Source organism: Eumetopias jubatus, unplaced genomic scaffold (assembly GCF_037043125.1).
Source record: "Eumetopias jubatus isolate StellerSeaLion01/CBP00866 unplaced genomic scaffold, mEumJub1_p1.0 scaffold_13, whole genome shotgun sequence".
NCBI classification, from domain to species: Eukaryota; Metazoa; Chordata; class Mammalia; order Carnivora; family Otariidae; genus Eumetopias; species Eumetopias jubatus.
The window spans coordinates 14,383,496-14,455,584 of NW_028274819.1; the positions used below are offsets into that span (position 1 = coordinate 14,383,496).

At 36.8% G+C, this 72,089-nt stretch overlaps 4 protein-coding genes and 2 pseudogenes across 4 annotated transcripts in view; 1 reads left to right on the top strand and 5 right to left on the bottom strand.

Moving 5' to 3' along the window:
• The window catches only part of LOC114215199 (olfactory receptor 5D14-like), a 3,681-nt gene extending 3,505 nt beyond the window's left edge, over nt 1-176 (bottom strand). Inside the window, 1 exon segment of the mRNA XM_028111094.2 lies at nt 43-176. Coding sequence (XP_027966895.2) covers nt 43-176 — 134 coding nt within the window.
• A 3,294-nt stretch (nt 177-3,470) lies between these two features.
• Nucleotides 3,471-4,399, bottom strand: LOC114215197 (olfactory receptor 5D3-like; annotated as a pseudogene).
• Nucleotides 4,400-14,430: 10,031 nt separating this feature from the next.
• LOC114215433 (olfactory receptor 5D13-like) lies at nt 14,431-15,381 on the bottom strand. Its single transcript, XM_028111429.2, is given in 1 exon segment — nt 14,431-15,381. A coding segment is annotated over 1 exon segment (951 nt).
• A 9,867-nt stretch (nt 15,382-25,248) lies between these two features.
• Nucleotides 25,249-26,199, bottom strand: LOC114215432 (olfactory receptor 1165-like). Its single transcript, XM_028111428.2, has one exon. The coding sequence runs from the start codon at nt 26,197-26,199 to the stop codon at nt 25,249-25,251; it is 951 nt and encodes a 316-aa protein (XP_027967229.2).
• A 15,080-nt stretch (nt 26,200-41,279) lies between these two features.
• On the bottom strand, nt 41,280-41,956 carry LOC114215196 (olfactory receptor 5D3-like; annotated as a pseudogene).
• An 18,162-nt stretch (nt 41,957-60,118) lies between these two features.
• Nucleotides 60,119-61,090, top strand: LOC114215435 (olfactory receptor 4P4-like). Its single transcript, XM_028111431.2, has one exon. The coding sequence runs from the start codon at nt 60,158-60,160 to the stop codon at nt 61,088-61,090; it is 933 nt and encodes a 310-aa protein (XP_027967232.2). The 5' UTR covers nt 60,119-60,157.
• Nucleotides 61,091-72,089: the final 10,999 nt, after the last annotated feature.

A 72,089-nucleotide genomic window follows, 5' to 3' on the forward strand; every position in this document is an offset into this window, starting at 1 on the left:
GAGAGAAACTGGGGCACTCCAGCCACGTCAGCACCAAGTCACCTAACACGAGTGACTTCATTTGAAGTTTTAAGCCCCAGCAGAGCTCCTAAATGATTGCAGCCACATGATGAACCAAAGTCAGACTGGCAGAAGAATCCTGCAGTCAGGGGCACCTTGATTTCGGCTCGGGTCATGATGCCCAGGGTCGTGAGATCAAGCCCCACATCAGGCTTCATGCTGGGGCATGGAGCCTGCTTAAGATTTTCTCTCTCCTTCTACCCCTCCCCCACCCCCTACACACACTCTCTCTTTAAAATAAATAAATCTTTTAAAAAAATTAAAATATAAATATTATATATAAAGAATATGTATTATGTATATAAAATATATATATATATGCATACACACATATATATATAGAGAGAGAGAGAGACAGAGAGAATGGCATGTGGTTTAGGAGGCAAGAGAGAACAGCAGAATCCTTCATCTTTTGTGCACTATACAGACCCCTACACAATTTCTACCTTTTCTACCCTTTCTCTCATCTCACAGCTTGTTCTCAACATCAGCCAGGCTTTTTCTTTTAAAATTTTAGTTGGACCAAATCACTCTTGTAAACCCCTGTGGTGTTTCTCCATTTCACTCAAAATAAAAGCCAAAGTTCTTAAAATGTACTACAAAGCCCTGCTCGATCATATTTCCTGCCTTTCTGACTTCCTGCCCTACTGTTCCTCACCTGGTTCACTCTTTCAGAAACTGTCTGCAAAGATTTGAATGATTCAAAGGATTTTAGGGGAGTATATTAGGACCACAAGGATGATGAAAACTTTAGTTCTCTAATTTAAAAGTGTCATATATTTACAGACTTGTGCTTGTTATAAATTTTGTGCAATTATTAAAATTTCATAATTAAAATCATTTTTATTTTAAACATAATCAAAATCATTTTAATAATTATTTAAATCGTTGCCAATGGAAGAAAGGAGAAATGAGGAGTTCATTCTATAGGCTCTCTAGGGACTCCATACACAGACATGAGTCTACACCAGCTGAACTTTATTTAAAATAAAAGCTGTTGGGTTAAATTCTTGCTACCCAGAGTCTGGGTCCAATGGCTGGGATCACCAGCATCACTTGGATGTCTATTAGAAATGCAGAATCTTGGGCCCCCTACACACCCACTGCACAAAAATCTGCACTTTACAGCACCCCAGATAATTTGTATGAATAATAAACTTTGAAAATCACTGGTTTTGATACCTTTGGTTTAATGGAAATTCTGGTGATTTGGCAAGATATTCCACTAAACTAAAAATAAGTAAATGAATATACTCACATATTTTTTTCTGCCTTTCTCTTCATGGTTGCTGATCACCTATTTTCCTCTTTTATCCACAAACTACCTAAGTCCAAAGAGAATTCATCCTTTCTCCATTTCCAAGCAAATGTAACACAACATATGTAATAAATCAATACATTCTTAAGGGTAGTGATTGATAATGGTTACTTTGTCATAAAGGTCTTGGAAGAGGGAGTGTATATATTTTGTATCCTTTAAAAACACAACACTGCACACACATGGAGAAAGAGAATCATACAGTCCTCCCTGGTGGAATTAAAACAGAAAGTTGTTTCATTTCCCGGAGTGAACAAACCTTGAGTTTCATTATCTGGAAAGTGTGCAATATCGTATATTAGTAATTGGTCAGAATAATATGGTAAAGTTATGTGGAATCCCTACTTTATAACTGAGGAAAATTAAAAGTAGGATACCTATTTATTTTATAATTGTTTATTTTCACATATAAGACAAAAGTTGGTGTCACTTTTAAAGCATAAGATGAAGTTAAAAAGTCATATTTAAGATAAACACACTTGCTCTTGGAGGTGCGATTATCATTTAATTTCTAAGGTGATGTAGGGCAACAATGTTGCACATCTGCGCAGTGTATATCCTGGGAATCTTGTGTGATACAAACCATGATTAGCAAGAAATAAACACAGAGAATATTTTGATTTTTTTAAGTCAATCACTGGGTTAAGGCTAACAAATAAATAATCAATTTTATTTTGTTTTTTTAAACGATTTTATTTATTTACTTGAGAGAGAGAGTGAGGAAGAGAAAGAGAGAGAGAGCAGGAGCCAAGCCAGGGAGGGGCAGAGGGAGAGGGAGAAGGAGACCCCCTGCTGAGCAGGGAGCCTGACAGGGGGCTGGATCCCAGGACCCTGAGATCATGACCTGAGCTGAAGGCAGATGCTTGCTTAACCAACTGAACCACTCATGCGCCCCTGAATAATCAATTTTAGAGAACATTTCAATCAAAACAGTTGCAACCTTGCCGTATTTGTCTGGCAGATGAAGCTATGCCAGGAGGTAAAATGTGTAATTAACTAAAGATTAACCTTTAAAAGCAAAACAGGAATTAACAAACTATGCTTGAAATGTATTACAATACACACTGTGTTAGTAACTAGCATTTACAAAATCAGTTTTGACACATCAGGCTGTGAGACATGTGAGATAAATAACTGAATTTTGTTTTGTTTTGTTTTTGGTCCCCTTGATAATCCTTTTGTAAATTTGTGTAAAATAATTTTTATTTGGTATTCAAAGTCATCATGTTTCACATCACTTCCTGTACTAAATAAAAGTACAAGAGGCTCATGGAAGAAAGAGCAAAGAAATTGGCCAGGTCTTAGAAAGAGCACCTCCAGGGTCATTGCTAATTCTTCCATATTTTCATTCCTAGTTATTTACCAATTTTCCGAATTCCTCCATAACCCTAAAATTCTCATTGCTTTCATAGAACTGATGAATGTTTTTAAAATGATTTGCCATGCCAATATGCAAGTCAAGAGACTTGGATTTTATGATCTGATACTTACTGTTAAATAAGTTTCTTAAAATTGCTGCAGTAAGTTACCACAAATGTGGTAGCTTAAACCAGTGGAAATGCATTCCCTCCTAGGTCTTGAGACCAGAAGCCTGAAATCAAGGTGTTGGCAGAGTCATGCTCCCTCTGACGTTCTAGGGGAGAATCCTTCTGTGCCCCCTGCTTGGTAGCAACGAAACACCAGTCTTCACATAGCCTTCTCTGTGTGTCCTTTTTTCTGTCTCTTATACGGACACACATGTTGGATTTAGGATCCCACCTAATCCAGTGTGATCTGATCTCAATCCTTATCTTAATGACATCTGCAAGGATCCTATTTTCAAATAAGGTCACATTCTGAGCTTCTGGGTGGACATGGATATTTCGGGGGACACGATTCAACTTGCAATACTATGTTACTTCACATATGATTCATAGCTCTTTTACTAAACTTTGGAGTGAATAGAAATCAAAGGATCAAAGAACTGGTTTATTACAACAATAGATTTTAAAATCCAGTGAGTTGATGAAATGATTTGAATCCATCATCTCTACTAGAAGCATCAAACAATTCTCAATATAATAAATCAAATCATTTTTGTAACTACAAATCTTCAACAAAATTGTATTAAGTGATTTATTAACTTCCTGACACTCTCCTTCACATCTTTGTTTCGGAGACTATAGATCAGAGGGTTCAGCATGGGAATTACCACTGTATAAAATAAAGAACCTACTTTGACTATGAGCCACGAGTTTTGGGAGTTGGGTACACAATAAAGGAACAGGATAGTCCCATGGAAGATGGTGATGGCAGTCAGGTGGGAGGCACAAGTGGAGAAGGCTGCAGAAGACATTTTTAAGACCGTGACAAAAATGAAAATATAAGTAGTGAGGATGATGACCAGGCTCCTCACCTCATTGAATATGGTGATGACAAAACAAAACACTTGGCGGATTTAGGGGTCAGAGCAGGAGACAGAGACAATGGCAGAGTGCTCACAGACAAAGTTATTTATGATGTTAGAGCCACAGAACGATAATGTCAGAAGAAAATAGGTGAGTGCAGGGAGGAGACTATACCCCATATGTAGGGCCCTGCCACCAACGATGCACACAGCTTTTGGGACATGACAACCGTGTAGAGCAGAGGGTTACAAACGGCCACAAATCAGCCGTAGGCCATCACTGCCAACATGAATGTTTCTGTCACTGCACATATACAAGCCAAGAAGAACTGCATGATGCAGCCTATGAAAGAGATGATTCTGTCTTCCACCACCAAGTTCTCCAACAGTTTGTGTGTAACTGTGGTGGAATAACAGAAATCGACAAAGGACAGGTGGCTGAGGGAAAAGTACATGGGCGTGTGGAGTTGGGGACTGACGCTGATGATCATGATCATGCCCAGGTTGCCCACCACAGTGACTGTGTAGATGGTCAGGAATACCAGGAACAGGGGAATCTGGAGGTATGCGTATTCTGAGAAGCCCAACAGGGTGAATGTGGCTCCAATACTCTGATTTCCTTCTGCTAACAACATGATCACAGTTGGAGAAAAATCTGAAATAAAATAAAAATAATAATGATGATAATAATGATAGCACATTTCTATGACATTTACCATGTGGCAGGCATTGTGCTAAAACTTTAAAATATATCGATTCAGATCTTCAAATAACACTGTGAATTATAAAATAAGTAGCCTTATATTTTACTTAAGGATGGGGAGGCATGTATAAGTTAAGGAACTTGTTTGAGTTTACACAGCTTATTAGTGATGAGCTGGGTATGGAAATTGATCCTGAGTGACAGAACACAAATTAAGTTTAGGGACAGATAGAAAACAACTGTAACGGTGTTGTAGAAAACATGTGTCAGTTTCCTCATTCTGAAGATCTGTGCTTTTGCAGAGCACTAATATAACAATGAAGATAAATTTAGCACTCAGATTTATAATGGAAGGATCAGAAGTAAAACATTAGAGGCAATGATACCTCTCAAGTTAGGATGTTCAAACTGAAACTCATAGGAAAACAGCCTTTAGAAGTCACCCCGGGAATTTTGAAATTTTCACACACACACACACACACACACACACACACACACACAATATGTGAATGTTGACAGAACACAGCCCTGGCTGCATATCCTCAAGCTTTCCACTGATTCCATCCAAATGCTACAATTAATCCCCTCAGTGTTCCAAAAACAATGTAACAACTTGGTAAAATAAATAAAGTTGCCTTTGTGTCATGCTGTTCCCTCACTCCTGTGTTTCCTTTCCTACTTAAGTATTTCTCACTTACTGTCACGGATGCTTTCAGCATACTCACCTAGATTCTGTAATTATATCTTTTAACTTTCTATTAGCTTTTTATCTGGTAACTTTACTAAGCATACATAATATTAAATACTCATAGAATATCTGAATTGGAGAATGACTTAAAATGTGTTTTGCTCAAGCCTCTCGAACTAGAGACTATGGCAATAAACACCTATGGTTACATAATCACCCTGAAAATTTCTAGTGGGGACATGGGTTTCCATTAAAGCTACATATGTGATTATCTTGTTGTGAGTCATACAATCTTTATTTGTACCTGTTATTTTGAGAAAGCAAAGCATCTTGTATTCACAAGGAGTTTATAACCACATAAATATCTTAATCATTTAACAATAATTAAAAAAATAAATTAACCAGTAACAGGCACATATTTGAAATGTTTAGATAAAAAAAGGCTATTAGCATGCATCTCATAAACAAAGACACCATTTTAGGTTTTTCTGACCAGATCAAGGTAAAAAGAAACTATTATTTCCTTCGTAGCTAACTTCTATTTGTTGGTACTCATGAAAAAGAATTTTCTACCTACAGAAAAGGAATGGGTGGGAAAGTGACAAAGAGCTAATGAAAGAAGCATGTGCTTGAAACCTAGATTTAAATTCAATTTCAGGCTTTGTCATTTACTATGTGACCTTTGGTGAATGACTCAAATTTTCTGAGCCTCAGTTTTGTTGGTAATAATGACAGGTTGATACATATTGCACTGGCGTCCAAGTATTAAATTAGGAAATGATGTTCATGTACTTAGCACAGAGTCTAAAAATTGTAGACTCCAGGAGATGTGGGTTTATGCACTCTCACCCTTTTAAAAAAATTCTTAGTGCTATGACTAATTAATGTTATTTTAAACCCTTATATTATTAAAAAAATATAAGCAATAGCCATGTGGGTACCATTTGGGGCACTACAGGGTAGCCCACTTTTCTTTCTCAAATCTCCTCTTGACTCTGTTCATCTTATTTTGCCAATTACCGTCCTTCAATAAATTCTCTCTGTTTCCCCCTTTGCCTTCTCATTATTATCTGATTCTTTCCGTCTTCCCTATCGAATCTCAGGTTGGCATGTGTGCAGTCTTAGCAAACTGCAATCATTACTCAGGTGGACTACAGTAGCCGAGGTACAGCCAGCTTCCCTGTAGCACTGTTAGCTTGCACTGGGAGAACAACAAATTCTTCTTGCCTTGATTACTGTGGCTATTAGGACAGTCGTTAGCTCTGAAAACTTGGAGTTCTTTCCATTCGCTAATTTATCAAATCTAAATGTCTCTGCTCAGTTTTACCTGAAGCCTGAGCCTAGCCATTCCCCAACATCCAACCTTCTATAACGCCAATATTCCTGGCTGATAATCAACAACACATGCTTATTTATTGTGGCTTATTTGATTTTTCTTTTCTTTGACCCGAAATAACTTCTTTTTCTCTGGTGTGCTGATGCCACACTTGCAATATATGAAGCATTAAATGAAAACTACTATCACAAAGAAATTTTCCCTTTTCACTCCAGCAATATTTTCTACATTCTTGGTATACCTGCAGACATGACTCTCAGAAAATCAAAATTTCATGATCTATTGTGTTCACCATTACTTTATACGTGCTATTCTGATCTCCTATAAGATTTTGGGATGTTGAGGACAATCTCAGATTTTATAATATTCCTCTTAAATTTTCAGTGTGACTGTATTATGCTAGGCACATGGTGGATATCCTCAAGGTAAAAATCAGGCTGATACCCTAGGGAAGGGGGAAGAAGTCAAAGTTCAACATGTGAGCTTGCAGAAAGATGGTCTCCAGAGATATCATGGCATTTAGACTAACGAAGAGTGTTCCCTGTCTCAAAGGTTGTAGGACTTCCATGACCCCCTTATTAATGAAAGATTACACAAAAGAGATCAGCCAACCTGAGACCAACTCACCTGAACATCCTGTTCCTATTATTAACAGTATCCAAGGAAATTTCCACTCAGAATTCAAACATTAAAAATATTAAGAAGTTGGTAAATATTGCAGGAGTAGACAATAATTTTAATTAATGTGACAGGAATATATTTCTTTCTTAGAACCTAGAAAAACTCAGACAAAGGTGAGAAGGAGGGAGGGAAGATGGGAGAGAGGGAGAAAGAGAATCTGACTCATAGGAACAAAGTGTAGGGTTTATGTAAGCCTCCATGACCTCAGGGACTTAGACCCTAGAGAATTTGTATTGAACAATTTCTTTTTTACATCAAAAAACTCAGCAATTAGATTGAATGCTAGCTTGTGTGGCATTGTACAAGAATGTAATTTCTTCTTCTTTTTTTTTTTTTTTTTTGCTTGTACTCATTCTATTGGGTATTTGTATTTACTTTACAATTCTTCCACCAACACTCATGGGCTGATTCCTATAACAGGAGTATTTAACTTTCTTTTTTTTTATTTTATTATGTTATGTTAATCACCATACATTACATCATTAATTTTTGATGTAGTGTTCCATGATTCATTGTTTGTGCATAACACCCAGTGCTCCATGCAGAACGTGCCCTCTTTAATACCCATCACCAGGTTAACCCATCCCTCCACCCCCCTCCCTTCTAGAACCCTCAGTTTGTTTCTCAGAGTCCATCGGCTCTCATGTTTCGTCTCCCCCTCTGATTCTCCCCCTTCATTCTTCCCTTCCTGCTGTCTTCTTCTTCTTTTTTTTTTAACGTATAATGTATTATTTGATTCAGAGGTACAGGTCTGTGATTCAACAGTCTTACACAATTCACAGCGCTCACCATAGCACATACCCTCCCCAGTGTCTATCACCCAGCCACCCCATCCCTCCCACCCCCCACCACTGCAGCAACCCTCAGTTTGTTTCCTGAGATTAAGAATTCCTCATATCAGTGAGATCATATGATACATGTCTTTCTCTGATTGACTTATTTCTCTCAGCATAATACCCTCCAGTTCCATCCATGTTGTTGCAAATGGCAAGATTTCATTCCTTTTGATGGCTGCATAATATTCCATTGTGTATATATAGCACTCCTTCTTTATCCATTCATCTGTCAATGGACATCTTGGCTCTTTCCACAGTTTGGCTATTGTGGACATTGCTGCTATAAACATCGGGGTGCACGTACCCCTTCAGATCACTCAATTGGTATCTTTGGGATAAATACCCAGTAGTGCAATTGCTGGGTCATAGGGTAGCTCTATTTTCACCTTTTTGAGGAACCTCCGTACTGTTTCCCAGAGTGGTTGCACCAGCTTGCCTTCCCACCAACAGTGTAGGAGGGTTCCCCTTTCTCCGCATCTCTGCCAACATCTGTTGTTTCCTGACTTGTTAATTTTGGCCATTATGACTGGTGTGGGGTAGTATCTCATTGAGGTTTTGATTTGGATTTCCCTGATGCCGAGCGATGTTGAGCACTTTTTCATGTGTCTGTTGGCCATTTGGATGACTTCTTTGGAAAAATGTCTATTCATGTCTTCTGCCCATTTCTTGATTGGATTATTTGTTCTTTGGGTGTTGAGTTTGGTAAGTTCTTTATAGATTTATCCCTGGGCTGCAAGGTTGTTTCAACATCCGGAATTCAATCAATGTGATACAATACATTAATGAAAGAAAGAACAAGAGCCATATGATCCTCTCAATAGATGCAGAAAAAGCATTTGACAAAGTACAGCATCCTTTCTTGATCAAAACTCTTCAGAGTATAGGGATAGAGGGTACATACCTCAATATCATAAAAGCCATCTATGAAAAACCTACAGCGAATATCATTCTCAATGGGGAAAAGCTGAGAGCTTTTCAAGGTGAGGAATGCAGCAGGGATGTCCACTCTCACCACTGCTATTCAACATAGTATTAGAAGTCCTAGCCACAGCAATCAGACAACAAAAAGAAATCAAAGGCATCCAAATCGGCAAAGAGGAAGTCAAACTCTCACTCTTTGCAGATGATATGATACTTTATGTGGAAAACCCAAAAGACTCCACCCCAAAACTGCTAGAACTCATACAGGAATTCAGTAAAGTGGCTTTTATATAAAGATATAAAATCAATGCACAGAAATCAGTGGCATTCCTATACACCAATAACAAGACAGAAGAAAGAGAAATTAAGGAGTCGATCCCATTTATAATTACACCCCAAACCATAAGATACTTAGGAATAAATCTAACTAAAGAGACAATCTGTACTCAGAAAACTATAAAATACTCATGAAAAAATTTGAGGAAGACACAAAGAAATGGAAAAACGTTCCATGCTCATGGATTGGAAGAACAAATATTGTGAAGATGTCAATGCTACCTAGACCAGTCTACACATTTAATGCAATACCTATCAAAATACCAACAACTTTTTTCAAAGAAATGGAACAAATCATCCTAAAATTCGTATGGAAGCAGAAAAGACCCTGAATAGCCAGAGGAAGGTTGAAAAAGAAAAACAAAGCTGGCGGCATCACAATTCTGGACTTCAAGCTATTACAAAGCTGTCATCATCAAGACTGTATGGTACTGGCACAAAAACAGACACCTAGATCAATGGAACAGAATAGACAGCCCAGAAATGGACCCTCAACTCTGTGGTCAACTAATCTTTGGCAAAGCAGGAAAGAATGTCCAATGGAAAAGACAGTCTCTTCAACAAATGGTATAGGGAAAAGTGGACAGCCACATGCAGAAGAATGAAACTGGACCATTTCCTTACACCACACACAAAAATAGACTCCAAATGGTTGAAAGACCTCAATGTGAGAAGGAGTCCATCAAAATCCTCAAGGAGAACACAGGCAGCAACCTCTTCGACCTCAGCCGCAGCAACTTCTTCCTAGAAACATCACCAAAGGCAAGGGAAGCAAGGGCAAAAATGAATTATTGGCACTTCATCAAGATAAAAAGTTTTTGCACAGCAGAAGAAACAGTCAACAAAACCAAAAGACAGCCGACAGAATGGGAGAAGATATTTGTAAATGACATATCAGATAAAGGGCTAGTATCCAAAATCTATAAAGAATATAATTTCTTCTAAATCACTGGAAACAATGTTTCATCAAACCTACCTCATGAATTTCCTCTAAAATGTAATTATAGAAAATATACAAATTGACTTAGAAAATATGGTTATTATAGTAAAAACGAGAAGGAAAAATCATCTAATATACAACCACTCAGAGATAACTGCTGTTGACATTTGCTGTGTGATTTTTCTCTTTTTCTCTGCAAAATGTGTTGTCTTGAGATATATAAACAACATAATTTGGATTCTAGCTCTCTCATTTAATATGAAATAATCATTTCTTTGTGGAAACATTGATTTACTTAACTGAAACTAATTTGTTTTTTTTTTCAAATATGGGCAATCTATTCTTCCAAGGTTATATTAATACAATTGAATATTATAATCCTTTTGTGTCCATACATTCTTAAAGATGACAAATGTATTTTGGAAGTATGTTTCTCTCTAAAAGCAGTGTCAACCAACCCATTGGTTCTACTTTACCCAAATACCACCCTATTAGATCCATTCAACACTTTCCTTGGGCCCCTGACAACCTGACCAACCCTTGCCAGGCACTACCAGGAACCCATAACATAACAGAGGCTATTTTATCACAAGGAGTAGAATTATTTATTGTAGATGACATGGCCTTGCTCCAGAATCCCTGGGGCCCGCACTGTTTTTCTCCCACTGGGATTGTCCTCGGTTCCATACTGCCTCTGCTCCCCACCACTGACACCTCTGCACCCAGGGAATGTGAATTATTTCTGATTTCCTTTTAAAATTAGAAAGGGGGACACCTGGGTGGCTCAGTCAGTTAATCATCCAACTCTTGGTTTCAGTTCAGGTCATGATCTCAGGGTCATGAGATCAAGCCCCACATTGGGCTGTGTGCTCAGCGGGGACTCTGCTTGAGATTCTCTCTTTCTCTCTCTCTCCCTCTGCCCCTCCCCCTGCTCACACACACACACACTCTCTCTCTCTTTCTCTCTCTCTCAAAAGTAAATAAATCTTAAAACATGAAAAATAAAATTAGAAAGGAAAAGAATACATTTGCCAAATCAATGATTGCTTGCTATGTGCTTTAAGCCATGTTCATCTGCACAAGGGCAACAATTTGATTGCGTTTCCCATGGTCTGTAGTTATTCCCCAAGATCCATCTGGTTTCCCTCTGCTTGAGGAACTCTTCTTATGACTTATTTTCTTGGCAGTTACCAGCTTTTTCCTTCATATTCACATTTGCTGCTTCTGGGAACAGACTGAGCAGGTTTGGCCCTTGCAGAGGGACAATACTGAGAAAACAATCTACCAGTGCTTTGTGGACACACGAGAAATTTATTTCATCAATTTATTTAAGAAATTAGCGATAAATTGAAAACTAAAGAAACCCTAAACTCATGGCCAATTTTCCCTGTAGGGCATTTATTGTGTTCTGGGGTGCTGTGGAGCCTGGGTATCTGAATCAGAAGGCAGACAGATATGCCCTATAGAAATTTCATGGTGCTTAAGAAGAAGAAAATTAAAAATCTCACTAGAGAATTGAGACCTTCCACAAAGGCTAGACCATCCCCCATCTCCCCCCTCACAATGTCTGTCTGGCTATTAAGCTGCATTGGGCAGCAGAAGAAAGAACTAAAGTCCAACAGCAGAGTTGTGGAGCACAAAAATCACACAGTTTGAGATCTGAGGGAGGTACATACCAGTTAGGTCTCAGTCAAAAGCCCAACCACACTCGAGGAACAGGGATGAATCACAGGATGGCTAATTTTAAATGTTTCTTTGCTAATCTCTGGAAGACCTCTCTTCCCCCTTTTTATCAGTAGGCCTTCTAGAACTTTTATGACAAATCATTCTTCTAATTTTCCTCTGTTTAAAGCCAAGAATACTGGTTTTCTTGCTTGACCAGGCAATTTATTCATATATGCCGCGTCTGTCTTTCCTCAGAATTAATAACAATTTGAAAACCATTCTTTTATAAACAAACCACACCCTTACCTCGACTCTCAAAAGGACAATTACATGATGACAATTATGCCTCATTGGTACAGTTTTCAAAGTTTCGGTATCAGAAGGTCATCAAAGATACAATGAGGGGTGCCTGGGTGGCTCAGTCGTTAAGCACCTGCCTTTGGCTCGGGTCATGGTCCCAGGGTCCTGGGATCGAGCCCCACATCGGGCTCCCTGCTCAGCGGGAAGCCTGCTTCTCCCTCTCCCACTCCCCCTGCTTGTGTTCCCTCTCTTGCTGTGTCTCTCTCTGTCAAATAAATAAATAAAATCTTAAAAAAAAAAAGATACAATGAGAACGTCATCAAAAGCACAATGCAGGACAAGATTTACGTACATTAACAACTAGATCTATGTAATACATATATAACTACAAATTTCTCTATGTTAAACTAACAAAAACTTTCCATATCCTTCCCACTATCTCCTGTTTACCTTTCAGTGGCCTGTAGAAACAGCTCTTCATGAAAGCGAAGCTACTCCTTCTAGAAAAATCACTTTTTATTTTATTTATTTATTTATTTTAAAGATTGTATTTATTTATTTGACAGAGAGAGAGAGAAAGAGAGCACAGCAGGGGGAGTGGCAGGCAGGGGGAGAGGGAGAAGCAGATTTCCCACTGAGCAGGGAGGTCAATGTGGGGCTTGATCCCAGGACCCTGGGATCATGACCTGAGCCGAAGGCAGACGCTTAACTGATTAAGCCACCCAGGTGCCCTGAAACATCACTTTTTAAAGGAACAAAATAAAAAAAAAGTTCATAAAAGGGCAAAAATATCCCCCACACCCTGCTTTTCTTACTCTTCCATTCCCTGTATTATTGTATATACCAGAAAGGACAATTTTCTCTTCAGTTAAAATAAGTTGGATTTCATTTCTCAAGGATGAATACCTAAAAAGGGAATTGTCAAGGTGTGTGGGAAGTGTTCGTATAACTTCAGAAGACGCGGCTAAACTGTTTTCAAAGTCATTTCACCTTTCACCCCCATCTGAAATGTGTGAGCATTCTGTTTGCTGCACATTTTCACCAATACATGGCATTTCAGTCTTATTTATTTTAACCATTCATGTTGGTGTGCAGTGGTAGCTCACTGTGGTTTTAATAAGAATTTCACTGATGACTAATGATGATTATTATATTTTCATATATTTATAGATGATTTGTATGTCTGGCTTTGTCAAGTGCCTGCTTAAAGATTTCACCTTTAACTAGGTTGTCTATCTGTTTTGAGTGTAAAGAGCTTTTTATATGTTCTACAAACAAATCCTTTATCAAACATGTATATATACACTCACACACATATATGTGTGTGTGTGTATGTGGCAAACGTATATATGTGAAATATTTACTCCCAGCTTGTGGCTTACATTTTTATTTTCTTACCAAGGTCCTTTACCACTAAAAAAAAAAACCTTTTACAACAGATTTTTATGTTGATGAAGTTCTTTTTATCAGTTTTTAGAGGATCCATCCTTTTTGTGTTTTAGCTAAAAAAAAATTTGCACCCCAAATTTCAAACGATATTTTTTGTATTTTATTCTAAAATTTTCTAGTTTTAATTTTTATGCTTAGAACTGGGATCCATTTCATTGAATTCAAGTTAATGTCTGTGTGTGGTGTGAGGTAAGAGTTAAGCCTCCTTTATCCATATGGATACCTAGTCTCTTTCTGCAATGCTTTTTAAAAATCATCCTTTTTCCATTGAATTATAATGACCGTTTGGTGAAATTTAAAGGACCAGATATGCTTGGGTCCGTTTAAATTTTCTCAAATAAAAGTCAACTTCTGCCATTCAATATAACAAATAGCAAAAGGTCGGCTGCTGTATAAGGTGCAGTGAACTGAAACACCTGCTAAAACCATCTCTGGAAGAGGAGCAGCCTGATTGCAATTCTAGGGGAACCATTCTAGACCTGCACATATTTGATGAATGGGCAATTAGTTTTATTTTGGAAACATACATATAAAATTACACTAAGTGATAAAATATTTTAAAATAACTTTACAAATATTACATAATACGATCAAATAATTTTATTTTTTTTAAATTTTGGTTTACATGTCTGGAGATATTTCACTAAAATTAATGTACAGAAAAATCAATAATCATAAAATGTACTGCCATAGATATATTAACTAATAGCCTGTTGAAAGTGATTTGAATCATCAACTGCACTACAAGAGTTGAACAATCTCTAGCATAGTAGATCAGTTTTTTTTTCAGAAATTAAATAATCTAACAATATTATATTGAGTGACAAAGCAATTTTGCGACGACTAATCTTCTGAATGTGTCTTTCACGTCTTTGTTCCTAAGGCTGTAGCTCAAGGGGTTCAGCATGGGAATCACCACTGTGTAAAACACAGATGACACTTTAACTATGAGCCAAGACATTTTAGATTTAGGGATACAGTAAAAGAAAAAGACGGTCCCGTGGAAGATGGTGATGGCTCTCAGGTGGAAGGCACAGGTGGAGAATGTTTTCCGGAGCCCACTCGCAGAAGGCATCCTCCTAACAGTGATAAAATTGAGTATATAGGACATCAGAATAATCATCAGGCTGCTCACCTCATTGAATATGGCAATAATAAAACACAGCAACTAGCTGATATAGGGGTCCGAACAGAAGACAGAAACAATTACATAGTGGTCACAGATAAAATTATTTATGATGCTAGACTCACAATAGGATAAAGCAAGAAGAAAATATGTGAGTGTCAGAGAACACACTATGCTCCATGAGTAAGACCCAGCCACCAGGAAAGCTCAAAGCTTCTGAGACATAGCTGTGGTATAGAGCAAGGGGTTACAAACTGCCACAAAACGGTCATAGGCCTTCGCTGCTAACATAAAAGTTTCTGTTACTCCAAATATGCAAGCAAAGCCAAACTGCATAAGGCAACCGGAGAGGGAGATCGTTCTGTCTTCCACAATCAAGTTCTCCAACAATTTAGGTGTAACTACAGTGGAAAAACAGAAATCTATAAAGGACAAGTGACTAAGGAAAAAGTACATGATCATGTAGAGTTTTGGATTGATCTTGATGATTATTACCATGGCCAAATTTCCTACAGTAGTGACCATATAGATAGACAAGAAAACCAGGAAGAGTAGAATCTGGAGTGCTGGATATTCTGAAAAACCCAAGAGAATAAAAGTGGGTATGATACTTTGATTTCCTTCAGATAACGTCATGATTCCTGTTGAATAAAGAACCAAAGTTAGTTCTGAAAAGTAGAACTGAATGGAAGAGAGAAACAGAGAAGAAAGAGGCTTCATAGGCTGCTGTGAAGTTAACATAGAATAGTGACTCTCAAAGTATGGTCCCCAAACCAGCAACAGCATGAGTGCCTGAGAAGTTGTTAGGGATGCAAATTCTCTAACCCCATCACCAACTTTCTAAATCAGAAACTCTAGAATAGGGCTCACAATTCTTGACTTAACCAGTTCTCCAGGTGTTTTTGATGTCTGCTAAATTATGGGAACCACTGGTATAGAAAATATATATATTAATCATTTTATTGTTTAAAATTCAGCCCTTGCTAGTATTATTGCTATTGAATTGAAATATAAATTTAGAGCACAAAAGGAATTGTACAAAACAGGGGCAAGAGAGCCAGAAAAGAGGCACAGAGTGTTTTGTTATGGTTCTAAGAATTTTACTAAAGATGAAGATCACTTGGCATTGCAAATGGTGCCATGTAAATCTTAGTATTAATTGTTTTTTACATATTCAATGTTTTCTAGGCATTATACAGAATTAAATACCCCTGGAATTTATGACTTGAAATAAACCTTAAAATGTATCTAGTCTGTGCCATCCACCTAATGCTTGAGAATCCATTACAGACTCTTATTCATGAAATAATCATCTGGCTTCTATCAAAACTTCCACTAAGGGTGTACTACCTCCAGGGGTAGTTTTGTAGGTCTTTTATTGACATTTTGCTCAACATATATTATTTTATTAATTAAATTTAATTAATATTTCATTCGCTATTTATTAATGTGTCTTAGGTCATTCATTTTGTTATATATTATAAATTTATAAATATATAAGTAAATAGTATATACATAGAACAGAAGTATCTCACATTCACTAACAATAACTCCATACAAAATCTGTTCTTTGATACAATGAAAATTACACATTTTCTGGACCAATAGAAGTAAGCCCTCTCCTATGATGAAACAAACTTGAGGAAGATTAGGAAGTAAGAGGAGTAGGCACATAAAATGAATAGTCTCAAGATTTAGACGTGAGGCTGCAACAGAATTAGATGAGTTATCTGTTCCATCTTCTGAGCTTTGCCTGGAACCAGTCTCAGACTCAACATGATTGCCTACATTTACACGTACCACAAGCAACCCTACACCTAGAGCAGCCATCATCAGCATATTCTTTCCAACAGCAAGTGGGACCAGATAGATACATTGTAAACATACGTTATTGTTCGGCATATTTTAATAAATGAGTTACCTTCAACATTTGAACCTATTAGCAAAACCCTGGCTTATTAGGGAGATTACTACTACTTTTCTGGCTTAGTGGCACATTTATGAGGTCAATAACAAAAAGATACTCAGAAAAAGACTTGATATCCCGACGCTACCAATTTCAAAAGATTTTGGTGAAAATCAATGGATTGGATTAAGACTGTATTCAAACTGAGACTAGGCCTACAGGATTATAAAATTAACAAATACCCCCATCATTTTCTGTGACTTCCCCATTGCTCACTGTTACCAGTTTCTGTAATACAGAATTTAGTTCTCAGAAACACTTCATGCCTTGTGAGTGAAAATTAAAATATCTCTGACCTCAAAAAGGTAAAAAAAATTTTTTTGGAATAATCTATATGAGCTGGAGCTCCATGTTTCCCACCTAAATTGAAAGCTACCAAATGAACTGAGCTGAAACCAGAATTTCTTATTTACTTTACTGAGAATTTCTTCTTATGATTAATGAATCACGGACATTTTTCTTCTTAGTAATAAAACATTCTTTAAAAATAGAAACAGGCTTGAGGTTTGAAATAAAGTAGCAGTAAATTTCAATAGGTATGCCAGTAATGCTGGCATTTTATTTCCAGGACATAAGAAATCTTAAGAAATACAAAGAAAAAACTTGAAAGTTGAATCCACAATCTAAACTCTGCCAAACTCTGGGTCTTATATCTGCCTCCATGATTATGAAGTTATAGACTACAGAGGATTATAATTGGAGTGTTCCTCAGTGCACCACAAATCATACAATCGGTTGAAACACTGTCTCTTGTGTCATTGTGGCATATGCATTTCCTTTGAAAGACCTAAGGATAATTACATCACTACATCTATTCCGCTAATTGCTTTTAGATATTGAATTATTGAAATAATATGTATTTTTTATTTTTAAAATGTTTTATTTATTTATTTGAGAGAGAGAGAGCATGAGAGAGAGAATGAGATGAGAGGCAGAGGGAGAGGCAGGGGCAGACTCCCTGATGAGCAGGGAGCCCAATGAGGGGCTATATCCCAAGACCCTGCGACCACGACCTGAGCCAAAGGCAGAGTCTTAACTAACTGAGCCACACAGGAGCACCTGAAATAATATGTATTAATTGAAGAACACATGAACTGTTGAGTTCGAAATAAGAAAAGAGAACAATACAGAGATAGCTGTGTTTTTTAATTTTTTTATTATGTTATGTTAATCACCATACATTACATCATTAGTTTTTGATGTAGTGTTCCAAGATTCATTGTTTGTGTATAACACCCAGTGCTCCAGAAATATAGCTGTTATTAACTCAACTGTGTTTCAAATTCCACATTAGTGTGGAATACTTGGTCAACATTACCTTAAGCAAAAGGATGAAGGTGACCATCATTTGTGATATAATGAGGATATCATTTACTCCCGGATATGATGTGATGAGAAAGGTTTCACTTCTATTGTATTCTTCCCCCAAACCCATAATCCCAGCTTAAAATGAGAAAATCATTACACAAACTCATATTTGGAAGCATTTTACAGGATACCTAGTCACTATTCCTTAGGATTGTCAGAGTCAAGAAGAACAAGAAAAGAATGAAAAACTGTCACAGACCAAAGTAGACTGAAGACACACAATAATTACATGCAATGCGGTAGCCTGGATTGGACCTCAGACAAGAAAGAGAGCACTGTTGGAAAAAAAAAAAAAAAAGATTCTATATAAAATTTAGATTTTAGCGATCATAATGTACTAATGCTTCTTTTTAAAAAGATTTTATTGATTGATTGAGAGAGAGAGAGAACGAGTGTGCACCTGCAGGTGGAGAAGCAAAGGGAGAGGGAGAGAGAATCTCAAGCAGACTCAACACTGAGTGTGGAGCCTGACTCGGGCTCAGTCTCACTACCTCGTGATCATGACCTGAGCTAAAATCAAGAGTTGGAAGCTCAACCAACTGAGACACCCAGGCCGTCCTGTAATGTACTAAAGTTTCTTTTCAAATTTTTCATTTTATCATGGTAATAATACTTAATGTGACATCTACCTTGTTAAGAGATTTTTAAGTGTAGAATACAATATTGTTGACTACAAATACGATTTTGTACAGCTGATCTCTAGCACTTCCTCATCTGTAACTTTATAGCCACTGATTTGTAACTCCCCTTCTCCCCTTCCCCCAGTCCCTAACAACTATCATTCCACACTCTGATTCCAAGAATTTGGTTGTTTTATATACCTCATATAAGTGGAATTTATTTTCTGTGACTCACTTATTTCACTTACATAATGTCTTTAGAGTTCATCCTTGTGGTCACATATTGTGGAAATTTCCTTTATTTTTAAGGCTGAATTGTACCCCATTGCGTATCTATACCACATTTTCTTTATCCATTGATCTGTCCGTGGACATTTTGGCTGTTTCTGCATCTTGACCATTGTGAATGGTTCTGCAATGAACATGCCAATGCTGATACATTTTTGAAATCTTGATTTCAATTCTTTTGGATAAATATCGAGAAGTAGGATTATTGGATCACATATTCGTTAAATTTTTGATTTTGTGAAGAACCTCTATACTGTTTTCCATACCAACTGCACCATTTTGCATTCCCATCAACAGTGTATAAGGGTTCTTATTTCTTCATATCCTCATCAACACTTGTCATACACACACACACACACACACACACACACACACACACACACACACACACATACCTATATGTTTTAGGTGAGTCTTATTGTTTTGATTTGCATTCCCTGATGATTAAGTGACATCAAGCATTTTTTTTTTGCACACCTATTGGCTGTTTGTATATCTTAGAAGGAATATCTAAACTAAGTCCTTAGCCAACTTTCTAATTGGGTTTCTAGTTGTTTTTTGTTTGTTTGCTTGTTTCTGTTTTTTTGTTTTTTTGTTTGTTAGCTTGTTTGTTTTTGCTATTGAGTTGTATGAGTTCATTATTGTAAGTTTTGGAGATTAATCCATTATCAGATATATGGTTTGCAAATATTTTCTAGCATTCTATAGGTTGCCTTTTTGTTATTTATTGTTTCTTATGTTCTGCAGGAAATTTGACAAATGCATCATGGTAATTGTATTTGAGGTTAACAATGTGGATAATTGAGAAAGGACTGTATGGAAACTCTTAAATATCTTTACAATTTATTTTGTAGAGTGGAAATTATTAAATATTTTAAAACTAATTTTTAAAATGTCAACATTCACATTAATAGGCCCTTTTCATTCACTCTCCACCACCACAACCATGGCTGCCAAGACAAAATCACCTGAAATAGTATAAATGTAACAAGCAACCTCTCAACATCCACATTTGCCTCCACTCTGAATCATCTTGCTACGCTGTTGGCCACTTTGTTTTTAGTGTCTGTAGCTGTGGGTGTGGGATCGGGGGTGGGAGGTGTAAGGAGTAGTAATTAACATTTTCAAACTCTTAATTACTAACAAAATAGAATTTATTCAGTGAATTCAAACCTACATACTATTTTCTAATAATGAGCATGTTTAACAAAGAAGTGAACTAAACGTAAAAAATCTAATTTTCTAGGTCACAAAATTGGTATGTAGAAGAATCAGGATTTGGGGCGCCTGGGTGGCTCAGATGGTTAAGCGTCTGCCTTCGGCTCAGGTCATGGTCCCAGCGTCCTGGGATCCAGCCCCACATCGGGCTCCCTGCTCAGCGGGGGGCCTGCTTCTCCCCCTCGCTCTGCTTCTTCCCCGCTCATGTTCTCTCTCTGTATCTCTTTGTCTCGAATGAATAAATTTAAAAAAAAAATCTTTTTTTTTTTTAAAAAGGAGAATCAGGATTCAAATTCCAGCCCTTCACGTGAAGAGATACTACAAAACCACAACAGACTATGGAAGTATTTCATTATAGCAATTATCTTAAAGTTGTGTTTTAATTTGATTGCTTTCCTTGTGTATCTCCCTAACCATTGTCAACCCCCACTGTATTTTACTTAGTTAGTATCTGTCTTAGTTATATATTCAATATTAGTGAAATGAAAAGAAGAAAATAAATATCTCATAGTATAATTTTAGCCATATATATTTGCAAATTACAATTACAATTTACAAAGCAATTCTATACATATTATCTCAGTTGTTTCTTGAAATAAAAACGGAATTAGCATGAGATTCTAGTGTCTACCTTGTCATAGAATGTGATTTTAATAAAGATAATTGCATTCTGGATATTAACAATCTGGTAATTGTAAGTACTCCAAGCCTGTGTTGCTAATTAGAAGTAGGAATTGGACCATTCCCCAGACCATTAACTCTCTGTAGGATTTGAAACCCCCTGTAACTCTTCACACAATATAGCACAATGGAAAATTTCTGAAATTCTAACCTAATTATGAGCAACAAAATAACCAGAACCTGAAAACAGATCAAAAGTTTATAATTTCATGAAACAAGCTAAGAGTGTAAAATATGAACATTGCCAGAAATCGTTAAAATAACTATTGAAGCAAAAGTGATGCATCATATTACCGTTCAGAGAAAGCAATAGCATTTCTTCTAAAATTATGGAATAAAGGAGTGAGGATGAATCTCAATGAAATTTTAGTTCATTTTTTTTACAAATTCAATATAATCTGGCTCTCAAAGTCATATACTGATACCTGTAATGTAATATATTTACAATCTGAAATACAGAGATTAAATATGTAAATATTGAAATACTCAAAACACAATTATATAATATATGTTTATATCTATTATCTGTATAATGTGTATTTATATATATCTGTACCAATCAATCTACAAGAAAGAGAATGGCAGAAGCAGATACCTTGTTGATTATAAAATTGAGAGATGATGCCAACATTTTTAATCATCAATTTCTATAATAAAACCATTTATGATGAATTAATTGTAATGATCTTTCATTAGGTAATACATTTACTTAATGTGATTCCGAAGATAGGTTATAAAGAAATCTCCCTCCCTCCCTTCTGCCTGTCATCCCATCAGGTTTTCCACCTACCACCTATTTTTGTTTATTTGTTTGTTTTGAATCATCAAGAAATAGTAATACATTTATATGTTCATATATACAGAGATATGCATAAGCTCTCCTTACGTAAGTGATGTTAAAATAGAACTACTGTGTGGTTCTTGCTCAATTTTTCTGGAACACTTTACTTTGTCAATATGAGTATATATAAAAATGACTTAACATTTTTAATGGCTATATGGTATGATCTTTTTTAAAAAATAATTTATAAGCCAAACACATATTAATGGGTATTTCAGATTCTTTAGTCTTTTGCTATTATAAATAATACTTCAAAAATATCCAACTGTATATCTCTTTCTTTTGTTTTTCAAAGCATCTCTAGGAAAAATTCTCAGTAGTATTGCTCTGTGTATTTTCTTAGGATAGCTATTACCAAATTGTTCTCTAAAGTAATTCTGCCAATTTCTACACTCACCAGCAATGTGAAAATATGGACACAAACTAATCAACTAATATAAATAATAATTTATTATATAATATTTAAATTCATGTTCTCAGGACAAAAAACACTTGATTTAATATTAGAAAATCCAAAAAATATAAGTTGCCGTATGAAAATATTAAAGGAACTCAGATGAAGAAAAAGCAGCTTAACGAAATTCCACATCTACTCTCAAAAACCAAAACATCACAAAAACACAGACAAATAAAGCAGATAACTTTGTTAATCTGGAAAAAGGAGGAATGTACAAAAAACCTACAGAAAACACAATTCTATTTGTTTTTTAAAGATTTTATTTATGTATTTATTTATTTATGTATGTATTTGAGAGAGAAAGTGCAAGAGAGGGGAAGTAGGGCAGAGGGAAAGGAAGAAACAGACTCCCTGCTGAGCAGGGATCCTGATGCAGGACTCCATTCCAGGTCCCTGGGATCATGACCTGAACCCAAGGTAGATGCTTAACTGACCGAGCCACGCAAATGCCCCTAGAAAACACCATTTTAAATATAAAATATTAAATGTTTTCCTTGTCAGGTGAGGAAATCAAGGATACCCACTTTTACTATGTTTATTCAAAATTACACTGACGTTCTTAGGTAGTTAGACAAAACAAACAAAAAAAGCAATTAAAAGGAATAATATTGGAAACAGCAAAATCAGAATATATTTAATCAGAGATTATATGATAGGGATGTTGAAAATCCAAACTAATCTGCAAAAAATTATAAAATTTTCATGAGATTTTAGTAGAGTGTCCCAAAGTAAAATCAATTAACTATAAATTAGATTCTGATCTAAAAATAACACACATCTTACAAATAAAATTTAAAATAGTATGAAAAAGATCACACACTCAGGGATTAATTTCACAAAATATATGCAAGAACTTTACAAACAACAATGTGGTAAAATGTCTATTGCAAAACTTGAAGTAAATCTAAACAAAGAGAAAGATATAGCATGCTCATGATTTGGAGGACCTAAGGATGAAAATGTGTCATTTCTTTCCAAATAGATCTATACTTTTGCTGTAATTCTATATTAAATCCAAACAAGAATGATTCTAAAATTTGTTTGGAAAGATAAGGATCAAAGGATATCTCAATTATTCTGTAAGAAAGAATAACTTTTCAGGACTGGCTTTGCAGGATACCATCTCTTATTAGTTATGTATACTTCTGACTATGAAACAGAGAGAAGCATATAGAAAGCTTGTATGCTATGCATATAGCAACATTTACTGTATGAAAAACCTGGCACTATAGGCCAGTGCTAATGGAGTGATTTTGCAATAAATATTACTGGGAAAATATACATCCATAGGTTAAAATATAAAGTCAGCCAATTTTCATATCACACCAAAATTTAATTCCAGTTTGATCTTAGAATAAATTTAAAAATCAGTGTAAAAGGAATAAAACAAAATCTAGAACCCAAGAGAAAATAGAATATAATATCAAAGACATAATAATGTATGAAATCTGGGACAACTTAGCACTGGGTGCAGTGCTCATCACCACACGTGCCCTCCTTAAAGCGTTTGACTCTTGATTTCGGCTCAGGTCATGATCTTATGGGTCTTGAGAATGAGCCCTGTGTCAGCTCTGCGATTGCAGTGGAGAGTTTGCTCGAAGATTCTCTCCCTCTGCCCCTCCTCCTACTCCTCCTCCTACTCTCTCTCAAATAAATAAATAAATAAATCTTAAAAAAAAAGAAATTTAACCGCATTGATACTAAGAGGAATTTAAAACATAACCAAAGTGAGATACCACTGCTCACCTACTAACGTTGAAGATATTAACATATTTAGTGTGATGATATTAAATGTTGGCAAGAATGGGCAGTAATTAGAAATCACACACAATATAGGGGAAATTTAAATTAATACATCATCTTTGGAATATGGTTTGATGGCATCTAATAAAAGAGAAGAAACCAGCTCCCTGTGATCCAGAACTTTCAGACATAAGACACATCCCACAGAGTGAGCGCTTGCTTATGTGCCGGGCAGGAGATGTCTGTGCAAAATGTTCTAGCAGCATTTTCATAAAGGCCAAGAAAAGGAAATAACCAAAAGTTCATTAATAGTATAAATAAGCCAACTACGGCATATTTATTTTATGGAACATTCTTCAGCAATGAAAATGAACTACTGTTACAGATAATAACTTCAACATCCATTTAAAACAAATGTTGAGCCAAAGAAGTCTGATAAAATGGAATATATACTCTAAGATTTCACTTATATGAATTTCAAAAGGAGGCAAGGTTAACATTTATGCTATCATAACTAGTTCTTAGGAGTTGTAGCTAAACAGAAAAAGTTCTGAAAACCACAAACTCCACAATGGAGTGGTGCTGGAGAGGCAGTGATTAGAAAGTGCTCATGGGTATTTTGGAAAAGTGCTGATAATGTTTTGTCTTTACTTTCTTGGAAAAGGTAACGCACGGAGAAATTAGTCAAAATTACTTCTCTATATGTTTGTCATATTTCATGATTTGAGAGAGAGGAAGGGAAGAATAAGGAGAAAGGGGAGAAAGGGAACATGGAAGGGCAACATATTTACAGAGTTGGGAGTTGGGATGAGGGCTTCCTTGGAGGACCATTATTCAGCATACTACACTCTGGGAGTGGAACTTGAGCAGAATTTTCTTTCTTTCTTTCAACCTACAAGTGATTTCTTTCTTTCTTTTTTTTTTTTTTTTAGACTTTACTTATTTATTTGTCAGAGAGAGAAAGAGAACACGAGCAAGGGGAACGGCAGCGCCAGAGGCTAAGGGAGAAGCAGACTCCCGCCGAGCAAGGAGCCCGATGCAGGACTCGATCCCAGGATCCTGGGATTGACTGAGCCACTCAGGCATCCCTGCAAGTGATTTCTTAAAGTACAGTGAGACTTAATAATCACAGCTGTATATAAATTAACTAATTTTCTGAATAAATTTTCTCCAATTATTTGAAGAAAAAATTAATAAATAAATAAATTATAAATTTATCCCAGAATAAATAAATAATAAATAAATAAATAAAATCAATGCAATGTATAAAAAGTGTTTGTGTGTGTGTGTGTGTGTGTGTGCATGTATGTAAAAATCAAAATTACATTGAGTGAGAAAGCAGTTTGGTAATGATTAACTTCCTGGCCGTGTCTTTCACATCTTTGTTCCTCAGGCTGTAAATAAGGGGGTTCAACATGGGGATCATGACAGTAAAAAACACAGTAGCCACTTTGACCAGGAGCCATGAGCTTTTGGAGTTGGGCACACAGTAGAGAAGAAGGATGATCCCATGGAAAATGGTGATGGCGGTCAGGTGGGAGACACAGGTGGAGAAGGCTTTCTGGAGTCCACCAGTAGTAGGCATCTTGACAATGGTGACAACTATAAATATATAGGAGGCCAGGATAATCAGCAGGCTACAAGCCTCATTGAATGTAGAAATGACCAAACACGTCATCTGACTGAAGTAGGGGTCAGAACAGGATAAAGAGAGGATGGCAGAATACTCACAGCCAAAGTGATTTATAATGTTGGAACCACAGTAGGATAGTTCCAAAAGAGAATATGTGAGTGTCAAGGAACATATTCCACCCCAAGCATAGGTTCCAGCTACCAAGAGGGCACAGAGTTTCTGAGACATAGCAACTGTGTAGAGCAGAGGGTTACAAACAGCCACAAACCGGTCATAGGCCATAACCGCTAACATGAACATTTCTGTAATCACAAATGCACAAACAAAGAAAAATTGCACCAGGCATCCTTTGAAGGAGATAGTTCTGTCTTCCATGACCAAGATTTCTAGCAGTTTGGGTGTAAAGACACTGGAATAACAAATATCCAAAAAGGATAGATGGCTGAGGAAAAAGTACATGGGCGTGTGGAGTTTGGGATTGATCCTTATGACCGCAATTATGCCCAGGTTCCCCACCAGAGTGACCGTGTAGATGGTCAAGAACACCAGGAAGAGGGGTGTCTGGAGATGTGGGTATTCTGAGAAACCCAGGAGGATGAATGTGGTCACAGAGCTCTGATTTCCTTCACCCAGTGACATGGCTCTTGATGTTAAAAAATAAATAAAGGAGAAGAAAAGAGAATTGAGCAGAAGAATTTGAGAAGGAAGAGTAAAAGGAAATCAGGACAAGTCAGTGTAAGCCAGTGAGGGTAATGCAGTCAGTGGGTACTCATGAGTGTTCTGCTTCACTTTGGAGTCTTGACAATTTACTGACTTTTTGATTATGTGCAATTTGCTGTATCCTTCAGTACTTTACTTTCCTCATCTGGAAAATAAGAAAAAAAATAGGACTTATCAGTAGTATGTACTATAAAAGATCTGTAAATATATATGATCCTTACAGCATTGAATGCCCCCATGAAAAAATAGAATTATATGAGAACAAAGGAGACAAAGAGCAAAATCAGAAAATATATTGAGCATATCTTAGTAGTCAAATGACCATGCAGAAGTGGCTTTGGGAAGATTAAACACTTTTAATACATTAAAAAAACATAATAGTAAATTTCTTTGGGAGAAAATATATCATCAGACAGTCACAAATCTGTATTGATGTACTGAATGTTTACCTATTGTAGGTGCATCCCATTATCACGGGTGCATAAAACGTCTACTTAAGAGGCTAAGTGGTCTGGTCAAAAATTCCACTGATAACTATGTTCTGTCAATTACATCCCCACCATATCATCATTTTTAAGGCTCAAATACTCAATGATTTAAAACTGTTTTCTGAGGGAGTGTTTTGAAAATAGTCTTGAAAGTTTCACATCAAGTATCATCTGTTGGTTATGCAATCTGTAGTGCATGTTTATTAAAATGGAAAAAATGTGAAAAAGAAATATCTCTTACTACAACAACTGAAAACCTTTTTCTGATTTTCTGATGCAGCAAGCCTATGTGTAGTCATCCATGAAGAATGGAAAAAATGTGTTAGATTAAAAAATATAAATATTTTGTTTATATTGTTAAGTTTAAAGTTTAAATAATACAAATCACATGATTAAATTAAAAAAGCCTTCACATGATTAAATCTAGAAGTTGAGGTGGAGACACAGTAAATATGCTTCTGTCATCTTGGTGAACTCACACAACTTTTAGGTTTGTCTGTTACAAGCAACAGCTCATCATTAAAGCTACCATTAATCCAGGAACAGTGCATCCGTTATGTGACCACATTTTCCATTACATAGAAGACTGGGTTGACCTGTTGTGAACTTCATGTATTTAGTTATATGTATTGATAAAAAGAAAAAAAAAGAAGGCTTCTCTAAATTCAGGAACTTAGATAGCTTTTATTGGGTCACGTTCATGCACGTTAAGAATTCTGAGATACGATCTGCTATTACTGCCAGAATGTTAGAGGAAACCATTACATCATCTTTGTAGGGACTTTAAACCAAGATTAAGACAAGACTTGGTACAGTTGAAAGGCAGAGAATTCCTGAGTATTTTCATGTGTCTTTTGGACAGTCTTCTTTAGTAATACTTCCCCTGCTCCTTTCTTATATTAAAGCTCCTGTCCTCACATCTAATGGTCTCTCTTCAAAGTCTGTCAGTGGAACTTACCAAAGTAGTCAATTCTTTGTTTGAAAATTTATCATGAGTAGTATTCTTCCTATTGTATTTTCTGGTGCTTTCAAGGTCCAACTGGCTCTGTCTCTCTCTCTCTGGAATTCACAGAAATTAAAGCTAACCTTCTATATAAAGAGACTTCCAAATATTTGAAGACATTAAAATAGATCTCTTGTTCTTTTACTCTCTGGGTAACATTTTTAGTGTTGGTTTTCTGTTTTGTTGTGTTTTGTTTTTCCATTTTCATCCTCACACTGATTTCTAAATATTCCGGAGGACCTATTCAATATTCTGGGTATAGCATTGACCCCTCTGAGGCAATACTGAAGCGAAGAACTAAACTGATCTTTTCAGGGATATCTTGTCATGCCAAAAGGCAATGAACTCAGCAATCTGCTTTCACTTGCTATATATCTAATAATAATGCCGGAGTCCTGTAGTCAAATATTTGAACTGCGTTAGGTCAATTTAATGCCCTGCCAAGCTTTGTCCAGGATTTACCAGTAAGCAACAAATCCCAGACTTGGAATGTGCACTTGGAATGTTCAAAGTTGAGGGTTGTGCATTTATTATTAAATTTCATGCACTGTTGTTGACTCCTTTCTTCTCTTCATTGTTTGCATGGCCTTTCAGTCTAACTGAATTGCTAAAGACAACATTACTTCTTGCCTTTCCTCAGGCCACTCTGTCTGCCCAGAATGCCTTCATGTTCCATTCATATTACCAATCACCAGAGCCCATCCCATTCATTTTATTATTGGGGCTATTTGTTAAAGTTTTGGTAAATATTCTTTCACCTTCACTTCTGAAGAGTGCACGTGTTGTATTCCCATGTACCCCACATAAACTTTAAATGAAAGAATCACAGGATTTCTTAACAACCTAGAAGAATGCAAGGTCACTTACAATGAATGTGAGACTTCTTCACCCAAACCACAATCCTTTCAAGGGTCAGGCTCACATTGTTTATGTGATATATATATATATATATATTTGTTAGTTCACACATATATATGTATATATACATATCATAAATATGTATATTTGCTGGTTCACAAAGTATACAGGTACAAAAATGCATAAAGAAGATAATAATTGTTAAGATAATGTTATGGTGTTATATAAAGAATGGAAAAATGGAAATGGTAATGTTATACATTGCTTTTATGGTGTTATGGTGATGATTTTATCAAAGCAATTTGGGTATTGTTTTTAACTAACTTAGCTTGGTATCTGGGAGTATGACTGGGGTTAAATAAAGAAACTATATCCTTGTTCACAGCACAGAAAAATGAAAATAAAATATCCCACTTACCTTTTCTTTTTTTTAAGATTTTCTTTATTTATTTGAGAGAGAGAGTCTGTATGAGCACGAGCTGGGAGAGGGGCAGAGGCAGAGGGAGAAGCAGACTCCCTGCTGAGCAAGGAGGCGGACACAGGGCTCCATCCCAGGATCAGGCAATCATGACCTGAGCTGAAGACATTTGCCCAACTGACCAAGCCACCCAGACACCCCCCCACTTTCTTACCAGAAACTTTTCTTATAAAACTCTACTATCAACCTTCTTTGTTCTCCTCATTCAGAAGGGTCTAATTTGAATGAGTGGAGAAAAGGCAGCCTCACATCCTGCTATTTTATAGAGAACATGGGTTTAGGAAACAAATCCCATTAGTTCAGATTCAACCTACATCACGTATCACATAAGCACCTTTCACAAATGGTTTAATTTTATGGGCCTCAATTCTATCATCTACATAATGTAGGTAATAACACTATGCTAGCTCATTTAATGTTTAGTGTAAATGTCTTAACTGAGGTCTGACTTTAAAATATCTGGGAACAAATCCTGCACTTGGTTAAGGCCTCCACAAAATAACCAGCTTCCTTCCATCTTAATTGTCTAATGCTGTTAATTAATCTCCATGGGAATAGTATGAATTTTGAGTTCTAAATGTTTTTGCAGTGCATATTTGGAAAAGAATTTATGTCCTGGACTCCTTTGAATTTTAGATTTTTCACTGAATCTGGGATTCCCAATTATGTCTATTTGTAACCTATCAACATAAAATCTTAATTTGCCTTTGCTTTTTTTAAATTTTTTTTTAAATTTTTTATTGTTATGTTAATCATATATTACATCATTAGTTTTTGATATAGTGTTCCATGATTCATTGTTTGTGCATAACACCCAGTGCTCCACGCAGAATGTGTCCTCTTTAATACCCATCATCAGGCTAACCCATTCCCCCACCTCCCTCCCCTGTAGAACCCTCAGTTTGTTTTTCAGAGTCCATCGTCTCTCATTGCTCATCTCCCCCTCTGACTTACTCCCCTTCATTCTTCCCCTCCTGCTATCTTCTTCTTTTTCTTTTTTCTTAACATAGGTTGCATTATTTGTTTCAGAAGTACAGATCTGTGATTCAACAGTCTTGCACAATTCACAGCGCTCGCCATAGCACATACCCGACCCAATGTCTATCACCCAGCCACCCCATCCCTCCCACCCCCCACCACTCCAGCAACCCTCAGTTTGTTTCCTGAGATTAAGAATCCCTCATATCAGTGAGGTCATATGATACATGTCTTTCTCTGATTGACTTATTTCACTCAGCATAACACCCTCCAGTTCCATCCATGTCGTTGCAAATGGCAAGATCTCATTCCTTTTGATGGCTGCATAATATTCCATTGTGTATATATACCACCTCTTCTTTATCCATTCATCTGTCGATGGACATCTTGGCTCTTTCCACAGTTTGGCTATTGTGGACATTGCTTCTATAAACATCGGGGTGAATGTACCCCTTTGGATCCCTACCTTTGTATCTTTGGGGTAAATACCCAGTAGTGCAATTGCTGGGTCATAGGGTAGCTCTATTTTCAACTGTTTGAGGAACCTCCATACTGTTTTCCAGAGGGGTTGCACCAGCTTGCATTCCCACCGACAGTGTAGGAGGGTTCCCCTTTCTCCACATCCCGCCAACATCTGTCGTTTCCTGACTTGTTAATTTTAGCCATTCTGACTGGTGTGAAGTGGTATCTCATTGAGGTTTTGATTTGGATTTCCCTGATGCCCAGCGATGTTGAGCACTTTTTCATGTGTCTGTTGGCCATTTGGATGTCTTCTTTGGAAAAATCTCTGTTCACGTCTTCTGCCCATTTCCTGATTGGATTATTTGTTCTTTGGGTGTTGAGTTGGATAAATTCTTTATAGATTTTGGATACTAGCCCTTTAACTGATATGTCATTTGCAAATATCTTCTCCCATTCTGTCGGGTTGTCTTTTGGTTTTGTGGACTGTTTCTTTCGCTGTGCAAAAGCTTTTTATCTTGATGAAATCCCAATAGATCATTTTTGCCCTTGCTTCCCCTGCCTTTGGCGATGTTTCTAGGAAGAAGTTGCTGCAGCTGAGGTCGAAGAGGTTGCTACCTGTGTTCTCCTTTAGGATTTTGATGGACTCCTGTCTCACGTTTAGGTCTTTCAACCATTTGGAGTCTATTTTTGTGTGTGGTGTAAGGAAATGGTCCAGTTTCTTTCTTCTGCATGTGGCTGTCCAATTTTCCCAACACCATTTGTTGAAGAGACTGTCTTTTTGCCATTGAACATTCTTTCCCGCTTTGTAGAAGATGAGTTGACCATAGAGTTGAGGGTCGATTTCTGGGCTCTCGATTCTGTTGCATTGATCTATGTATCTGTTTTTGTGCCAGTACCATACTGTCTGGATGATGACAGCTTTGTAATAGAGCTGGAAGTGCGGAATTGTGATGCCGCCAGCTTTGCTTTTCTTTTTCAAAATTCCTCTGGCTATTCGGGGTCTCTTCTGGTTCCATACAAATTTTAGGATTATTTGTTCCATTTCTTTGAAAAAAGTGGATGGTATTTTGATGGGGATTGCACTGAATGTGTAGATTGCTCTAGGTAGCACTGACATCTTCACAATGTTGATTCTCCCAATCCATGAGCATGGAACGTTTTTACATTTCTTTGTGTCTTCTTCAATTTCTTTCATGAGTATTTTATAGTTTTCTGAGCACAGATCCTTTGCCTCTTTGGTTAAATTTATTCCTAGGTATCTTATGATTTTGGGTGCAATTGTAAATGGGATCGACTCCTTGATTTGTCTCTCTTCTGTCTTGTTGTTGGTGTATAGGAATGCCACTGATTTCTGTGCATTGATTTTATAGCCTGCTACTTGACTGAATTCCTGTATGAGTTCTAGCAGTTTTGGGGTGGAGTCTTTTGGGTTTTCCACATAAAGTATCATATCATCTGCAAAGAGTGAGAGTTTGACTTCCTCTTTGCCGATTTGGATGCCTTTGATTTCTTTTTGTTGTCTGATTGCTGTGGCTAGGACTTCTAATACTATGTTGAATCGCAGTGGTGAGAGTCGACATCCCTGCCGCGTTCCTGACCTTAGGGGAAAAGCTCTCAGCTTTTCCCCATTGAGAATGATATTCGCTGTAGGTTTTTCATAGATGGCTTTTATGATATTGAGGTATGTACCCTCTATCCCTATACTCTGAAGAGTTTTGAACAAGAAAGGATGCTGTTCTTTATCAAATGCTTTTTCTGCATCTATTGAGAGGATCATATGATTCTTATTCTTTCTTTTGTTAATGTATTGTATCACGTTGACTGATTTGTGGATGTTGAACCATCCTTGCAGCCCAGGGATAAATCCCACTTGGTCGTGGTGAATAATCCTTTTAATGTACTGTTGGAGCCTATTGGCTAGTATTTTGGTGAGAATTTTTGCATCCATGTTCATCAAGGATATTGGTCTGTAATTCTCCTTTTTGATGGGGTCTTTGTCTGGTTTTGGGATCAAGATAATGGTGGCCTCATAAAATATGTTTGGAAGTTTTCCTTCCATTTCTATTTTTTGGAACAGTTTCAGTAGAATAGGTATTAATTCTTCTTTAAATGTTTGATGGAATTCCCTGGGAAGCCATCTGGCCCTAGGCTTTTGTTTCTTGGGAGATTTTTGATGACTGCTTCAATTTCCTTAGTGGCTATAGGTCTGTTCAGGTTTTCTATTTCTTCCTGATTCAATTTTGGTAGTTGAGACATCTCTAGGAATGTACCCATTTCTTCCAGGTTATCTAATTTGCTGGCATAGAGTTGCTCATAATATGTTCTTATAATTGTTTGTATTTCTTTGGTGTTGGTTGTGATCTCTCCTCTTTCGTTCATGATTTTGTTGATTTGGGTCATTTCTCTTTTCTTTTGGATCAGTCTGGCCAGGGGTTTATCAATCTTGTTAATTCTTTCCAAGAACCAGCTCCTAGTTTCGTTGATCTGTTCTACTGTTCTTTTGGTTTCTATTTCATTGATTTCGGCTCTGATCTTTATTATTTCTCTTCTCCTGCTGGGTTTAGGCTTTATTTGCTGTTCTTTCTCCAGCTCCTTTAGGTGTAGGGTTAGGTTGTGTATTTGAGACCTTTCTTGTTTCTTGAGAAAGGCTTGTATTGCTATATACTTTCCTCTCAGGACTGCCTTTGCTGTATCTCAAAGATTTTGAACACTTGTGTTTTCATTTTCATTGGTTTCCATGAATTTTTTTAATTCTTCTTTAATTTCCTGGTTGACCCATTCATTCTTTAGTAGGATGCTCTTTAGCCTCCATGTATTTGAGTTCTTTCCGACTTTCCTCTTGTGATTGAGTTCTAGTTTCAAAGCATTGTGGTCTGAAAATATGCAGGAAATAATCCCAATCTTTTGGTACTGGTTGAGACCTGATTTGTGACCTAGGATGTGATCAATTCTGGAGAATGTTCCATGGCCACTAGAGAAGAATGTGTATTCCGTTGCTTTGGGATGGAATGTTCTGAATATGTCTGTGAAGTCCATTTGGTCCAGTGTGTCATTTAAAGTCTTTATTTCCTTGTTGATCTTTTGCTTAGATGATCTGTCCATTTCAGTCAGGGGGGTGTTAAAGTCCCCCACTATTATTCTATTGTTGTCAATGTTTTTCTTCGCTTTTGTTATTAATTGCCTTATATAATTGGCTGATCCCATGTTACGGGCATAGATATTTACAATTGTTAGATCTTCTTGTTGGATAGACCCTTTAAGTAGGATATAGTGTCCTTCCTCATCTCTTATTACAGTCTTTGTTTTAAAATCTAATTTGTCTGATATAAGGATTGCCACCCCAGCTTTCTTTTGGGGTCCATTAGCATGGTAAATGGTTTTCCACCCCCTCACTTTCAATCTGGGGGTGTCTTTGGTTCTAAAATGAGTCTCTTGCAGACAGCATATGGATGGGTCTTGTTTTTTAATCCAATCTGATAGCCTGTGTCTTTTGATTGGGGCATGTAGTCCATTTACATTCAGGGTAACTATTGAAAGGTATGAATTTAGTGCCATTGTATTACCTGTAAGGTGACTGTTACTGTATATTGTCTGTGTTCCTTTCTGATCTACGCTGCTTTTAGGCTCTCTCTTTGCTTAGAGGACCCCTTGCAATATTTCTTGGAGGGCTGTTTTAGTGTTTGCAAATTCCTTTAGTTTTTGTTTGTTCTGGAAGCTCTTTATCTCTCCTTCTATTTTCAGTGAGAGCCCTAGCTGGATATAGTATTCTTGGCTGCATATTTTTCCCGTTTAGTGCTCTGAAGATATCTTGCCAGTCCTTTCTGGCCTGCCAGGTCTCTGTGGATAGGTCTGTTGCCAATCTAATATTTCTACCATTGCAGGTTACATATCTCTTCTCCCAAGCTGCTTTCAGGATTTTCTCTTTGTCTCTGAGACTCGTAAGTTTTACTATTAGATGTCGGGGTGTTGACCTATTTTTATTGATTTTGAGAGGGGTTCTCTGTGCCTCCTGGATTTTGATGCCTGTTTCCTTCCTCACATTAGGGAAGTTCTCTGCTATTATTTGCTCCAGTATACCTTCTGCCCCTCTCTCTCTTTCTTCTTCTTCTGGGATCCCAATTATTCTAATGTTGTTTCGTCTTATCATATCACTTATCTCTCGAATTCTGCCCTCGTGATCTTGTAGTTGTTTCTCTCTTTTTCTCAGCCTCTTTATTTTCCATCATTTGGTCTTCTATATCACTGATTCTCTCTTCTGCCTCATTTATCCTAGCAGTTAGTGCCCCCATTTTTGATTGCACCTCATCAAGAGCCTTTTTGATTTCGACTTGGTTAGATTTTAGTTCTTTATTGTCCAGAAAGGGTTTCTCTAATAACTTCCACGCTTTTTTCAAGCCCAGCTAGTATCTTTAAAATCATGATTCTGAACTCTAGGTCCGACATCGTACTAATGTCTGTATTGAGTAGGTCCCTGGCTGACGGTACTACCTCTTGTTCTTTTTGCTGAGGTGATTTTTTTCCTCTTGTCATTTTTTCCAGAGGAGAACAGATGAATGAGAGAACAAAATGCTAACAGGTTAACAAGGTCCCCAGTAAATATACTCTATACAAATCAGAAAAGACCTGAAACCAGGGGAAAAGAAAGGGAAAGAAAGGAAAAAGAAGGAGAAAAAAAAAGAAATAAAAAGATAAAAACAAAAACAGAACAATATAAAAAAAGCAGAATATGATCAAATATGATCAGGCTAGTTCATAGATCAGTGCCACACACTAGATTTGGGGCGTATTTTGGTCTGTTAGAAAAAAGTGCCTCCTAAAATTTTAAAGGAAGAAAGACACATATGTACAGAATAAGGGTTGATACAATGAAGGGATGGAAGATGACTGTAAAGATGAAAATTATAAAAGATTTTATAAAAGGAATTGATAAGATAATTTGTTTGAAAAAAGAAAGAGGAAGCTTTAAAAAAAAAGAAAAAGAAAAAAGGGAGAGAATGTGATCAGGCAGGAGACTAGAACAAAGTCATACACTAGTGATTTAGGGTATATTTTGATCTGTTAGAAGAAACTGTATCTCAAAATTTTAAAGAGAGAACAACTTATATATATATGCCAAAAATAAGGGTAACTACTATGAAGGGATAAAATATGACTCTAAAAATGAAAAATAAAAAATGGTTTTCATTAAAAAGGGATTGATAAGATGTTGGTTGAAAAAGGGAAAAAGAAAAATTAAAAAAAACAGTTAAAAAAACTGACTTTGATGAACTAATGAATCATGGTTAAAAAAAAGCCATGAATTCTATGTGCAGTATTCCCCTAGCGCTGGAGTTCTCCTGTTCTCCTTGATCTGTAAACTTGGTCTTGGCTTGCTGGCTGTTCCTGCTGATCTTCTGGGGGAGGGGCCTGTTGCCGTGGTTTCCAAATGTCTTTGCAGGAGGCCGAATTGCCCTGCCCTTGTCGGTCGGGGCTAAGCAAGCTGCTCAGGTTTCCTCTCAGCAGCTTTTGTTCCCTGCAAGCTCTCAGTACAGCTTTGGAGGACCATGGCGAAAATGGTGGCCTCCCAGTCTCCACCCGGAGGAGCTGAGAACTCAGGGCCCGCTCCTCAGTGCGCCCCCAGAGAAAAGCAGTCACTCCCATCTCCCCAGGTCTCCGGGCGCACTCCGTGCTCACCCGGCCTGTGACTGAGCGTTTCTATCTCTGGCACCCGACCCCGTGTGGAGTCTCCAAACCCAGCAGATCCCTGCGGTGCGCTCCCACACCGCTCCTCCCAGGGGAGGAACGGGAGTCTCCCCGGCTCTGCCGCTTGTTGGGTCCCTGCTGGAGGAGCAGTGGCCCGACTGTCACCGATCACATTTTATGGCAACCCCGAGCTGAGAGCCCCCGCCTCGGCTCCGTCTCTGCAGCCGGCTTCCCCGCTCCGATACCTGGGAGCTCTGCTGCACTCAGGCACCCCTGGTCTTTCTTGATCCCAACGGTCCTGAGACCACACTGTCCCACGAGGGTTCCACCCCCCGCTTAGCCACTGCAGCGACGTCCCTCAGCGGAGCCGACTTCTAAAAGGTCCGATTTTGTGCTCCGCGGCTCTAGCACTTGTCAGAAGCGGCCGACGGAGGCCCTCTCCCCCGCTGTCTATCCTCCCGAATATCGCCTCGGATTCACTTCTCCGCACGTCCTACCTTCCAGAAAGTGGTCGCTTCTCTGTTCAGAGAGTTGTTGCTACTCTCCTCTTTGATCTCCTGTTGAGTTTGTAGGTGTTCTTAATGGTTTGATCCCTATTCAGCTGAATTCCTGAGACCAGATGAAATCTAGGTCTCCTACTCCTCCGCCATCTTGCTTGCCTTTGCTTTCTTAACCCTGCCTACTCGTTCTGACTTTTCTGCCATCTTGTATCTGTGATTGTGAGAAAGGCAATCAGGGAAAGCTGGAAAGAGGGAAATAGTCAAAGCGTACCTCCCTCTTCATTTCCGCTATATCCACTATCCACTCCTTTGGATATAAGATTTCCAACTGTGCTGTCAAACTGCAGTCCAATCTGTAAGATTAATTTTTGTTGACTCTCACTTGGCCTGGAATGCAACAGTGTAAATATTTTTGAGGGCATTTTATACTAAATGAATCAAATTGAAACTCTTCTTCTTAGATGTCTTTAATATCTCCACGCACTGTATAACCACATCCTTCTTCATTGTATAACCTACAATACTGCTTCATTCATAGTAGGGTTTATTTTTTTATTTTTTAAATTTTATTATGTTATGTTAATCACCATACATTATGTCGTTAGTTTTGATGTAGTGTTCCATGATTCATTGTTTGCATATAACACCCAGTGCTCCATTCAGTACGTGCCCTCGTGGGGGGATGGGTTAGAATAGCAGGGTTTTAAATCTTTATTGTACAAAAACAAACATTTGTATCTTCTAATCTTCTACCATTCATCCCTCTGAAATGGCAACTTTACCCTTATTTTATATTGTGTTGCCATTTTTATGAGATACCACAGGGCTCTCCCAAGAAAACTGCTGGTTAATCTAAATGTCTTTTCTCTTACTCTATGTTCTTTCCACTCACATTACCACAATGTTTGTGCAATGCTACACATTTGCTACATGTATGTGCATGTGTGTATATGCAGGTGTGCGTGTATGTGTGTGCATTAGCTTTTTCCCTGAAGAATGTCACTTATTTAGGATAACACTTATGTTTAACATTTCTTCTATGACTCCCTAATGTGTTTAGCTTAGCAATTGGAGACATATTTTGAAGTTCAGGACAATAGTCCTGGGGATAATGCAAGCAGAATGCAGCTGGTTGAATATAAACGTAAACCAAGTAGATATTGCTGTTACTCAGCTCACATAGGTTGCTCCTGCCCACAATGTGCTGGATTCCATTTTCCCTCATATCAGAATGATGTTGATGTAGGTTTAATCAACTCACCAAAAGCCAGATTTTCCTGATGCATTTTTATTGAAGGCGTCTTTGCTTGTATGAATAAGCTGCATAAAGTCTCAAAATTGAAATTTCTGTTTAAATGTTTCAGTTCTTTGATCAGAAGTTTGATGATTCTTACAAAATATCATTCAATAAAGATATCAAGAAATTTCATTTTTGCAATGGTCAAGAAATTTTGGAGGGAGTATAGAGATGTCCTTCAGGAGTAGACAGACCTGGAAACTGTACTCCATGATGGTCTTTGTTTTATTCTAAGTACCTAACCTTGGGGACATAGATCCCAGATAATCCTGACAGTGTGTGTTGTCATGAGCTACAAACAAAATAATTAGAGGGAACTTCCTCTTCTGCAACTTGGACTATAATTTCTTCTAAATCATTGACATATTGATCTTTACTTCTTAAAAAATAATTTGCCCAGGGGCCACATGGGTGGCTCAGCCAGTTAAGCATCCAACTCTTTATTTCAGCTCAGGTCATGATCTCAGGGTCATAAGATCGACCCCACATTGGGCTCTGTGCTGGATGTGGAGCATGCTTAAGATTCTCTCTCTCCCTCTGCCCCTCCCTGCTTGCACTCTCTCTCTCAAAAGTAAAATAAAATAATAATAATAATAATTTGTGCCTGTATAGACATTACACTTATTAGAATCATGAAAAAATTATGGTCCTGTCTATCCCAATGACCCGAGCATAATTATAGTTGTTATGATAATTCTTTTTATAGTCTCTTACTTTTGCTTATGTGCTTCTACATGGCTTTATATAGAAGCACACTTAACATTATACTATATATGTTTTTACATTCAACCATTAAGACGTTGTTTGTGATATGCTTATATGCTTGCCTTCAGCAGGGGTTTGGGAGAGTAGGGATATGTTAGTTAACCTGATCTTGGCTATAGATCCAGCTGTATTCTTTAGGTCCAGCCACAGAGGTCATAGTGCTGAGATTTTAAGTCCATCTATGTCATTCCTGTACCTCCTTCTCTAGGCCACATATTAAGAAAGAAAGAAAATAGTGTTAAATATTGACCTTTCTGCCACAGGCCTTGGAGAAGAGAAAGTCACACTTATGCCTACTGCATCCAAAATTTTAAAGGAAGAGTGGCATATAAATCCACTGGTAGAAAAAAAATAGCCCATAACCATCACTTAACACAACCATTAGTGAACTAGTATATTACCTAACATATGTTTAGCTTCAAGGTTAGAATGTCAAATTTCAGGGTGAAAGTACAACCTGAGGTTTATTGAAAAGCATTTTGCATTATATTTGTGTAAATAAACTGCATATGCAAGAACATTTACAAAATAAAAGAACATCCTGTTCTAAAAGGATTTTGCAACACTTCATTTTTTCTTGTTTTTGTTTTGTTTTCCACTAAAAGACAGAAAACTAATTAAAGTACCAAACTCCAAGTTGCATAACTTCAAAATCAGCATTTAAAATAATATATTCTAATTTTTAATATTAGAGACCTTACTGAATATACCAAATATTCCATGATAATCCCTCAAGCCCCTAACTTATCTTTGTGTTCTTAAAAGATCTTTCTTAAACTACACACACACACACACACACACACACACACACACACACACACACACACTTTAAGAGTACCTTTGTTACTATGGTGATATGAGTGTTGGTAATTTTGTTATATATCCTTAATTACATAAGATACCTGATTCAGCATAAAACATTATGACAAAGAGCACTTAATTTCCCTATGATAATAAAACTCTAAATAATGGAGGGAAACAAGTAATGTTTAAATGGTTGAATTAGACCAACCACACATGGACATCTCCCTACTCTTCGCTTCAAATCTTAATCATGATTAGTAAGGCACAAAAGAAAAGGGGAGTTCTTATATTTAATCCCAATCAGTTATTTGCTTAGAGCAATCTAGTGACCTGTTAACTGTTAGAAAACTTGGGTGAAACCTACCCCAGTCATGAGTTATCTGTTATATGCCTGTATGCCATAAAGTTACCTGGTATTTTCAAGGAAGAATGTGTTCAAGGAGGTAAATGTTTTAATCAATCTTTGGTAGATTTTGAGCCAGATTCTTCACTTCTTCCTATATCCTGACTGTTGACTTATAACTTAACAGTTTCACAAAAGCCAGATCCTTTCTCACACCTTGACTTTGGGCTTAGCCATGTGATTTGCTTTAACTCATAAAATGTTAACAGGTGAGACTAAAACAGGTACTTAAAATATGCTTTTCTTTTTGCATACTTTATTGTGACTCTACTTACAACAAAGACCATTAGCCAAATAGTCCAATAAAGATGACCTACATACAGGCTTGTAAACTGAAGTTCAGCTGATCTGGTTAGCTCAATGTTGACGTGCAAATCACCCTCACCTAGTATCACCGGTATCAGCAGTGATCTTTAGTCAAGTCACAGCTTCTAAAAGATGGCTATTGTTACAACCCTCTGGAATTTATGATTGTTTCTTTTCATCAACAAATAATTGATGCCTGGGTAAGATTTGTACATTGTATCATTATTAATAACCTGGATGTTGTATTATATGATTGTAGGGGTAACTGGGTAAAAAATTCTTGGGATCTCTCTATATCATTTCTTACAACTTAGAATGAATCTAAAACTATTCCAATACAATTTTGAAAAAATGAATAAAGTACAACCACATTGACATAAATAGAAAACTAGACTGATGGGCATATATTTCTAAAATGTATATTATTTTCTTGTGCTGGTACATAGGAAATATTTTATAATTGGTTATACTACCAATTATAAATTAGATTGTATTATGGATCTTTTAGGGAGATATATTTCTTATTTATGTTTGTTTTTCTGGGAATCTTCCAATACCAAGACGGTTATTGTGGAATTAAATATAATTTTTGTTTTTAGAAATTTAGATTTTTATGTTGAACAGCTTTTAATGTTCTACTTTAAAGGAAGAAGTAAACTCCCTTGTGATTAGCCATATCTCTTCAAACCATCTCAAAAATCTCCCACTTCACATGACTTAAACTGGACTAAAATTTGGCCTGAGCAATTATGTGGTCATGTATATTGACACAGAAACACTTGTATTCCAATTTATGAATCAAAAACTCAGTTTAAGTAGTCTGATCTTTTATCCCTAATATATGTAATTTTAAAGTTATTTTACTAAACATTAGATGAACAGATAGTGGACTGTCAATTGAAAAGTTATCATAGACTTATGTGTGATAATACTATTGAACAACTCTTACCAATACTCTCAAAAAGAACTGTGGCTTTATGTTTTACCACAGAACAATTTAACATTGATTAACTTCTTGACTGTCTCCACACATCTTTGTTCCTGAGGCTGTAAATCAGTGGGTTCAGCATGGGGATGACCACAGTGTAAAACACAGAGATGATGGCGGCATGCTCACAGACAAAGTTATTTATGATACTATTTCCTCTGAAGGATAATTTCAGTAGAAAGTAGGTAAGAGTCAGAGAACAGATGATACCCCCAAGAGTATGATGCACTCACCAACAAGGAACAAAGCTTCTGAGACATGACAACCATGTAGAGAAGAGGGTTACAAACTGCCACAAATCGGTCATATGCCATCACTGCCAACATGAATGTTTCTGTCACCACAAATATGCATGCAAAGAAGAATTGTATGATGCATCCTATAAAGGAGATGGTTCTGTCTTCCACAGCCAAGTTTTCTAATAGTTTGGGTGTAACTGCTGTAGAGTAACAGAAATCAACAAAGGACAGGTGGCTGAGGAAGTAGTACATGGGGGTGTGGAGTTTGAGATTGACCTGGATAATCATGATCATGCCCAGATTTCCCAGCACAGTGACTGTATAGATGGTAAAGAATAACAGGAACAAAGGCATTTGGAGTTCTGGATATTCTGAGAAGCCAAGAGAATGAAAGTAGCTTCAGCACTCTGGTTTTCTTGGTTCCTGTGGACAAAACAAGAAACCTGATTCAGAGAAATGAGAAGCAAAATCTGGATAAGATAGGTTAAAATGAGGAAATGATGAGAAACTTAGTGATTACCCATAAATAATATTGTAGAAAATACTTGATTTCAACCTTTATTTTTAAAGCTGGAAATGACATATCTGATAAAGTGTTAGTATCCAAAATATATAAAGAACTTATAAAACTCACCACCCAAAAAACAATCTAATTTTAAAAAGGGAAGAAGACATGGACATTTCTCCAAAGAAAACATACAGATGACCAACAGACACATGACAATATCCTCAACATCACCGATCATCAGGGAAATATAAATAAAAACTACAATGAGATATCACCTCACACAAATCAGAATGGCTAAGATTAACAAAACAGGAACAATAGCTGTTGGTAAGGATGCAAAGAAAGGAGAACCCTCTTGCATTACTGGTGGGAATGCAAAGTGGTGCAGCCACTCTGGAAAACAATATGGAGGCTCCTCAAAGAGTTAAAAATAGAACTAACCTCTGATCCAGTGATTGAAATACTAGGTATTTACCCAAAGATACATAAATACTAAATTGAAGGGATTCATGCACCCTGATGTTTATAGCAGCATTATTAACAGTAGCCAAATTATGGGACAAACCCAGATGTCCATTGACTGATGAACGGATAAAAAAATGTGATCTATATACAGTGAAATATTACTTGGCTATAAAAAAGAATGAAATCTTGCCATAAAAAAGAATGAAATCTTTCAATTTGCAACAACATGGATGGAGCTAGAGAATATTATGCTAAGTGACATAAGTCAGTCAGAGAAAGACAAATGATTTCACTCATATGTGGAATTTAAGAAACTGAACAAATGATCATAGGGGAAAAAAAGAGAGGCAAACCAGGAAACACATTCCTAACTACAGAGAACAAACTGATGGTTACCAGAGGGAAGGTGGGTGGGAGGATGGGTTAAATAGTAATGGGGATTAAGGAGAGTTATAGAGAACTGGGTGTGGTATGTAAGTGTTGAATCACTAAATAGTACACCTCAAACTAATATTACACTGTACGTTAGCTAGCTGGAATTTAAATAAATACAAAAAAATAGCTAGAATTATTAATAGCATCATTACAAGATGAATATGAAATTTGTGCAAATAGAATAATAAAGTAAGGCAGTCAAGAGAGGAAGAAAAAATAGAATTTTCTTTGATATATTTCAAATGATCAGACTCAGTATCCTCATAGGCAGCTGACTTCATCAGGACCAGTCTAGCTTTTTTCATGAATCAGAGGTCAGTTAAAACGCTTGTGTTGGAGGAAATCCATAAGTTTCTACAATCTCTTCCCTGCCTAACCTGTTTAACTATGAAAACTTAGAATTCAAGAGAAAATTAATGACCCAGAGAAATGTCCAAGTTACATTTTTTTTACTATTGTTGCTGTAATTATTTTTTAATTCCCTTTCCAGTAACCTTATACTCAGTCACACATTTCTCTCCCCAAGTTTTAGCTATGTCCTGCAGATGAATAACTATGTGCTTGATCAACCACATTTACCTAATTATGGAAAATTGTAAAAATCTATTACCCTTTCTTGGTGTATTGCAACATCAGGTATTTAGCAAAATGTGTGAAGAAACAGACTTAATCATAATATGCACAGACTATTTTTATTATGCTGGAGATCTTTCTACCATATTATCATCATGCTCCAATTAGTCTACCACAAAACCTCCAAAGATAGGCCACAACTTCCTGAAGTATACAGTGTGGTTGTTATTTGGTTAGGAATTTTTTTTTTCCTTTTGGCATTGAGCTGGTTTCATAAACATAAAGATAATCCTTCTAATGCCCTTTTCTCTTAATTTCTTGATCTCTTATAATAATTTTACTTCTACTTGATCCTTTACTCATGGCCGTGGTCATACTCTCCATGCCATTATCAAAAAGTGTAAGTCCTCAAAAATGCAAATTTTATCCACATCTGTAACATACTTGTATTTTGCTTATTTTTAAATCATTTACCATTTTTTCATTGTCTGTTCCACATCAAAATAAATTTGTGAAAGCAAATTTGGGACATTAAAGCAAGAGTATTCAATAACGTTTACTGAATAAATAAAATATGAGCATGTGAACGAGTGAACTCTAGGCATATAATATACATGTATTGAGGTAAAAGCTTATAATAATGCTAAAAACCTTAGGCTTGCCTATTAAATCAGCATCACACACAGTGCACTGAGATACACCTTGAGTCCTACAAAACAAGTAGAAACAGTGAAACCCCAAGGGACTTAAACTTCCTTAATTAGCATAAAATGAGGACACTTGGGGAAAGAAAGGAAGCACTGGATTCTTTTCTTAAATTATCCCATACTCCTCCAAACTGACTGAACTGACTTTTTCTGCCAGTGCAATTAGTTATTCTCAAAGCCACTTTCTGACCACTTCCTGAAATCCTAAAATAGCACAAAGCATAGAAGGGAATACCATTCCACACAGAATTCTGTGAACCTTCTATGTCTTATTATGAGCTGAAATTAAAGTCTCTGTGGTTTTCACTCAGTTGTTACGATTTTATCCTCCTCTGCCCTGAAAAGTATGCAGGAAAGCATATATATAAAGATATTCTTCCCACACCCCTGCACTTTTTCTTCTCCAGTTGCTCTTTTAAGAGTTCTCTGATACTCGTGACTTAATCTTCCACCACATTTATCATTTCCTAAAAATATTTTTCAATATAATATAAAACTCGTTAAGTACAAATTCCATAACCAAACATACTTCTTCCAAAATCTGTATTAGTTCCACATGGCTGTGGCAAGAAAGTCTGAGCAGCTCAAGATTGAGAGGAGAATCATCACCATCAAAGATAAATATAACTGGAAGTCTGTATCTCCCACTCCCCTCACCCATTTTATTCCACACCCCCAGCCCTTCACTCTGGCAACTATCAGTTTGTTCTCTGCATTTATAGATCTGGTTCTGCTTTTTGTTTGTTTGTTTCTCATTTGCTTTTTTTTTTTTTTGGATTCCACATATGAGTGACATCATATGGTATTTGTCTTTCTCAGTCTGACTTATTTCACTTAGCATAATACCCTCTAGCTCCATCCATGTGTGGTATTGTGATAGTGTTGTGTGGTGACAGATGGTAACTATGCTTGTGGTGAACGCAGCCTAACATACAGAGATGTTGACTCTGTTGTACACCTGAAACTAAGCCAATGTAACATTGTATTCAACTATACTCAAATTAAAAAACAACAAAAAAGATAATTTCTGATATATATTTAGCTCATTCTTTTTTTAAACACACATCTCTCTTCCACACATGTAGCTTTCCACTCCATCTCCCGCACTGTGTGTTTATACCAACAGACTTGGGGTCAAAGTTCACAGTCCTCCATTTAGCTATAGGAGGTGTCCACCATGTTCAGCTGAAGGACAGCACAAAATTCTGTGCAGACTTTCTCCCTCCTTTCCAGTGACATCTGTCAAGCTTTCTCATTGCATCTCCACTATGTACTTAGCACTGTAAGGGACAATTTAAAAACTATAAAATGATAAAATGTGGGTTATATCTTCAAAATTGTTTTTCTTCTGAGAATTATTCTGAGGAACGATACATATTACAAATGATATATTACAACATATAATTCTTATTGTTATTAAAATTTAATTTGTGTTTATAAAGACAGATAATATCATGATCCAGAAAAACTGAAAAATACTCCCTAGTGATAAAGGTTAGTGAATAAATGTGGTTAAAGATAAAGAACTGAGTATTTCTACTTAGCTGAACTAAGTCTCAGGACAGTTAAATTTATACATGTGTTTGTCTCTTGCAAAATTATTGGAACGCATTATTTTCTTTCTAAAGTAAAATAAAATAAGAATGAATCAGCTCACGTGAGTGCAGAATAATTTGGCTTATTCATTTACTGACACTTCTTTGCTGTGATTAAAAGACTCCAGGAAACTTCCTGCTGAGAATTCAACTTAAAAAAAAAAAGTAACAAACCTGAAAAAACAGTAAAAGACTTCTACAGTATATTATAGTGAATATCTCAGGGAAATGATTTTTTCCTCTAATCTATTAAAAAATAAACTCAGAGACGACAGAGAGAAAGGGAGACCAAAAAGCTGAATCCTAATACGAAACTTATCCTACATATATGCCACCAAGACCTTAGGGATGTCAACCCTCGAGAATATCATTGATATTGCCTTGGAGGGCACAAACACAGCAATTAGATAAAGTAATGTCCCATGTGATATTTTGGCCATATATGATTTCTTCTGAAGACTGGGGAGTCATTTCATCATGAACTTTAATACATTGATCATTTGTTTATTTATTTTTAATTTTTTTTTAAGTATGTTCCATGCTCAGCATGGACCCAACATGGGGCTTGAACTCACAACCCTGAGATCAAATGCTTAACTGACTGAGTCACCCAGGCGCCCCTCCGTTGGTCTTTTAAAAATGTTGAACCAGATGATACATCCTGAAATACCTGTAAAATACAGAAATGTACAAAAGTCAGCTGCTGTGCAATAATCCAGATATAAATATGCTTAATCTTTGTTGTATTTGTGGATTTCCCTCTCCATAAGGTTATATATTTATCAGTGTGTATTTGGATATAAAATGTATACAATAAGTATCATATTATATAGTTATGTTGTTTATTATCCTTTTAAAAATTTAACATTATATGGTGAGCTTCATTTTCTATGAAAACCACTGATTTTCTTAAACTAATAACAGTTTGCATCACTCTTCCAAATGTGGCAACAGTATTTTCAATGTTTACATTTATTACTGAAACTTAAAAAAAGCTATTATTCTATTTTTCATTTTATAACTTGGGTTTATGGAAAGAATAATATATCTATTATTTAAGATGCTGCCGTGTCTTAACATATAAATATCTCAATCTCATACAGTCAAAATAGAGTGTTTCTTTTTCTTAAAAGTGAAACAAATAGAATATCCACTAGATGGCAGGGTGATACCATAATTTAAATCAAGACACTCAAATCTCTGTATTAATTGCTTTAAAGAGAGTAGGAGAAACAAATAGAAAACATGTTCATAGCTTGAATATACCTTGAAGATTGTTCATTCCACATACCTTACTTTTAGAGATAAAGGAATAAATGTTCAAAGATGGTAAATCACTTGACCACATTCAAGCACTGACTCACATTTATCTTTGTTTTCACATTTATTAATTTTGAGCTAGAAGTAATGTCTGTTGGCTTTTGATCACTTACACAATCGCAGAGTTTGGGGAATAAAGAATGTTAACAGTTTATTGCAATTTACTTGTAATGAGTAAATACACAAATCAAAAGTGTATTAATAATATATAAGGATTTTATTATAAAGATAAAAATCCTTATGAAAATACAAACCTTCCTGAAAACAAAAAGCAAACAAAACAAATAAATGGTGAAAAAACATTTATCTATATATACACGAGTGTCATGTCCACATACATATATATATATACACACATATATATGCATGTATATGATGTAAAATATCAAGTCTGACATTATTACAGAATGGAAACGGAACATATTGATAGATTTAATGACAAAGTTAAATCCAACACTGTTCTATATACCAGAGAAACTCATAAGCAAAGAGATTCAGCAAAGTTAAAATTAAGGAATAAATTAGTGATTTCTAAATTAGTTTCTTTGTTCTCACGGAAAATATTCTGACTGCTTTGAGTCCTTTGAAATTTGTTGTTGTTTGCTTTATAATCCAGCAAATGCTCACTTGTGATAAATTTTCTATGTGCACTGAGAAACACATGTGTTCTATTTTTGTTGGGAGTCATATTCTGTAAAAGTTAACTGAGTCAAATATGCAAATTATGTCATTTAGAACTTCCATGTTATTAGACATCATATTGTTGTTTATTCATTAATTAAAAAAAATATGCTAAAATCCCACACAATGATGAAGGGCTTGTCTATTTCTTCTATCTCTGGATTTGTTTTCTTTACTTATTTTGAAGACCTATTGTTGAGTGCATGGAAACTCAACTGTAATCTCTTCTTGTTAGGTAAATCCCTATATCACTGTGAAATAATCCTCTATCTTTAGTAATTTTATTTTACTTAAAATCTATAATGTCTTATATTATTATAACTGCATGAGCTTTCTTTAGACAGTTTGCTTTGTATACATTTTTACAATATCTAAAATAGATGAACACATGCAAAATTTACCAGAAAAATTTACCCAGGTATATAACCAACAGAAATATATTTATGTTCACCAAACAATATTGCATGATTCTTCAAAATGTCATTATTTATAATACTTCTAAAACTTAGAAAGCCATCAACATTTTTTTAAAGATTTTATTTATTTATTTGAGAGAGAATGAGAGAGAGAGAGCACAGGAGGGAAGAGGGTCAGAGGGAGAAGCAGACTCCCTGCCGAGCAGGGAGCCTGATGTGGGACTCGATCCCGGGACTCCAGGATCATGACCTGAGCCGAAGGCAGTTGCTTAACCAACTGAGCCACCCAGGCGCCCATCAACATTTTTATGGATAAAATTTGGAGTATATTTTTTCAGTGAGTACTATACATCAAAGAGAATAAAGGAATTTGTAAACAACAAGATGAATAAATGTTATAAACAATGCTGATCGAAGGAAGCCAGATACAAAAAATTTAAAAAAAAAAATAAAAAGACATGTTCGATATAGTTTCATTTATATAAAGTTAAAAAAAAAGGTAAAATATTGGTATTACAAATTTGAATTTTATTTTGGTGAAAGGAAAGATAATGAATGAAAAAAAGTTCAAGTTTTTTTTTTCTTCTGAGTTTTGTTAACGTCCTGCTTTTTGATCTCTATGTTGGTTACAGATGTGTGGTCATTTTGTTAAAATTCTTGCTACCAAGAATTTTAGCCTTTCTTTGTAGCCTTTTTTCTGTACATGAACAGGGATGCCTAAGCCTGCAGAGTTCCCAAGCACCAGAGTAGGAAAACCAGTTACTGTCAGTGAGTCTGGGAGTGGGCTCTCAGCTGGGATCACCATAAACCTCCAATGGTGTCATGATTGGGTGATAGCTCCCTCTGTGGGGGCTCTGCAAAGGGCAGAAACTTGGTGATCCTTCACTTTCCCCAGGGAGGATCATGCAGGCATGCACCACAGAAACCTGCAGAGTTTGGCACACACAAAATTGAAGGCTTATCCCTGAGGGTTTACTAAAGAGAGGGAACCAGGATTGTTTCAGAGCCAGGGCTGGAGATCAGAGTGTGGCCAATTTTTTTTTTTTCCATCCTCTAAAGAGATGAAGAAAGACTTCAGGAAACAAAAGCCATATAGAGCAACCAGAAGCAGCCTACCCTGAGCCTGGGCCCCTGGCAAGGAGCAGTGCAACTCTGCCCAGGCAAAGACTCCCAAAAAACAGTTCAGGAGGCCCCTTACCCAGAAGACCAGCTGAAACAACAGGTGAATACTGTTTATGGAGTATACAGGACCACAAAACTCCAGGGCTAGGGGAAAGTAATATATAGAATTCGAGGTTTTATCTCATGATTCATTTACCTTTCAGTTCAAAATTTTCCTTTTCTTTTTTCTTTTTTCCTTTTCAACTAGTTTCTTGTTTTATCAGCTCTTTGTCTTTGTCTTTTTTTAACTCTCATTTTTTACATTTACAATTTATAGGTATATTCTTCATTTTTGGCTTCCTTTCACTGTGCTCATTTTTTGTGTATATATATATATATATATATATATATATATATATATATAAGTTTGGCTTTCTTTACAATTTTGGGACTTAGTGTCTTCTAACAAACAAACCAAAATACATCCAGGGCCAAGTGGATCACCCTGTTTTGTCCACCTGGGAAATTATATTCTCTCCCCTCGCTTTTTTTTTTCTTTTCTTTTTTAGTTTCTGACTTCTTCAAATTTATCTAGTGTGTCTTTCACTTGGGTTGATATTTTTATTTTGTTCCCTCATTCATCCATTCTTCTTGAACAAAATGACTAAAAGAAGGAATTCACAACAAAAGAACCAGAGATAATACTCTCTGTCACAGATCTAATTGATATGTATATAAATAAAATATCAGAGCTGGAATTCAGGACAAAAATTATAAAGTTACTAGGTGGACTTGAAAAAGGAGGAAAAGACTCTAGAGAATCTCTTAGTGCAGAAATACAATCTAATCAGGCCAAAATTAAAATGCTCTAATTGAGATGCAGTCTAAATTGGATGCTCTAGAAGCCAGAATAAATGAGACAGAAGAAAGAGTAAGTGACAAAGAAAATAAGGTGATGGAAAGGAAAGAAGCTGAGGAAAAGAGAGAAAAATAACTAGTGGACCATGAGGGGAGACTTTGAGAAATCAGCAATACCATAAAGTTAAACAGTATTAGAATTATTGGGGTCCCTGAGGAAGAAGAAAGAAGGAAACAGAAGGACAAAGGTATATTTGAACAAATCATAGCTGAGACCTTCCTTAAGTTACCCCAGATTGAAAGTGAGGGAGTGGAGAACAATTTATCATGCTAATGGATATCAAAAGAAAGCTGAGGTAGCAATCCTCATATCAGACAAATTAGATATTAAACCAAAGACTGTAGTAAGGGATGAAGAGGGACACTATAACATACTTAAAGGGCCTATCCAACAAGAAGATCTAATAATTATAAATATTTACGGTTCTAACTTGGGGGCAACCAACTATATAAACCAATTAATAAAAAAAATAAAGAGACACTTGAAAATAATACAATAATAGTAAGGGACTTCAACACCCCACTCACAGCAATGGACAGATCATCTAAGCAGAAGATCAACAAAGAAACAAGGGCTTTGATTGACACACTGGACCAGATGGATTTCACAGATATATGCAGAGCATTTCATCCTAAAGCAACAAAATACATATTCTTCTCAAGTGCACATGGAACATTCTCCAGAATAGATCACATACTGGGTCACATATCATATCTCAACCAGTACCAAAAGATTGGGATGATTCCCTGCATATTTTCAGACCACAATGCTTTGAAACTTGAACTCAATCACAGGAGGAACTTTGGAAGGATTTCAAACACTTGGAGGTTAAAGAGTAGCCTACTGAAGAATGAATGGGTCAGCCAGGAAATTAAAGAAGAATTTAAAAAATCATGGAAACAAATGAAAATGAAAACACACTGTTCCAAAGCTTTGGGATACATCAAAGGTGGTCCTAAGAGGGAAGTACATAGCAATAAAAGCCTTTCTCAAAAAATTAGAAAAGTCTCAAATACACAAGCTAAACTAACACCTAAAGGAGCTGGAGAAAGAACAGCAAACAAAGCCTAAGCCAAGCAGAAGAAGAGAAATAATAAAGATTAGAACAGAAATCAATGAAATAGAAACCAGAAGAACAGTAGAACATATCAATGAAACTAGAAGCTGGTTCTTGAAAGAACTGATAAGACTGACAAACCCCTAGCCAAACTTTTCAAAGAGAAAAGACCCAAATTAATAAAATCGTGAATGAAAAGGGAGAGATCAAGACCAATACCAAGGAAATACAAACAATCTTAAGGACATATTATGAGCAACTATATGCCAACAAAGTAGACAATCTGGAAGAAGTGCATGAATTCCTGAAAATTTATAAACTACCAAAACTGAAACAGGAAGAAATAAAAAACCTGAACAGACCCATAACCAGCAAGGAAATTGAAGCAGTAATCAAAAATCTCCCAAGAAACTAGAGTTCAGAGCCAGATGGCTTCCGAGGGGAATTCCACCAAATATTTAAAGAAAACTAATATGTATTCTTTTGAAGCTGTTAAAAAAAAAAATAGAAATGGAAGGAAAACTTCCAAACTTGTTCTATGAGGCCAGCATTACCCTGAACCCAAAACCAGACAAAGATCCCATCAAAAAGGAGAATTACAGACCAATATCCCTGATGAACATGGATGCTAAAATTCTCACAAAGATACTAGCCAATAGGATCCAACAGTACATTAAAAGGATTATTCACCATGACCAAGTGGGATTTATTCCTGAGCTGCAAGGGTGGCTCAACATTTGCAAATCAATCAACGTGATACATCACATTAATAAAAGAAAGGACAAGAACCATATGATTCTTTCCATTGATACAGAAAAAAAGCATTTGACAAAGTACAGCATCCTTTCTTGATTAAAATTCTCCACAGTGTAGGAATAGATGGATAGAGCTTGTGTAGATCACCGTATCTCAATATCATAAAAGCCATCTATGAAAAGCCCACAGCAAATATCATTTTCAATGGGGAAAAACTGAGAGCTTTCCCTTAAGGTCAGGAACATGACGAGGATACCCACTCTCACCACTGTTGTTCAACATAGTACTAGAAGTCCTAGCCTCAGCAATCAGACAACAAAGAGAATAAAATTGGTAAAGAAGTTAAACTCTCACTCTTTGCAGATGACATGATACTCTATGTGGAAAACCCAAAAGACTCCACCCCAAAATTGCTAGAACTCATACAGGAATTCAGCAATGTGGCAGGATACAAAATCAATGCACAGAAATCAGTTGCATTTCTATACACTAACAATGTGACTGAAGAAAAAGAAATTAAGGAATCAATTCCATTTACAATAGCACCAAAAACCATAAGGTACTTAGGAATAAACCTAACCAAAAAGATAAATGATCTATACTCTAAATATTACAGAACACTTATAAAAGAAAATTAGAAAGACATAAAGAGTTGGAAAAACATTCCATGCTCATGGATTGGAAGAATAAATATTGTTAAAATGTCTATGCTACCCAGAGCAATCTACATATTCAATTCCAAGCCCTATCCAATTACCATCAACATTTTTCACAGAGCTGGAAAAAATAATCCAAAAATTTGAATGGAACCAGAAGAGACCCCAAATATCAAGAGGAATGTTGATAAAGAAAACCAAAGCTGGGGGAGTCACAATGTCAGACTTCAAGCTATATCACAAAGCTATAGTTAGCAAGACAGGATGGTACTGGCACAAAAACAGACACATGGATCAATGGAACAGAATAAAGAAACCATTAATGGACCCTCAACTCCATGGTTAACTAATCTTAGACAAAGCAGAAAAGAATATCCAATGGATAAAGGTTAGTCTCTTCAATAAATGGTGCTGGGAAAATTGGACGGTCACATGTAGAAGAAGGAAACTGGACCGTTTTGTTACTCCATACACTGAGATAAACTCAAAATGGATGAAAGACCTAAATGTGAGACAGGAATCTATCAAAGTCCTAGAGAAGAACAGAGGCACCAACCTCTGTGACCCTGGCTGCAGCAACTTCTTGCTAGACATGTCTCCAAAGGCAAAGGAAACAAAAGGAAAAAATGAACTATTGGGACTTCATCAAGATAAAAACTTCTTCACAGCAAAGGAAACAGTCAACAGAACTAAAAGGCAACCTACAGAATGGGAGAAGATATTTGGAAATGACATATCAGATAAAGGGTTACTATCGAAGATCTATAAAGAACTTCCCAAACTCAACACCTAAAAAACAAATAATCTAGTCAAGAAATGGGTAGAAGACATGAACAGACATTTCTCCAAAGAAGACATACAAATGGCCAACAGACACATGAAAAAATGCTCCACATCACTTGGCATCAGGGATATACAAATCAAAACCACAATGAGATACCACCTCACATCAGTCAGAATGGCTAAAATTAACAAGACACGAAACAACAAATGTTGGAGAGGATGTGGAGAAAGGGGAATCCTGTTTCACTGCTGGTGGGAATGTAAGCTGGTACAGCGACTCTGGAAAACACTATGGAGGTTACTCAAGAAGTTAAAAATAGAGCTACCTTATGACCCAGCAATGGCACTACTAGGTATTTACCCCAAAGATACAAATGTAGTGATTTGAAGGGTCCCCTGCACCCCAATGTTCATAGCAGCAATATCCACAATAGCCAAACTGTGGAAAGAACTGGGATGTCCATTGACAGATGAATGAATAATGAAGATGTGTTATATATAATCAATAGAATATTACTCAGCCATAAGAAAGGATGGATACTTACAATTTACATGGATGTGGATGGAACTGGAGGGTATTATGCTAAGTGAAATAAGTCAATCAGAGAAAGAATTATCATATGGTTTCACTCATATGTGGAATATAAGAAACAACACAGAGGATCATGGGGAAGGGAGGGAAAACTGATTGGGAAGTCATCAGAAAGGGAGAAAAACCATGAGAGACTTAAATCTAGGAAACAACCTGAGGGTTGCTGGAGGGGAGTTTGTTGGGGGGGATGGGTAATTGGATGATGGGCATTAAGGAAGGCATGAGATGTGATGATCACTGGGTGTTATATGCAACTGATGAATAACTGAACTCTACATCTGAAACTAATGATGTACTATATGTTGGCTCATTGAATTTAAACAAACAAACAAGCAAACAGTAGTAAAGGCCTTGAGTAGACATTAAAAAGTTTTATTAGGGGTGCATGGGTGGCTCAGTTGGTTAAGCATCTGTCCTTGGCTCAGGTCATGATCTCGGAGTCCTGGGAGCATTGGGCTCTCTGCTCAGTGGGAAGTCTGCTTCTCCCTCCCTCTGACCCTCTTTCCACATGTGCTTGCTTGCTCTCTCTCTCTTTCTTTCTCTCAAGTGAATAATAATATCTTAAGAAATAAAATAAAGTTTTTATTAGACAATAGGAGATGCCTGCTGGAATATTCAGCACCCTCTGCAAACTGTAAATCAAGGCAACATTAATGTTTTCCTTTTATCTACAACCCAGAGTTTTCTTCTCTTTCTAATTTTTTCTGAAGTGCCAGTATTATTACCTTTCTTTCAGGTCATCAGAATTTCTGTATAACTATTCCCATATTAAGTGGAATCTGAACTGGTCTTAGTTTCCATATACAAACAAGAGAAATTTGCCTTGATAAATAAAATTATTTTTAGGTCTTGGAATAAAGTGAAAACATTTTTAAACATTAAAAAAAAAAAGTTCAGCTTCACATTGGTCCAATTATCCCAATGGGGATTTCTAACCTCACAAATATACTGCAATAAATTTCTGCAAGTTAGGTATCTTCCAGGTAAGCTGTTTGGGAATCATGCAAGAACCATGTATTGTCTTTGTTTTCATTTCCCCCAGAGAATGCCATAAAAGTGCTATTTGAGGAGTGATAAAGAATAGTTGCCAACATGAATGCTGTAGATATGTTTCTTCCTCTACTGAGTATTAAAATATAACTGGGAAGACTCTTGAATTTGCTTTAGAAGAAAGCTGGTCACCTTACCTTAGAGAGCAGGTAAGTCCAAGCAGCTTCAGGATTCTTCGGAACAGCCTACAAAATAAAATTCATTAAGACACATTCAATGACTTTATTGCTGATTCTGAGTGTGGTAGTTTTGAATCATTGCATGTACCTTAGATGTAAGCCAAATATCTGGTGACTTGGACACAGTTAATTTTTATTTAACCAACCCATAATTATTCACTGTCCTTAGATCAGTAAGAAATATTATTTTAGAATTTATTGTTTGCTTCATTCACACCCAGCACATGGCCTACTCTGCAGCAAGATCAATAAATACTTGTGGAAAGCAAAAAAAAAAAAAGAATTTATTGTTAAAATATCAATTTAATGATTGTTTATGCCTTGACTGATATTTATTTGAAAACTTTAGCCATAATTTGTATACAATAAGCTATTGAACTATTGCTTCTTCTACCTGGTATTACAGAACGTCTCTTATGGTTACATCCTTTTTATACAATCCATATATGATAATTTATCCTTTCTGTGTCAGTTGCATAAAGGAATTCAAAATATCACAGTGCTAAATGTCTTGTTTCATGACGAGATAATTTTAGAGGAAATAAATAAAACAGAAAGTTAGTGATTTGTATTTTGGTGAAGGATACAGAGAAAATCTGAAAAGGAAAACTCAAGAAATACAGACTATATCAAGTGACCATTCCTACTTCTTGTTAATCGTCTATGTCATATTTGTAGTTTGTGTTTTTCAGTTTTGTATTTAAGCACCACCGATTCTGATTCTGCCAAATCTGTGCTATCTGTTAAAATAGGAAATTGATAAAGATGATCTTTATATGCCTCCAGGATGGGTGACAGAGTGGAGAATAAAGCACAGCCAGGTTTATATCTGTGCATTTTGGGGACCACCAAGGGAGGAACCACCACTTTTGGGGAAAGTGACAGGAGTATTAACATAAAAGACTACACTCAAGAGTGTCATCTCTACAGTAAGCCAATGGACCAAGTAAGGAATGAGGGACTGTTACAGGGATGAGATTTATGTGACTACCAAATAAATTTTACTAACAAACAGGTACTGGCAGAAATCAAAAGGACCTTTCTAAATGGCTACCTCTGCATCTCTATCATTCAAAGTAAATTTGATTATAAACATTCTGTATTTTTATATCTCTTCAATATAAGAAAAAATTATAATGATAATGATATATAATTAAAATGAACTTCCATTCCATTCTTTTAAACATTGAAATTAAATTATTCATTAATTTGGTAAATGCATACTCATTACTTAAAATGATCAAACTGTAATGTGTGGCTATAGAGAGGAAAGAAATGGAATAAATATTTTAATAGATGCTGGGGCCAACTAGTTGATTAAATTATGAATGTATTATCTTATTCATTGAATTCCTCACAATTAATGATTTAATTATCCATTCACAGTCTTACTATGGAAGAACCAGATAACTATCTTACTAAATAAGAACTTGAGTGAAGCAGAGGTGACTTCAGGCTTTTGCCCATCAAGCACAATTCCTGGCACATAGTAAGCATGAATTCATTCATTCATTCATTAGACTTTTTCCAAATTGACAGGATATCAAATTTATTTTTCTTACTTGATAGATTAAAAAGTGAGGTTCAGAAAGTTCACATAATTTGTCCAAAAATCAGACACCCAGCAGATTCAACATAGATCTAAAAGGCATAAACTTTTATTTTGTTTTGTTTTGTTTTTCCATTGGGTCCATTTACGTACTGGCACTAACACTCACCAAGATTCCTTTAGAGAGGCCAAAGCATTTAACAATCAGACAAAAATACGCAATATGAAACAATGTCGTTAGTTCAAAGTAGGAAAGATTTAGAATATTGGAGTGTGAGTAGCATGGTGGGCTGCAGGAGTCTGTAAAATCTCTCTGGAAATAAGAGGAGCTGAATTGACTCTGACAGGATTGAGCAGGGCTTGATTGGGCATGGTAAAGGTCCAGTAATGGTACTGCAGAGAGCCCTGAGGAGTTCCAGAGAAGAATACTTAAGTTTAAGCCTATAGGCACTGTCAGAGATTTCTGCGTACCAGAGCACATAAAGGAAACAGTGTTTAGGGAGTTTAAAGTAGCAAGCTATGAAGGATCCGGGGGAAGGGACCCTCTTTTGGGGAGAAAGACCATTTTGTTGTGATTGTGCAATTCATTCAGTTGACCTTAAAGGAGATAGGGACAACAACCTGAATCTGTAGTTGAAATTTATTCTGAGGTGTTAGGAAGAAAGGCAATGGGCCATCAATAGCCAGCGGCTGACTCCTAACTGTCAGAATCATGGATAGGTAAGTCCCAGAAGAAGTCTCCTTAAGAATCTAGTTTAACATCCACAGATCACTTCGGGTTAAACTGAATACATGAAAGGAACGCAGCATATTAAAATCATCCAGTTAAGAAGTAATAGAGCCAGATGAAGGAGACGATGTCTTGCTCTATTTTACAAGCAGCCCAGTGTTTTAAGGGATATCTACTGATACACTGATATTATTACCTATGCTTTAAAAATAGGAAATGAATCTTGTCTTGTATAGGAGTCATCCCTTCTTCGCTGTCTATAGAAATACTTGAAAATAGGGGAAATGATACTTTCAAGTGATTGAGGACACAGATTATAGGTTTTGAATCATGTACTATGTAGATTTTGTATTTCTTTTTTTTAATTTTTTTATTGTTATGTTAATCACCATATATTACATCATTAGTTTTTGGTGCAGTGTTCCATGATTCATTGTTTGTGCATAACACCCAGTGCTCCATGCAGAACGTGCCCTCTTTAATACCCATCACCAGGCCAACCCATCCCCCCACCCCCCCTCCCCTCTAGAACCCTCAGTTTGTTTTTCAGAGTCCATCTCTAAAAGTAAGTTAAGTAATAGGCCTTTTTCACATCTTTTTTTCCCTTTTTAACAAGGTGCATTGGGGGCATTCACATGATTATACTTTTTAAAAGAATAGTGTATTTTGTCTGAAATATCTGAGTATTTCCTAAAACAAACTACTCTGCATTTTTAAAAGTCTTGTTTATTTTCCTGATAATCCCTAATCATTCTATGTATTTTCCATTTTGGGTCTGAAAGCATACTCTTAACAAAATTGCCCTTGCACCATATTTTTCAAATGTGGTTTAATCTGTTCCCTGACAAAAAGTTCCCTCAGATTAGATCTAGCAGAATTTTAGACTGTCATTAAGGGATAAGATCGAGGAAAACGAGTTAATTGATCAGCTCATGCAGCCAGTTAATTGTGAAGTAAAACTAGACTGTAATTAAAACTTTAACTTGTAGTTCCTTTCCCTAAACCACAAGAATAGAATTTTTGGGAGAAGTTATACTAGAGCACTAAATTCTTTTAAGTTATTGGGAATGATTTTAAAAGCCTAATATGTAATTGTTAATTGAGTGAGATGGCTTATTTGACCACTATCAATATCCCTTCTTCATTTATGGAATAAAGGATACCAAAATACCAATTTGTGGCAATTGCTATTAACTCTCATACACTGGATAGATTTATATCTTTTTCTTTTCAAAACCCTACTTTAGGAACTTTATATACATAAATTTGAATGGTAACTCCACTGAAAGGCAAAAGGGGAAGGGACGTGTTATAGTTTTGAAAATCAATTGTAAATATATTGGTGCTGAAGTTATGAATAATTAACACAAAATGTTTTAAATACAAAGGTTCAGTGTTCTATGTAGCCGAAGTGGAGAATTGATGGTATAATTTAGTGGGAAGTTGAATGCTTATTTCTCAAAAATTCGTCCTTAGTCTATCGATGACATTTGAAAGTCTACCAACAGAAAGGTATTTCTCTGTCCTGAGGTTTGACAGATGTTACCAAAGAGACATTAATAGAACTGGTTTGTACATTACTTTGTTGCAGTGAGAGGGAAGTAAATTCAATGGGAACGAAAGAGGAAAGGAGGAAAGAGATGTTAAGACTGGCAATGTGCTAAGTGAAGGGAGCACACACCTTCAGGATGGGTGGTTAGGAAAAAGTGAACAATTTATGTATATCAATTAAAAAGAAGCCAGTTTATGCAAGTGAGTAGGGCATTATGGGGAGACCCTAAAATCCAAGCTCTACCTATTACCATTATCCTGAAATGCCTTGATGAATGTCAAAGGCATTTCAAATATCATTTGAAATGATAACGTTTTGAAAAATAGATATATTCATACTTCTCTTGTTATCCATTTATTGACTATGAAATATAATCAATCCTTCATTTGTAAATTAAATATATTTACAAATTAAGCATAAGAGAAATATAACTGATTATAGCCATGCATAAATACTTCACAGTTCTAAATACATTGGTTGGTTTTTCTATTTATTCTCTTTCCACATGGGACATAGGGCAGGAAATTTCTCACATATAACATTATCCACCTATTATAGGACATAAATTTGCATTTTTGTGTGTTTTCTCTCAATGTTTCATTTGTGTGTCTATTTTCTCAGTAATAAAGAATGAGAACAGCAAAGATATTTTTCTTTCTCTAAAAATACCATTTTTGTAATTCTATTGAGGCATATTATCCAGTGTTGTTTTATAATACATGTTAAGAATGATTACATAAATATACTATATTTACAATGCTAGTATTCATCTCGGGCACCTAAGATGTTTATCACTAATTAATATTTTCAAGAAAGGGACAAAAAGACCTGCAGAAAAGCCTTCACTGATAAAATTTAGATTTCTATTTTCTTCAACCTTTGAACGCTTTCCATTATAATCTGCCCCTTACCAATGAAAGACAACATCTCTTCATATTTAAATATATACCATAAGAATTCATAATTTATCTAATTTCAGGTAGCTACAAACTGCTCTGGATCATGGAAAATAGGAATAACATCACAGAATTTATTCTTTTAGGACTTTCTCAGAAAAAGGAAATAGAAGTCCTCTGCTTTTTACTGTTCTTACTTTGTTACATTGCAATTTTGATTGGAAACCTGCTTGTCATGATTTCTATCACCTGCAGTCAACTTATTAACCACCCAATGTATTTCTTCCTGAGTTTCCTATCCCTGGCAGACCTTTGCTACACCACCACTGTGACCCCCAAGTTAATCATTGACTTGCTGGCAGAAAAGAAGATCATTTCCTACAATGGCTGCATGACACAGCTCTTTACCATGCACTTCTTTGGGGGGATTGAAGTCTTCATCCTCACTGGAATGGCCTATGACCGCTATGTGGCCATCTGCAAGCCCCTGCACTACACCCTCATCATGAGCAGGTGGAAGTGCAATGCCATGATTGCAGCTTCCTGTTTTGGTGGATTCCTACATTCCTTTGGTCAGTTTCTCCTTGCCATTGTTCTACCCTACTGTGGCCCCAATGAAATAGATCACTTCTTCTGTGATGTGTATCCTTTGCTGAAGCTGGCCTGCACAGATACAAGCAGAATCGGTCTCCTAGTCGTTGCCAATTCGGGACTGATGGGTCTGGTGACTTTTGTGGTCTTGCTGGTATCGTATGCTGTGATCCTATATACTCTCAGGTCCTACTCTGCAGAGAATCGTCACAAAGCTCTTTCCACATGCAGTTCCCACATCACTGTGGTAGTTCTCTTTTTTGCTCCTTTACTCTTTATTTATGTTCGACCAGCAACTACATTACCAGAAGACAAAGTGTTTGCTCTTTTTTATACTGTCATTGCCCCCATGCTCAACCCTCTCATATACACACTAAGAAATGTGGAGATGAAGAATGCCATAAGGAAACTTTGGTGCCATGTCATGGGAAGTAAGGACATAAATTGAAAGGCATCCCTGATTTTCACCACAGAGTGTGTTGAATACATGACTTCTCTACTCTGAAACCTTTAAAATGCATAATGCTTGCCTCTGTGTCTTGTATGTAGCAACGTTTGTAGCCCCAAATATGAGCAAAAGATTAGGATTCCCCAGATTTACATAGGCTCCTCTCTGCTGTGCTTTCTTTTCTAGTTTTCTTATTTATATCTCCTCTGCCCCATTGATGCTTTGTCTGTGCAACTGACTTAAGATATTTATCAGCAGACTACCCAAGGCAGTGTGCCACACAAATTAACCCTGCAAACCCACATAGCTCATTTTGGGGCATGGCTACATTCAATGAAGCCAATTCTAGCCAACAAACAATGCTAAAAAAAAAATTCTGAACTTTTACTTGATCTATTAAAGAATATCCTAACATATCTAATTCAAGTGCCACAACATATTTCTCAAAATATTATCCTTCTATTCTGATCATTTTGTAGCCAGTGGTATTCTGGAGCATCTCTCAGGCTGAACACCAGCACTTCATCCCAAGCCCCATATAAAACCTTTTTTTTTGCTTTAAGGCATGTGCTCTCCTAGCTCTGTTCATATAAAAACTAACTGCACCTCTCTGGCTAATTCTACCACCTTTCTCTGCAGATGTGGGGCATAAGGATGGAAAAAGTTGGGGACCACTCACATATTAATGTCACATTCCTGTTCCTGGTGAACTTACATTTTTCTCAGAATGGGCAAGTGGAAAATATCACTTAAACTCAGCGGTATGCTTTTTTAGCACTGAAAAAGTTAAAGACAGATTTTGTTTTGGTTTGGTTTTAATGGTAATTGAAAGTCACTCTGAAGAAAATTAAAATTTGCTCCAAATCAGTAACAGCTAGGATTAAAATCGGGCCATTGGATAATTAATTAGAACTGAGGAGAAACTCAAAAGTTGTTTAGAAACTTTTTCAGACATGAAATGCTTGCAGAAGTATTTGTTTCAGGCTGATACAGAAGACATACTAAATAAAGATGGGTTATTATTTATTGTTGAGGCTTTCCTAAAATAGGTGGAGAACATAAAGAGAAAAATAACAGAGTGCTGTGACTCAGTTTAAAATAAGCAGCAAATGGAAGTGAAAATATCACATGCTAAAAATTCTTGAAAAATACACCGACATACTTAGTTGTTCTTTGTCTAATTCTCAACAGCTATACCAGAGCTCCTAAGAGAGTGATGTGGGGAAAAAAAAGAAATGATGTGGGATACAGAGGCAGAAGAAAAAATATTAAACTTCCTTACTACCTACAGCCCATTTACAAGTCCTTGAAACAGGCAGAGTGACATTCCTTGAGGCACTCAGCTGCCTTGATGTTAATATCTTGCTAAGGACAAAAGGCAATCTTAACCCAACTGCAGGACCCTGTAAGTCCACTTTAGCATATAAAAATTCCTTTGGAAACTTCCTTTATCTCTACCCACCAAGATACATGTTTTGACAATCATCCTCCAAGCCTATGACCTATCTATATACAACTGAAGGGTCTCATGACTAAGGTTTTACGAAATAGTAATAAAAGACCTTTCCCAACAATAGCAAGCCCCCCTCAGGATCCTGGAAACCTTGTTTCCAAAATACCTGGAAGGCTTAGCTCTCCCTAACCGCCCCCCACCAGCTTGAAAGTATATAATGTGTTGCTCCTCAGGACCCCAGGGCAGCTCTCTCTGCCCACAGTTCCTGTCCCTGTGCTTTAATAAAACCACCTTTTTGCACCAAAGACGTCTCAAGAATTATTTCTTGGACATCAGCTCTGGACCTCACCAACATTCAAAACTATGTCAGAAGGGCATGAAGAGGTACATTCCAGAGAACAGTAACAGAGCCGAAATATGAAAGATCACTTTCTGGTACAATAAGCAGAGTCTCTGGCAAGAAGACCAGCAAAACCTTGAACTTTGATGCTGTTTCAGAAGCTCTGTCTTCCAGGCCAGCCTGACTTGTATTATTGAAAAATAAAACTTCTCATCTTCTCAAGAACATGTTTTTGTCCTCACTTAATTGATTCTCCTGCCTTTCTCTTCAAGAGCAATTATTCTCTTTCCAGTGGGATCATTGATATCCGCATAAAACTGTAGGGAAAAATGATTAGATCCTTTACAATTTAGTGAATGTTCTTAGCTCTTCCATTCATATTATCCACTTTTCATTGTCTTTGACCAGAATATTTTACAATGCTATAGATATAGAAGTGAACTCATAGAAAATAATAGAAATGCTTGTTCATAGAAATGCAAATTATGTCCAATGAAATGTAATTGATGGGAGCCTTGTGGATATTTTGCTAGTTTTGCATCCACTTATAAGTTCATTTCAGCCTTCTTTACCAGACTATAAATGTGTGGAACATATTGTTGTTGTCTGAACCAGTGGTAACATCTTACTGGTTTCTGCATTCAATACTGAGTTAGATAAAACCTTTGAGGTGTTTGTTCATTATTTGTATAAAAATCATGATTTTATCCTCTTTCAAGTTTGTTCTTTAACACAATAAACTTTATTTCATCTAAAATTAAACAGGGACACCTGGGTGGCTCAGTCAGTTAAGCATCTGCCTTCAGCTCAGTTCATGATCTCAGGGTCCTTGGATTGAGGCCCAATGTGAGCCCCATGTTTGGCTCCCTGCTCAGCGGGGAGTCTGCTTCTTTCTTTCCCTCTCCCTATGTACCTAACTCCATTCTTGCTATTTCTCTCTTTCTCTCAAATAAATAAATAAAATCTTTACAAAAAAAGAAAAGAAAATTACATTTATATGTTAATTCAAGAAATTGCTGTTTTTATAATACCATCTCCTGATCTAAATCTTTGAGATATGATTCTGTCAGTATTTATTTTATGGCTTTAATTAAGCTTCTATGATTTTCTTCCTATTGATCCACAGCTTCTCTTAGTAAAATATATATATAAATAACTTATTGCTTTCTTAATTGTAAGTAGAACCTCTTACTTCCCTTTCTGTGTTTTTTTATTTTTTATTGTTATGTTAATCACCATACATTACATCATTAGTTTTTGATGTAGTGTTCCATGATTCATTCTTTGTGCATAACACCCAATGCTCCATGCAGAATGTGCCCTCTTTAATACCTATCACCAGGCGAACCCATCCCCCCACCCCCCTCCCCTCTAGAACCCTCAGTTTGTTTTTCAGGGTCCATCGTCTTTCATGGTTCGTCTCCCCCTCCAACTTAATCCCTTTCATTCTTCCCCTCCTGCTATCTTCTTCTTTTTCTTTTTTCTTAACATATGTTGCATTATTTGTTTCAGAAGTACAGATCTGTGATTCAACAGTCTTGCACAATTCACAGCACTCACCATAGCACATACCCTACCCACTGTCTATCACCCAGCCACCCCATCCCTCCCACCCCCCCCACCACTCCAGCAACCCTCAGTTTGTTTCCTGAGATTAAGAATTCCTCATATCATTGAGGTCATATGATACATGTCTTTCTCTGATTGACTTATTTCACTCAGCATAACACCCTCCAGTTCCATCCATGTCGTTGCAAATGGCAAGATCTCATTCCTTTTGATGGCTGCATAATATTCCATTGTGTATATATACCACTTCTTCTTTATCCATTCATCTGTCGATGGACATCTTGGCTCTTTCCACAGTTTGGCTATTGTGGACATTGCTGCTATAAACTTCGGGGTGCACGTACCCCTTCAGATCACTCAATTGGTATCTTTGGGATAAATACCCAGTAGTACAATTGCTGGGTCGTAGGGTAGCTCTATTTTCAACTTTTTGAGGAACTTCCATACTGTTTTCCAGAGTGGTTGCACCAGCTTGCATTCCCACCAACAGTGTAGGAGGGTTCCCCTTTCTCCGCATCACGCCAACATCTGTCGTTTCCTGACTTGTTAATTTTAGCCATTCTGACTGGTGTGAAGTGGTATCTCATTGAGGTTTTGATTTGGATTTCCCTGATGCCGAGCGATGTTGAGCACTTTTTCATGTGTCTGTTGGCCATTTGGATCTCTTCTTTGGAAAAATGTCTGTTCATGTCTTCTGCCCATTTCTTGATTGGATTATTTGTTCTTTGGATGTTGAGTTGGATAAGTTCTTTATAGATTTTGGATACTAGCCCTTTATCTGATATGTCATTTGCAAATATTTTCTGCCATTCTGTCGGTTGTCTTTTGGTTTTGTGGACTGTTTCTTTTGCTGTGCAAAAGCTTTTTATCTTGATGAAATCCCAATAGTTCATTTTTGCCCTGGCTTCCCTTGCCCTTGGCGATGTTTCTAGGAAGAAGTTGCTGCGGCTGAGGTCGAAGAGGTTGCTACCTGTGTTCTTTAGGATTTTGATGGACTCCTGTCTCACGTTTAGGTCTTTCAACCATTTGGAATCTATTTTTGTGTGTGGTATAAGGAAACGGTCCAGTTTCATTCTTCTGCATGTGGCTGTCCAGTTTCCCCAACACCATTTGTTGAAGAGACTGTCTTTCTTCCTTTGGACATTCTTTCCTGCTTTGTCAAAGATGAGTTGATCATAGAGTTGAGGGTCCATTTCTGGGCTCTCGATTCTGTTCCATTGATCTATGTGTCTGTTTTTGTGCCAGTACCATACTGTATTAATGATGACAGCTTTGTAATGGAGCTGGAAGACCGGAATTGTTATGCCGCCAGCTTTGCTTTCTTTTTCAACATTCCTCTGGCTATTTGGGATCTCTTCTGGTTCCATACAAATTTTAGGATTATTTGTACCATTTCTTTGAAAAAAGTGTATGGTATTTTGATGGGGATTGCATTGAATGTGTAGATGGCTCTAGGTAGCATTGACATCTTCACAATGTTTGTTTTTCCAATCCACGAGCATGGAAACTTTTTCCATTTCTTTCTGTCTTCTTCAATTTCTTTTATGAATATTTTATAGTTTTCTGAGTACAGATCCTTTGCCTCTTTGGTTAAATTTATTCCTAGGTATCTTATGGTTTTGGGTGCAATTGTAAATGGGATCGACTCCTTGATTTGTCTCTCTTCTGTCTTGTTGTTGGTGTATAGGAATGCCACTGATTTCTGTGCATTGATTTTATATCCTGCTATTTGACTGAATTCCTGTATGAGTTCTAGCAGTTTTGGGGTGGAGTCTTTTGGGTTTTCCACATACACTATCATATCTTCTGCAAAGAGTGAGAGTTTGACTTCCTCTTTGACGATTTGGATGCCTTTGATTTCTTTTTGTTGTCTGATTGCTGTGGCTAGGACTTCTAATACTATATTGAATAGCAGTGGTGATAGTGGACATCCGTTCCTGCCCTTAGGGGAAATGCTCTCAGCTTTTCCCCATTGAGAATGATATTTGCTGTAGGTTTTTCATAGATGGCTTTTATAATATTGAGGTATGTACCTTCTATCCCTATACTCTGAAGATTTTTGATCAAGAAAGGATGCTGTACTTTGTCAAATGCTTTTTCTTCATGTATTGAGAGGATCATATGGTTCTTGTTCTTTCTTTTGTTAATGTATTGTATCACGTTGATTGATTTGCAGATGTTGAACCAGCCTTGCAGCCCAAGGATAAATCCCACTTGGTCATGTTGAATAATCCTTTTAATGTACTGTTGGAGCCTATTGGCTAGTATTTTGGTGAGAATTTTTGCCTCCATGTTCATCAAGGATATTGGTCTGTAATTCTCCTTTTGGATGGGGTCTTTGTCTGGTTTTGGGATCAAGGTAATGCTGGCCTCATAAAATGAGTTTGGAAGTTTTCCTTCCATTTCTATTTTTTGGAAGAGTTTCAGGAGAATAGGTATTAATTCTTCTTGAAATGTCTGCTAGAATTCTCCTGGGAAGCCATCTGGCCCTGGGCTATTGTTTCTTGGGACATTTTTGATGACTGCTTCAATTTCCTTAGTGGGTATAGGTCTGTTCAGGTTTTCTATTTCTTCCTGGTTCAATTTTGGTAGTTGATACATCTCTAGGAATGCACCCATTTCTTCCAGGTTATCTAATTTGCTGGCATAGAGTTGCTCATAATATGTTCTTATAATTGTTTGTATTTCTTTGGTGTTGGTTGTGATCTCTCCTCTTTCATTCATGATTTTGTTGATTTGGGTCATTTCTCTTTTCTTTTGGATCAGTCTGGCCAGGGGTTTATCAATCTTGTTAATTCTTTCAAAGAACCAGCTCCTAGTTTTGTTGATCTGTTCTACTGTTTCTATTTCATTGATTTCTGCTCTGATCTTTATTATTTCTCTTCTCCTGATGGGTTTAGGCTTTATTTGCTGTTCTTTCTCCAGCTCCTTTAGGTGTAGGGTTAGGTTGTGTATTTGAGACCTTTCTTGTTTCTTGAGAAAGGCTTGTATTGCTATAAACTTTCCTCTCAGGACTGCCTTTGCTGTATCCCAAAGATTTTGAACAGTTGTGTTTTCATTTTCATTGGTTTCCATGAATTTTTAAATTCTTCTTTAATTTCCTGGTTGACACATTCATTCTTTAGTAGAATGCTCTTTAGCCTCCATGTATTTGAGTTCTTTCTGACTTTCCTCTTGTGATTGAGTTCTAGTTTCAAGCATTGTGGTCTGAAAATATGCAGGGAATAATCCCAATCTTTTGGTACTGGTTGAGACCTGATTTGTGACCTAGGATGTGATCAATTCTAGAGAATGTTCCATGGGCACTAGAGAAGAATGTGTATTCCGTTGCTTTGGGATGGAATGTTCTGAATATGTCTGTGAAGTCCATTTGGTCCAGTGTGTCATTTAAAGTCTTTATTTCCTTGTTGATCTTTTGCTTAGATGATCTGTCCATTTCAGTCAGGGGGTTGTTAAAGTCCCCCACTATTATTGTATTGTTGTCAATGTGTTTCTTTGCTTTGTTATTAATTGCCTTATATAATTGGCTGCTCCCATGTTAGGGGCATAGGTATTTACAATTGTTAGATCTTCTTGCTAGATAAACCCTTTAAGTAGGATATAGTGTCCTTCTTCATCTCTTATTACACTCTTTGTTTTAAAATCTAATTTGTCTGATATAAGGAATGCCCTGTTTTAAAATATAATTTGTCTGATGTAAGGAATGCCACCCCAGCCTTCTTTTGGGGTCCATTAGCATGGTAAATGGTTTTCCACCCCCTCACTTTCAATGTGGGGGTGTCTTTGGGTCTAAAATGAGTCTCTTGCAGACAGCTTATGGATGGGTCTTGTTTTTTAATCCAATCTGATAGCCTGTGTCTTTTGATTGGGGCATTGAGCCCATTTACATTCAGGGTAACTATTGAAAGGTATGAATTTAGTGCCATTGTATTGCCTGTGAGGTGACTGTTCCTGTATATTGTCTGTGTTCCTTTCTGATCTATGCTGCTTTTAGGCTCTCTCTTTGCTTAGAGGACCCCTTGCAATATTTCTTGGAGGGCTGGTTTCGTGTTTGCGAATTCCTTTAGTTTTTGTTTGTCCTGGGAGCTTTTTATCTCTCCTTCAATTTTCAATGACAGCCTAGCTGGATATAGTACTCTTGGCTGCATATTTTTCTCGTTTAATGCTCTGAAGATAACATGCCAGTCCTCTCTGGCCTGCCAGATCTCTGTGGATAGGTCTGTTGCCAATCTAATATTTCTACCATTGTAGGTTATGTATCTCTTCTCCCCAGCTGCTTTCAGGAGTTTCTCTTTGTCTCTGAGACTCGTAAGTTTTACTATTAGATGTCGGGGTGTTGACCTATTATTATTGCTTTTGAGAGGGGTTCTCTGTGCCTCCTGAATTTTGATGCCTGTTTCCTTCCTCACATTAGGGAAGTTCTCTGCTATTATTTGCTCCAATATACCTTCTGCCCCTCTCTCTCTTTCTTCTTCTTCTGGGATCCCAATTATTCTAATGTTGTTTCGTCTTATCGTATCACTTATCTCTCGAATTCTGCCCTCGTGATCCTGTAGTTGTTTCTCTCTCTTTTTCTCAGCCGCTTTATTTTCCATCATTTGGTCTTCTATTTCGCTGATCCTCTCTTCTGCCTCATTTATCCTAGCAGTTAGTGCCCCCATTTTTGATTGCACCTCATTAATAGCCTTTGTGATTTCGACTTGGTTAGATTTTAGTTCTTTCATTTCTCCAGGAAGGGTTTCTCTAATAACTTCCACACTTTTTTCAAGCCCAGCTAGTATCTTTAAAGTCATGATTCTGAACTCTAGGTCCGACATCGTACTAATGTCCATATTGAGTAGGTCCCTGGCTGACAGTACTACCTCTTGTTCTTTTTGCTGAGGTGATTTTTTTCGTCTTGTCATTTTGTCCAGAGGAGAACAGATGATTGAGAGAACAAAATGCTAACAGGTTAACAAGGTCCCCAGCAAATATACTCTATATAAATCAGAAAAGACCTGAAACCAGGGGAAAAGAAAGGGAAAGAAAGAGAAAAGAAAGGGGAAAAAAAGCAAAAAGAAAAAGATAAAAACAAAAACAGAACAATACAAAAAAAAACAGAATATGATCAAATATGATCAAGTTAGTGCATAGATCACTGCCACACACTAGATTTTGGATGTATTTTGGTCTGTTAGAAAAAAGTGCCTCCTAAAATTTTAAAGGAAGAAAGATTTATATATGTACAAAATTAGGGTTGATACAATGAAGGGATGGAAGATGACTGTAAAGATGAAAATTATAAAAGATTTTATATAAGGAATTGATAAGATAAGAAGTTGTTTGAAAAAAGAAAGAAGAAGATTTAAAAAAAAAAGAAAAAGAAAAAAGAGAGAGAATGTGATCAGGCGGGAGACTAGAACAAGGCCATACACTAGTGATTTAGGGTATATTTTGATGTTAGAAGAAACTGTATCTCAAAATTTTAAAGAGAGAACAACTTATATATATATGCCCAAAATAAGGGTAACTACTATGAAGGGATAAAATATGACCCTAAAAATGAAAAATAAAAAATGTTTTTTTTAAAAAAGGGATTGATAAGATGTTGGTTGAAAAAGGGAAAAAGAAAAATTAAAAAAAAAACAGTTAAAAAAATTAACTTTGAAAAACTAATGAATCATGGTACAAAAAGCCAGGAATTCTATGTACAGTATTCCCCTACGCTGTATTTCTCCCGTTCTCCTTGAGCAGTAACCTTGGTCTTGGCTTGCTGGCTGTTTGTGCTGATCTTCTGGTGAGGGGCCTGTTGCCGTGGTTCCCACATGTCATTGCTGGAGGTGGAATTGCCCCGCCTGTCGGTCCGGGCTAAGCAAGCTGCTCGGGTTTGCTCTCAGGAGCTTTTGTTCTCTGCAAGCTCTGGTACAGCTTTGGAGGACCAGGGTGAAAATGGTGGCCTCCCAATCTCCACCTGGAGAAGCTGAGAACTCGGGACCCCGCTCCTCAGTGCGCCCCCAGAGAAAAGCAGTCACTCCCATCTCCCCGGTCTCCAGCCGCACTCCGTGCTCACCCAGCCTGTGACCGAGCGTTTCTATCTCTGGCACCCGACCCCGTGTGGAGTCTCCAAACCCAGCAGATTCCTGTGGTGCGTTCCTGCGCCGCTCCTCCCAGGGGAGAAAGGGGAGTCTCCCCAGATCTGCCACCTGTTGGGTCCCTGCTGGAGGAGCAGTGGCCCGACTGTGCTGCGGATCACAGTTTATGGCCACCCCGAGCTGAGAGCCCGCGCCTCGGCTCCCTCTCTGCAGCCGGCTTCCCCGCTCCGATACCTGGGAGCTCTGCTGCACTCAGGCACCCCCAGTTTTTCTGTGACCCCGAGGGTCCTGAGACCGCACTGTTCCGCGAGGGTTCCACCCCCCGCTTAGCCACTGGAGCGACGTGCCTCAGCGGAGCCGACTTCTAAAAGTTCCAATTTTGTGCTCCGCGGCTCTAGCACTTGCCAGAAGTGGCCAGAATATCGCCTCAGATTCACTTCTCCGCATGTTCTACCTCCAGTAAGTGGTCGCTTCTCTGTTCAGAGAGTTGTTGCTACTCTCTTCTTTGGTCTCCTGTTGAGTTCGTAGGTGTTCAGAATGGTTTGATCCCTATTCAGCTGAATTCCTGAGACCAGACGAAATCCAGGTCTCCTACTCCTCTGCCATCTTGCTCTGCCTCCCCTTTCTATGCTTTATTCCTAGATTAAATACAATTTATCTTTTTGGTGTATACATGTCTTAAATCTAACTATCTAACCAATTTTCTTATTAATTCTAGATATTTTTACCATTTTTTTCCTTTTCATAGAATTACAATCTACCCCATTTTATAGATGAAAAAGCTGTCTCACGGAATTTGAGTGTTTTTCTCACTATATTCATAGCAAAAAAATTGATCTCTAATTCGCAGTTCAGGGCATGCTTCACCAAATCATTGCAGCCATGGGTTGATTTAAAGAAAGTCACATATGAGATAAACTGTTTCTAGCCTAAGAGCATATTATTGTAATTTTATAAGATGCATTATTTATGTCTGGAGTATATAAACATAGTAAAAAGTTCACCAGGAAAATTTCAGCTTGAAAGGAACAGACCACATGCTAAATTGGGAAACAATGAAGGAGTTTTAACACTCCAACACCTGGTAGGACATTGAGATAAATTCAGGAAAGGGAGAATTTAATGCTATGGTCAAGGAACTGAGGAAGAGAGTGGAGGGTAAAAAAGTTCATTGAAGGAAGTAGATATTGAAGAAAATAGAACAAAATGGTAAAGGTAAAGTACTTGTAAGAAACACCTCAATACTGAAGAGTTTTAAAATATTTTACTATGATGTAAAATCCCTTTATTACTTTAAGCTTATAGGAAAGTCTCCCAGAACCAGTAGAACAGTTGGTGTTTGAAACCAGGCATTCTGGATTTAGGGCCCTCCACGCCTCCCAACACACCTATTGCTTATGTAAGGTACATAATAATTAATACTTCTAATAAAGAAATTGAAATATACTATAAGAATTATAAGTTTTCCAGTTATTACATTCAGAAAACAAATATATTAAAGGACATTCCCACTAAAGATAACTTTCTTGAAATGAGGAATCAAACCTGAAAATTAAAAGTCTGAGT

Excerpts from the sequence above, each read along its gene's own strand:
- LOC114215432 (XM_028111428.2), bottom strand. The coding sequence starts at position 26,199 with ATGTCACTGGGTGAAGGAAATCAGAGCTCTGTGACCACATTCATCCTC.
- LOC114215435 (XM_028111431.2), top strand. The coding sequence starts at position 60,158 with ATGGAAAATAGGAATAACATCACAGAATTTATTCTTTTAGGACTTTCT.